General features: G+C 40.1%; 1 protein-coding gene across 1 annotated transcript; it reads right to left on the minus strand.

The window, feature by feature from the left end:
- Positions 1 to 45,386: 45,386 nt before the first annotated feature.
- Positions 45,387 to 50,873, minus strand: LOC134284395 (uncharacterized). Its single transcript, XM_062843186.1, has 2 exons — positions 49,976 to 50,873; positions 45,387 to 49,924 (listed from the first exon to the last, which is right to left on the minus strand). The coding sequence occupies exons 1-2, from the start codon at positions 50,871 to 50,873 to the stop codon at positions 45,387 to 45,389; spliced, it is 5,436 nt and encodes a 1,811-aa protein (XP_062699170.1).
- Positions 50,874 to 72,089: the final 21,216 nt, after the last annotated feature.

The following is a 72,089-nucleotide window of genomic DNA, read 5'->3' on the forward strand; positions in this document are numbered from 1 at the left end:
TTGCACATCATATCGAATTTGGTGTTTTCCTAAGCCTGAGCTATGCTTAGGAAGCGCGAAATCACCCGAAAATACATTCCAGTTACAATTGCGCATCATATGGAATCTAGATTCAATATGATGCGTAATGTATTCTGAATGCATTTTCGGATGATTTTGCGCTTCCTAAGTTTGGCTCAGGCTAAGAATTGCTCTAGATTCCATATGATGCGCAATGTAACTTGAATGCATTTTCGGGTGATTTTGCGCTTCCTGAGCTTAGCTGAGTCTTAGAATTGCTCTAGATTCCATATGATGAGCTAAGCTTAGGAAGCGCAAAATCACCCGAAAATGCATTCGCATCATATGGAATCTGAGCTAAGCTCAGGAAGCGCAAAATCACCCGAAATGCATTCAGGTAACATTGCGCATCATATGGAATCTGGTGTTTTACTTAGCCTGAGCTATGCATAGGAAGCGCAAATTCACCCGAAAATACATTCAGGTTATATTGCGCATCATATGGAATATGGTGTTTTCCTAAGCCTGAGCTAAGCTTAGGAAGCGCGAAATCACCCGAAAATACATTCAGGTTACATTGCACATTATATCGAATTTGGTGTTTTCCTAAGCCTGAGCTATGCTTAGGAAGCGCGAAATCACCCGAAAATGCATTCCAGTTACAATTGCGCATCATATGTGGAATCTAGATTCAATATGATGCGCAATGTATTCTGAATGCGTTTTCGGATGATTTTGCGCTTCCTAAGTTTAGCTCAGGCTAAGAATTGCTCTAGATTCCATATGATGCGCAATGTAACCTGAATGCATTTTCGGGTGATTTTGCGCTTGCTAAGCTTAGCTCAGGCTCAGGAAAATACCAGATTCCATATGATGCGCAATGTAACCTGAATGCATTTTCGGGTGATTTTGCGCTTCCTGAGCTTAGCTGAGGCTAAGAATTGCTCTAGATTCCATATGATGCGCAATGTAACCTGAATGCATTTTCGGGTGATTTTGCGCTTCCTGAGCTTAGCTCAGATTCCATATGATGCGATTGCATTTTCGGGTGATTTTGCGCTTCCTAAGCTTAGCTCAGGCTAAGAATTTCTCTAGATTCCATATGATGCGCAAAATCACCCGAAAATACATTCAGGTTATATTGCGCATCATATGGAATCTAGAGCAATCCTAAGCCAGAGCTATGCTTAGGAAGCGCAAAATCACCCGAAAATACATTCAGGTTATATTGCGCATCATATGGAATCTAGAGCAATCCTAAGCCTGAGCTAAGCTGAGGAAGCGCAAAATCACCTGAAAATACATTCAGGTTAGAATGGACATCATATCGAATTTGGTGTTTTCCTAAGCCTGAGCTAAGCTTAGGAAGCGCAAAATCACCCGAAAATGCATTCAGGTTACATTGCGCATCATATGGAATCTAGAGCAATTCTTAGCCTGAGCTAAGCTCAGGAAGCGCAAAATCACCCGAAAATGCATTCAGGTTGTATTGCGCATCATATGGAATCTAGAGCAATTCTAAGACTCAGCTAAGCTCAGGAAGCGCAAAATCACCCGAAAATGCATTCAGGTTACATTGCGCATCATATGGAATCTAGAGCAATTCTTAGCCTGAGCCAAACTTAGGAAGCGCAAAATGTGTGTGTGTGTGTGTGTACAATCCATCTCCCACTGACCGGCAGTGCTTTTATGGAAGAAATTTGTTTACACATTTGTGTTTTTTTCATATTTTTACTATCAAACATATGTAAACAACTTTAATCCGGGAGATGGAAGGTGATAGCTCTATTGCAAATCCAACAACCCATTTCGAGAATGCCTGTTCCTACACGTGCATTCTGAGGTCATTTTCATGTACAATAAGCCCCGCATGATATCATCCACATATCAAATGGATATCTGAGATGAGATCATACTTCCTGAATCAAAAAACCATTTCTGATTCTGGCGCGTATTTAGTTAGTTTTAAAGGCGGTGTATATGAAACGATCTTACCAGTTCTCATTGATTCTTCTTTGCCAGTTGGGTTGATTCATTACTTCTGTGGAGAGAAAGTATCATTTTTAAACATTTGTGGGGTATTTTAGTATAATTATACTCTTATTCTTATCTGCTTTTTCTCAGTTAGGTGAATTTGTGTAGATTATTGCACTCTAATTCCCCACACCATTATCTTCTCTCGTTCTCAATTCTTCACACCAATTTATATGTTTCTCCTCCCGATTTATATGAATTTATTTTTGTTTTTAATTATTTTTACATTCAATTCCAGATTTTTCCAAGTTTATTCATTTACAAGTTCATTTACTTACATATTTACATTATTTATTTATTACTCTACCTCTGATTCGGATTCCTCCTCACTGCCCTCAATTCTATATATTTCTTCTGCCTTTCCTTTTAATTTTTCTTTATCCTTTGCTAATTCTATCCACTCTTCTTCTGATATTTCTTGAATCATTTGTTTATCCTCTATGACTGAGTCGTTCCACGTTTTAGCCGGTCTTCCCCTTTTCTTTTTCTCGTATTTTATTTGTTGTGCAATTTTCAGTGGGTGACCAGGAGGTCTTCTTTGAATATGACCCCAGTAGTTAATTCTCATTACCCTAATCTTCTTTACCGCAGTCTTCCCCTCTAGCAATCTTGACAGTTTTACTCTTCCTCTTGGCCTATCTCTACAGTACCTGATCATTTCTTTTAAAATTTGCATTTCGTATTTACTTATCGACTTTCTGTTTCTTTTTACAAGAGCTGCCGCTTTCAAACCGTATGTTATGGCCGGAGATATTACCGTTTTATATATTAATCTAGCCAATTTCCAAGGCGGTTTGTATCGCCTTAAAAATTCAACAATAATTTTACTGCTCCCTACAGCTAACTTACATCGCTTTCTTGTCGTTTGTGGTCTGTCTAACGATTCTGTCAGAAAGGTCCCTAAGTATTTCATATTTTTCACAACTTTATACTCTTCTCCATCAATTTTGATTTTTTCAGGGATATTCCTATCACTTTGAGGTTCTCTGATTAGTATTTCACTTTTACTAGCATTAATTTCTAGACCTACTTTCTTTAACTCCATCTTTAGTGTCTTCATAATTATTTCAATCTCATTTGTTGTTCTGGCAATAATCAGCAAATCATCTGCAAAAGCTAGAATCACTGGCAGCTTTCCGTTATTAAGTTCCAATAGGTTAATATTAGGGTGTTTCTTCTTAACCTCATTCAAAACTTTTTGGATGATCAGCGTAAAAATGTAGGGTGATAATGGGCACTAGTATGGGACTAACATCAAATTCTCGCTCCAGTCGACTTTTTCGATTCCATTTAGGTCCCATATGAACTGTACAAAATTTCAGCGCAATCGGTGAAGCTATAATTTAGCGCAAGAGGTTCAAAGTTTGCATAGGATTTACTATGGGAAAAGATACACTTTCAAACAAAAAATCCCAGAGGTTGCCCTTTGTCTCCTTAATTCAAATAGATCAATGCTTCTTGTAGAAAAATCATTTATGAAACTTTCCTTCGAAGACCGCAAAACAATTGGATGCTTGTGGAAAAAGTTATTGATTTATTACCGATAATTGATCAAACGAACGGCTTTTTGTTTTGTTTTATTAGCAGCACTGTAGCTGCTGCCTTGGTTGTTGCTGTTTCTGGGGGTGGTGATGCCTCCCGCCACCCCATGCAACAACGGCGGCAGCAGTGCTGCTGATAAAACAAAACAAAAAGCCGTTCGTTTGATCAATTATCGGTAATAAATCAATAACTTTTTCCACAAGCATCCAATTGTTTTGCGGTCTTCGAAAGAAAGTTTCATAAAAGATTTTCCTACAAGAAGCATTGATCGATATGAATTAAGGAGACAAAGGGCGACCTCTGGGATTTTTTGTTTGAAAGTGTAACTTTTCCCATAGTAAATCCTATGCAAACTTTGAACCGCTTGCGCTAAATTATAGTTTCACCGATTGCGCTGAAATTTTGTACAGTTCATATGGGAGTTAAATGGAATCGAAAAAGTCGACTGGAGCGAGGATTTATTTTTTCCATACAAGCGTGTCCCATACTAATGGGCACCCCTGTTTAATTCCTTTGCCTTTGCTCCGTTCCTCCGTCCTGACTCCTTCCCACTGTATGCTCGTTCGCTCTGCTGTCAACGCTTGTAGTACTCTATTTGTTATATGTGAAGGGACGTTCAGTTCCGTCAGTATGTTTTCCACCTAAATGTGTTTTAAAATTGTATGCAATGTTAATTATCTACATTGTGTATACCTGTCCATTCTAGGGTCATTCAAAACTTCGTCTACTGATTAGAAGAGAAGCTAAATAGAAAATTGTTCTACTGTATATTCAACTCCTTCCTTCCCCGTTATCCATGACTACCAAACCAATTGTGCTAATCCTGAACTTTTACTTAATTAATTACTCAATCTTTTTTTATTTACTTCGTTTGATTTACTTTCTATAATTGTGCGCAATTGTAACTGGAATGTATTTTCGGGTGAATTTGCGCTTCCTAAGCTTAGCTCAGGCTTAGGATTGCTCTAGATTCCATATGATGTGCAATGTAACCTGAATGTATTTTCGGGTGATTTCGCGCTTCCTAAGCTTAGCTCAGGCTTAGCAAAACACCAAATTCCATATGTTGCGCAATATAACCTGAATGTATTTTCGGGTGAATTTGCGCTTCCTATGCATAGCTCAGGCTATGTAAAACACCAGATTCCATATGATGCGCAATGTAACCTGAATGCATTTTCGGGTGATTTTGCGCTTCCTGAGCTTAGCTCAGATTCCATATGATGCGAATGCATTTTCGGGTGATTTTGCGCTTCCTAAGCTTAGCTCAGGCTAAGAATTTCTCTAGATTCCATATGATGCGCAAAATCACCCGAAAATACATTCAGGTTATATTGCGCATCATATGGAATCTAGAGCAATCCTAAGCCAGAGCTATGCTTAGGAAGCGCAAAATCACCCGAAAATACATTCAGGTTATATTGCGCATCATATGGAATCTAGAGCAATCCTAAGCCTGAGGAAGCGCAAAATCACCTGAAAATACATTCAGATTACATTGCACATCATATCGAATTTGGTGTTTTCCTGAGCCTGAGCTAAGCTTAGGAAGCGCAAAATCACCCGAAAATGCATTCAGGTTACATTGCGCATCATATCGAATTTGGTGTTTTCCTAAGCCTGAGCTATGCTTAGGAAGCGCGAAATCACCCGAAAATGCATTCCAGTTACAATTGCGCATCATATGTGGAATCTAGATTCAATATGATGCGCAATGTATTCTGAATGCATTTTCGGATGATTTTGCGCTTCCTAAGTTTGGCTCAGGCTAAGAATTGCTCTAGCTTCCATATGATGCGCAATGTAACCTGAATGCATTTTCGGGTGATTTTGCGCTTCCTGAGCTTAGCTGAGTCTTAGAATTGCTCTAGATTCCACATATGATGCGCAATACAACCTGAATGCATTTTCGGGTGATTTTGCGCTTCCTGAGCTTAGCATTCAGAATACATTGCGCATCATATTGAATCTAGATTCCACATATGATGCGCAATTGTAACTGGAATGCATTTTCGGGTGATTTCGCGCTTCCTAAGCATAGCTCAGGCTTAGGAAAACACCAAATTCGATATGATGTGCAATGTAACCTGAATGTATTTTCGGGTGATTTCGCGCTTCCTAAGCTTAGCTCAGGCTTAGGAAAACACCATATTCCATATGATGCGCAATATAACCTGAATGTATTTTCGGGTGAATTTGCGCTTCCTATGCATAGCTCAGGCTAAGTAAAACACCAGATTCCATATGATGCGCAATGTAACCTGAATGCATTTTCGGGTGATTTTGCGCTTCCTGAGCTTAGCTCAGATTCCATATGATGCGAATGCATTTTCGGGTGATTTTGCGCTTCCTAAGCTTAGCTCATCATATGGAATCTAGAGCAATTCTAAGACTCAGCTAAGCTCAGGAAGCGCAAAATCACCCGAAAATGCATTCAGGTTACATTGCGCATCATATGGAATCTAGAGCAATTCTTAGCCTGAGCCAAACTTAGGAAGCGCAAAATCATCCGAAAATGCATTCAGAATACATTACGCATCATATTGAATCTAGATTCCATATGATGCGCAATTGTAACCTGAATGTATTTTCGGGTGATTTCGCGCTTCCTAAGCTTAGCTCAGGCTTAGGAAAACACCAAATTCCATATGATGCGCAATATAACCTGAATGTATTTTCGGGTGAATTTGCGCTTCCCAAGCATAGCTCAGGCTAAGTAAAACACCAGATTCCATATGATGCGCAATATAACCTGAATGTATTTTCGGGTGATTTTACGCATCATATGGAATCTAGAGAAATTCTTAGCCTGAGCTTAGCTCAGGAGTCGCAAAATCACCCGAAAATTCATTCGCATCATATGGAATCTGAGCTAAGCTCAGGAAGCGCAAAATCACCCGAAAATGCATTCAGGTTACATTGCGCATCATATGGAATCTGGTGTTTTACTTAGCCTGAGCTATGCTTAGGAAGCGCAAATTCACCCGAAAATACATTCAGGTTATATTGCGCATCATATGGAATTTGGTGTTTTGCTAAGCCTGAGCTAAGCTTAGGAAGCGCGAAATCACCCGAAAATACATTCAGGTTACATTGCACATCATATGGAATCTAGAGCAATCCTAAGCCTGAGCTAAGCTTAGGAAGCGCAAATTCACCCGAAAATACATTCCAGTTACAATTGCGCATCATATGGAATTTGGTGTTTTCCTAAGCCTGAGCTAAGCTTAGGAAGCGCGAAATCACCTGAAAATACATTCAGGTTACATTGCACATCATATCGAATTTGGTGTTTTCCTAAGCCTGAGCTATGCTTAGGAAGCGCGAAATCACCCGAAAATACATTCCAGTTACAATTGCGCATCATATGGAATCTAGATTCAATATGATGCGTAATGTATTCTGAATGCATTTTCGGATGATTTTGCGCTTCCTAAGTTTAGCTCAGGCTAAGAATTGCTCTAGACTCCATATGATGCGCAATGTAACCTGAATGCATTTTCGGGTGATTTTGCGCTTGCTAAGCTTAGCTCATGCTTAGGAAAACACCAGATTCCATATGATGCGCAATGTAACCTGAATACATTTTCGGGTGATTTTGCGCTTTCTAAGCTTAGCTCAGGCTTAGGATTGCTCTAGATTCCATATGATGCGCAATATAACCTGAATGTATTTTCGGGTGTTTCTGCGCATCATATGGAATCTAGAGAAATTCTTAGCCTGAGCTAAGCTTAGGAAGCGCAAAATCACCCGAAAATGCATTCGCATCAGATGGAATCTGAGCTAAGCTCAGGAAGCGCAAAATCACCCGAAAATGCATTCGCATCATATGGAATCTGAGCTAAGCTCAGGAAGCGCAAAATCACCCGAAAATGCATTCAGGTTACATTGCGCATCATATGGAACCTGGTGTTTTACTTAGCCTGAGCTATGCTTAGGAACCGCAAATTCACCCGAAAATACATGCAGGTTATATTGCGCATCATATGGAATTTGGTGTATTCCTAAGCCTGAGCTAAGCTTAGGAAGCGCAAAATCACCTGAAAATACATTCAGGTTACATTGCACATCATATCGAATTTGGTGTTTTCCTAAGCCTGAGCTATGCTTAGGAAGCGCGAAATCACCCGAAAATACATTCCAGTTACAATTGCGCATCATATGGAATCTAGATTCAATATGATGCGCAATGTATTCTGAATGCATTTTCGGGTGATTTTGCGCTTTCTGAGCTTAGCTGAGTCTTAGAATTGCTCTAGATTCCATATGATGCGCAATACAACCTGAATGCATTTTCGGGTGAATTTGCGCTTCCTATGCATAGCTCAGGCTCAGGCTCAGGAAAATACCAGATTCCATATGATGCGCAATGTAACCTGAATGCATTTTCGGGTGATTTTGCGCTTCCTGAGCTTAGCTGAGGCTCAGGAAAATACCAGATTCCATATGATGCCCAATGTAACCTGAATGCATTTTCGGGTGATTTTGCGCTTCCTGAGGCTAAGAATTGCTCTAGATTCCATATGATGCGCAATATAACCTGAATGCATTTTCGGGTGAATTTGCGCTTCCTATGCATAGCTCAGGCTAAGTAAATCACCAGATTCCATATGATGCGCAATGTAACCTGAATGCATTTTCGGGTGATTTCGCGCTTCCTGAGCTTAGCTCAGATTCCATATGATGCGATTGCATTTTCGGGTGATTTTGCGCTTCCTAAGCTTAGCTCAGGCTAAGAATTTCTCTAGATTCCATATGATGCGCAAAATCACCCGAAAATACATTCAGGTTATATTGCGCATCATATGGAATCTAGAGCAATCCTAAGCCAGAGCTATGCTTAGGAAGCGCAAAATCACCCGAAAATACATTCAGGTTATATTGCGCATCATATGGAATCTAGAGCAATTCTTAGCCTGAGCCAAGCTTAGGAAGCGCAAAATCACCCGAAAATGCATTCAGGTTACATTGCGCATATGCATATGGAATCTAGAGCAATTCTTAGCCTGAGCTAAGCTCAGGAAGCGCAAAATCACCTGAAAATGCATTCAGGTTATATTGCGCATCATATGGAATCTAGCGCAATTCTTAGCCTCAGCTAAGCTCAGGAAGCGCAAAATCACCCGAAAATGCATTCAGGTTACATTGCACATCATATCGAATTTGGTGTTTTCCTAAGCCTGAGCTAAGCTTAGGAAGCGCAAAATCACCCGAAAATGCATTCAGGTTACATTGCGCATCATATGGAATCTAGAGCAATTCTTAGCCTGAGCTAAGCTCAGGAAGCACAAAATCACCCGAAAATGCATTCAGGTTATATTGCGCATCATATGGAATCTAGAGCAATTCTAAGACTCAGCTAAGCTCAGGAAGCGCAAAATCACCCGAAAATGCATTCAGGTTACATTGCGCATCATATGGAATCTAGAGCAATTCTTAGCCTGAGCCAAGCTTAGGAAGCGCAAAATCATCCGAAAATGCATTCAGAATACATTGCGCATCATATTGAATCTAGATTCCATATGATGCGCAATTGTAACTGGAATGTATTTTCGGGTGATTTCGCGCTTCCTAAGCATAGCTCAGGCTTAGGAAAACACCAAATTCGATATGATTTGCAATGTAACCTGAATGTATTTTCAGGTGATTTTGCGCTTCCTAAGCTTAGCTCAGGCTTAGGAATACACCAAATTCCATATGATGCGCAATATAACCTGAATGTATTTTCGGGTGAATTTGCGGTTCCTAAGCATAGCTCAGGCTAAGTAAAACACCAGATTCCATATGATGCGCAATGTAACCTGAATGCATTTTCGGGTGATTTTGCGCTTCCTGAGCTTAGCTCAGATTCCATATGATGCGAATGCATTTTCGGGTGAATTTGCGCTTCCTGAGCTTAGCTCAGATTCCATATGATGCGAATGCATTTTCGGGTGATTTTGCGCTTTCTAAGCTTAGCTCAGGCTAAGAATTTCTCTAGATTCCATATGATGCGCAAAAACACCCGAAAATACATTCAGGTTATATTGCGCATCATATGGAATCTAGAGCAATCCTAAGCCTGAGCTAAGCTTAGGAAGCGCAAAATCACCCGAAAATGTATTCAGGTTACATTGCGCATCATATGGAATCTGGTGTTTTCCTAAGCATGAGCTAAGCTTAGCAAGCGCAAAATCACCCGAAAATGCATTCAGGTTACATTGCGCATCATATGGAGTCTAGAGCAATTCTTAGCCTGAGCTAAACTTAGGAAGCGCAAAATCATCCGAAAATGTGTACTAAATTTGGAGTTCTCTTCAGAGTAAAGTGTACACCCGTTAGCTGTTGGGCTCGGAACCAGAATGATTTATTCAACTTGCTTTTCGTGGCAACCGACCAACGCTCGGTGGCGTATGGTTTATTCTGTTGTGCTTAGTTGCACGATTAAGCAGGCCACACAAAGTGCATAGCCTGTTTGATTGTTATGATATAAACATCCGCGTGGACGTTTATTTAACTTTGCCGAATCATCACACTACACCTTCCCCCTTTTGGAAAAGAGTGGCGTGAGGATTCAGACACTCGTATTAATTTTGGAAAAAATTGATTTGGAATTTTCATGACCTTGAGCGTTGTTCGGTTGCTTGCTTAGATTATTGGTTACAATGAATTTCGTCGTATGACTATAATTGAATTGACAAAATATGATTAATTTATAGTTTGACAATGTTCTGTTATTTTATATTTGATGTACTGGAATTATTTAAACAATTATAATATAAGTTGGCTGCCTTCCCATTTTTTTTTATTTTTTTTTTTTATTATTTTTTTTTTATTTTTTTTTTTTACATCTTTATTAATCTATTTTTATGAACTTCTATTTTTTTGTTTTTGCAAGATCTTCTATGACGCAGTTGCTATTTTTAGTTTCTATAACTTTATATGGTCCTGTATAAAACGAGTCTAATTTTTTCCTGTTTTCCTTGGTTATGTAGACTAAATCTCCTAATGAGACGTCGATTGGGTTTAGATTGATATTTAGGTCAGCAGTTCTTTAAATTTTCTCTTTGATCTTATGTTCCCTTGCTATAGTTTGACTTTTTTGTAATTTAAATTTCAATTCATTCATGTATTGCTCAATATTATAAACTGGTTCTATAGTTCTGTTGTTCATCAGATCTTGCGGTAAATTTGGTTTCCTTCCATAGACTAATTCGAACGGTGTAAGATTAGAATCTGTATGCGGGGTTGTATTGTATACAAAAGTGTAGAAACCAACCCAATCATCCCAGTCGTCATGGTGTTCATTTGAGAATGATCGCAGATACTCGTTTAGGCATCTGTGATTTCTCTCCAATGCACCGATCGTCTCTGGATGATAGGCGGCTGAAAAGGTTTGTTTGAAATTTAAAATTTTGCTGATCTGCTGAAGAACTTCGTTGCAATATTCGGTTCCTCTATCAGATCTTAGCTCCAAGAAGTTACCATATTTAAGGATAAAATCTTCTACTAATGCACGAGCAATAGTATTAGATTCTTTATTCTGTATAGGGATTATTATAACGAATTTCGATAAGTCACATTGTAAAGTGATACAGTAACGATTATACCTGCTTGTTTTGGGTAACGGTCCGACCGTATCGATAGAGATCACATCGAATGGTTTCTGAGGTGTAGATGTGATAATAGATGCTTCTTTTGTTCTTTTATTGACTTTGTTCTTTCCGCAAAATTCACAGGCCTTTATGAATTTTGCGATAGAACTTTTCATTCCTCTCCATTGGAATAGATCTCGTAGTTTTAGGTACAATCTATGCTGTCCTATGTGGCCTCCAGTTGAGCTATTATGAAAATCATGCAATATTTTTTCGACTTCCATTTTTGACTCTATTTGTCTTGGAGGTTTGAAGAGTAAAATTTCAAAACTACCCAAGTAACAATTTCAATTCCTTTTAGATTTGATTATTTTTATGGAAGCTTTATCACAGCATGACCAATTCATGGAACATTTATAGTTGTTTTTATCAAGAGAAAAGAATCTTCGCTCGTTTGGGGTTTTTAAGTTGTCTTCAAGTTAATTTTGAAATTCGCGCATAAAACAACTGAATTTACAAGAGCATTAAATCTTATAATAAGTTTTAAGGCGTATTAGAAGTTATTTTCAACACTTAACATCAACATATTTTATTAAAAGTTTATGCTTCGTTTATTCAAGTGCATTTCTTCTGGCTAATCCTCCTTTAAAAACTTCTTGAAGCCTTCTATTCTTGAGCTAGAGCCATTACTCTGGAACAAGAACTATGCGAAATGATGATAAAACAACGAACTATTTTTCAATCCAAATAATGAATGTAACAAATTGGTTGAAAAACCGCGTTCTCATGCAAATTTAAACACATAAACATGTTTGCTCACTGATAATTTAGCCATTCTTGTGCTAAAAAGTAATCATGTCAACGAAATAATGATTTTACGGCCAATCAAAAATGCGAGTAGCTGGCTGCTGTCGTCCTGCCTTCAATCAGTTTCTCACACAGGCCATAGCTATTCGAATCGAAAATTAAATGGGTACTTACTGTGACTCTGCTCAAGCTCATGCCAAACAGTGAAATTTGGTAGGTTGCACTTCATTACTAATAGCAAAAATACAGGGAAACAAAATAGAATTGGCACATCTTGACGCGAAACACCGCGAAATGTACAGAGACAACTTTCTAGCATCGAAAACGTAAACAAACAATTGTCAAAGGCTGTTACTCTTGTATAAAACGAATAAATTTCATTTAAGACGAACAAATCTGCCTTAAGATCATAACTAGTAAAAACAATCTTCAATAAAGGCTGCAGCGTTCATGCAAGGTGACTTGGTTCCATCATTGTTTTGAGGGGGTTTGGATTAAAGGTAATAATAATTGATGGCGGCTGCATGAGTTTTGTTCGCTTGGAACGGCAGCCATGCTTAGAAAGAATTGAAAAAGTGGCGTAGCCTTTTGTTTTTAAAGGAAATTTATGTCTTCGTATATCAATGATTGATATTATTTTTGAGGCGCTTTGTAATTTTCGTATGTTTTGGGTGGCATATCAACGAAAAAGTGGGTATGGCACGAAAAATTTCGGTTCCCTGTCATCAATGATCTGTCAGGCAATTTAAATGTTTTAGCCATTTCAATTTGATGAAAATTAATTCGCAGTTCAATAAATATTTCATCCATGAAACAAAACTTGTTTGCATCTGCATAATGCTTAGGTAAAAGATTTAATTTATTATGCACTGTTGACACTTTTGAGAAAGACAGCTAAAAGATCAACACGCCTCAAGATATTCTTGTTAAAGTTTCATGAAGTTCTTATAATCAATCATTAGCGCATGTACATAAATACAACTAGTTTCAAAGCAGTCTTCAAATGCAGCTTTGAAGATCTCCTGAAGAGTGGGCCAGATTAGTCTTATGGATGTTTTATACCTATTTTATCTCGGATTTGCAGAACAAAGAGCTTTATTGCTAAGTTTTATGATTCTATCTTAGAAATTACTTCAGGATTGCCACAAAAGCATAATTGTTACTTGGGTATTTATAATTTTTGTAGCAATTGATTTAAATTGTTCTACTGTGATTTGCGAGAATAATGGATCGCTCAATGATAAGGCGATTTGTTTTATCTTTAAATTTGTCATAACTTCATTCAATTTTGAAAGAGCAGACTCGAGTGTCTGACTTTCATTTTTGTAATTGAATTGTATTGCTGCATGCGTCTTTTTATAATTCTCGCTTTTTATTTGGAATTCCATTACACTCAAACCTCCATTTAGGTAGGATCCATTTAGGTAAAATCTATTTAGGTCCCTCCATTTAGGTAACGTTACCTAAATGGAATTTGATTGTGTTTACCATCATTGATGACGTCAAACCCGACATCAACCTATCATTGACCTGTTTTCATTTTGGCTGGAAAACCCAATAAGGACCCAACAGTTGTTCGATGTTAGTCCAACAGTGACCCAACATACCATAAAAATTGACCCGACTTTGACCCGACATTGAATAATTTTTCAGTCTGGCGGAATTTTGCAGGGTTTTTCGTGTTTCGTGCCCATCTAGTTATTTGAATGACAAGTCTGACCTGAGACCCTCCAAAACACTCGAAAATGCCTCTACAGCCCCTCCTTTCCTGAGACTCCCTTGAAAGTCCTCTGAAGCTCCGTGTATGTGGAAACGTCATCCTTGGCTTTAGCTGATTTCTTTTTAGTCATGGATCTGGTGTTAACCATGAGTATTGTTCTATTTTTTAGGTCGTCAGATGACATTAATCTAGATAATGCATCGGCGCCTACGTTATTTGTTCCTTTAATATGTTCTATTTCAAAGTCATAGTCTTCGAGATCCAGACGCATTTGTGTTAGTTTTTTGGTTGGCTCTTTCATACCAAAAAGGAACACCAGTGGTCTGTGATCTGTTCGTACTATAAACTTCCGTCCATACAAATATCGATAGCCCAATGGATAGCGATCATTTCCTGCATAATCGTAGGTTTTTTGGAATCTGCCGAGTTAAAAGCTTTACTTGCGTAAGCTATTGGTAGGTCTTGTCCATCAATTACTTGTGATAGTATTGCACCACAGCCTACGTTTGAGGCGTCTGTGGTTAGATAGAATTTCTTCGAAAAGTCAGGGTAACTTAATATAGGTGGTGAGAGTAGGTGATTACGGAGTTGTTCGAAAGCTGATTGACAGTTATCTGTCCATTCAAAAGTTGAATTTTTTTTAAGTAAGTCATTTAACGGTTTGGCTAATCTAGCAAAATCCGGTACGAACTTACGGTAATAGTTACAAAACGCGACGAAGCGGCGAGTTTCATCCGCGTTTGTTGGTATTGGGTAGTTTTTGATTACTTCGAATTTTGTGTCATCAGGAAGAATTCCCTGATCTGTAATTTTGTGTCCTAAATATGTTACTTCTGTTTTGAAGAATTGACATTTTTCGGGGTTCAATTTTAGATTGTAATGCCTCAATTTTTTAAAGACATTTATCAAATTTTTGATGTGATGCTCTGCTGAACATCCTATTACGACAATATCGTCTATGTACACGAACGCGCACTCAGGTGTTAAACCTGCCATAGCAATTGTCATCATCCGTTGAAAACTATTTGGACTCACATTAAGTCCAAATGGTAAACGGGTGAAGGCATAGTGCCCTGAAGGTGTAGAGAACGCTGTATACTTGCGGGACTCTGGGCTCAAAGGAATTTGATGGAAACCTGCCATCAAATCCAATGTACTAAAATATTTGGCCCTGCCTAATTGGTCTAGAATCGTGTCTATTCTGGGTAATGGAAATCTGTCAGCTAGAATCTTTTTGTTTAACTGTCTGAAATCCACTACAAGTCTCCACTTCTTATCTGATGTGTTTGACTTTTTCGGCACCAATAATATTGGTGAGTTATACGCCGACACAGAGTTTTCGATTATATTGTTTTCCAAAAGTTTTTTAACTTGTGATTCAATTTCATCGTTCTGTGCGTGTATGCTTCTGTAGTTAGGAGTATACACAGGCACGTTATCGGTTAGGTTGATGCTTTGTTCGTAGAAATTGTTAGTTGTGAGGTTGTCTGTATCTAGTGCAAATATGTCATTAAATTCCTCCAGGACCTTTTCAAATTTGGTCCTGACAAATAAAGGAATTTCAGATATTTTAATTTTATTTTTAATCTTATCAATACGTTTATTTGTGTCGTTTTCCCCTTTTTGGATGCTGGCTATTATAAACTGATTGAGGGGTTTAATTACTGGTTTAAAATTATGGATTAACACAGGTTTACTCGTTGTGTTAATAAATTTAACGTATGTAGCATTAGGTGATACTAAAGTGTTCCCACAGAAAACTCCATTTTGGATTTCCTGTGAACACACTACAGAATCCTCGGCTACCTGTACATTCGGAATTCTGCGAATTACTTCGCATCTTTCCGGAACTATTATACCTTCATTGAAATTGTCTTCAATCATTACATTTACTTCTGCATTGTTAAAATTAAAACTTAAAATCCAATATTCGTAGTTTATTGTGCATTTATACAAGGATAGAAAGTCTCTTCCCAATATTCCATCGGTGAATATTGGGAATTCGTCTCCTACTAAATGGAATTCGTGATGCAATGTGAGGGTATTTGAAAATGTCAATGCCGTAACTGTTGTTGCCAGTGTTTCAATTTTTTCACCGGAAATTCCGGAGATACTGCATTTTCTATTTACATCGATTTGGTGACTTCCAAGAATTTTGTGAGCTTTGAACACCGATACGTCAGCTCCTGAATCTATCATAAAGGTACACACCGAATTTGTCATTTCGACATGTGCCTTTATGAAATTCGATGCTGACGCGTTGATGGTTAAAAGTTGTGTAGTTGGCCTAAAAAATGTTGCTGCGGCTGTTGCGGTTGCTGTACCTGTGGTTGGTACTGTGGTTGCATTTGCTGTTGGTTAGGACATATGCGTCCTGAGTTTGTCAAGTTTTGTTGTTGAGGTGGAACCATGTGTCCAACATCTGCGTAAAATATGCGTGGTTGCATATTTCCGCGGTGGAAGCCTCTGTGAGATGCTCTTCCACGCTGAGATGGAGATCCATAGGGTCGTCTTCCACGACCACTATGGAATCCTCCTCTGCCTCCACGATAATCGTTGTGGCGTTGTCCGTAGTGATTCATATTGAAATTATTTCTGCCGCGATTGTTATGTCCGCGGCGTGAAGCGAACATTATCGCGTTAGTATTAGGTGTTGCTGTTGTAGCCTCGTTGCTCAGTGTTTTCTCTATTGCTGCGGACAATGTTGCAAATTGTCCGGCTTTTAGAATGAGCCTCGTATCGGGGTTACGAACGCCGGTACTAAGAGCCTTCACTCCTTGCTTTATTGCCATTTTGTTCGCCACATCAACCGGAATTTGCTCCGTGATGTAAGCCTTTTCTAAAAGGAAGGTCAAATTTTCGACCTCCGTGGTGAATTTGTTGACATCACCAGATTGTTTCAATGCTCCTAATTTCGAAACATATACGTCTGAAGACGTTGCCAGACCGCATCTATTTTTTAAGTGGTTTAATATTTCATCGAGATCTGCCGGGTTCTCGCCTACGGCCGATCTCGCTTTTCCAATTAGTCTGGTCATCACGAATTTTTTAACGGTAACATCTGCGGCTGTTTTTTGAGCTGCTGTTGCCGTTACAAATTCCGCTTTGACCGTGTCTACGAATAAGCCAACTGAGTCAATAAATGGACTCAGGCCTTCTTGGCTTCCATCATAAACTTGGACCACTGCGGTTCCAAGTTTACGGTCCACCTTCGGAGTTGTCATCTTGTTATTGCGGTATAATTTTTCGACAATAATGATAAGTTTTACAATTGTTTTAAAACGTATGAGATGTTTGGCCTTATCAAGTCGCACGTCGATAAAAATTTTAATTTCACTAAAAATATCTCTGGATTTTCTTAAGAGGATTTTTTGATTAGAACATTCGAATTCGTCTAAGAGGTATAAATTTGCTTCATAAAGATTACGAGATTTACGATAAATTTGCTTCATAAAGATTACTAACTTGTCTACTAGTGTTTTCCTCAAAAATTTCCTGTTTGGTGCCTTCCTCAGATTTCTCAAAGTAAGTGCAAGTTGTTCTATATTTTTGACAACATTTTTTTTCCATTTAACTCTCTTCTTTTTAAAATCGGATGAGGTCACTGTTAGGCTTCCGGATAATTAATTCTCGTACAGGATTTATGAGATTTGGTAATTTACTTTCAAACAAGATCTTTCAGTAAGTCACACATTTTTGAATATTACAATGTCAAACACCACTTGAATACACCATTTTAACTAAAATGTTTCGGTACTTATTTATTTTTAACTATTAAATTAAATCATCACTCACGCTAGTATATCATCTGCAAGTCTCAGCAGCAACGACGAAGCTACGTTGGGGTCGCTCCATGTTGCGCCCTTGTTGGGGTCGGCTCCATGTTGCCGGATGACCCGTTTGTTATGTTGTTTCTTCGTCTGCACTGCCACTAGTAGTGTTCGATTTTCCACATGAGTATGTCCACTATGTCATCTCGAAGTTCCACAATCGAACTCCTGGTGTTCGTTTGCATTCCGTTGGAGATCGCTGCTGCTGCTGCTACTTGGAATAGGGCGTTGCTTGTTGCTCTTCCTTTGAAAATCCTCGGTACGCTCTAGCTTCGAGCTTGGTTTTCACCTCGTACATTTGTGTGTAACACAATGTGAACACTAAACTGTTTATCTTGTGTTCCGTCATTGTATAGTTACTTAGTCACTTGCACTTAATGTTTCCAATAAAAATGTTATTATTTATTTCAACTACTCCACACAGTACAGTAAAGTTCGACACTTCCTTATAACTGTTAGATTGGATGGGCAGCGGCTCGTCGAGCGGCTCTTTCTGCCAGGCGTTCCGTGTGTGATTTGTGCAACTTCAGTAGTAGTTTTATTAGCACGTACGCACCCGCGATAACTGTTAAAGTGCAAAGCGCAACCGCTTGTGTTTGATGGTGTTCTTCACTGGGTCCCATTTGATTCGTAGTGACGATCTCGTCACTTGAAAACCAACCCATTTGTTCAAATGTGATTGGAATACACTTTACCGAACTGCATCACTTTCACACTTTTGCTGCGGAGAAGGCAAAACCTGTCTTAGGTAGCCATGTACTAAATTTGGAGTTTTCTTCAGAGTAAAGTGTACACCCGTTAGCTGTTGGGCTCGGAACCAGAATGATTTATTCAACTTGCTTTTCGTGGCAACCGACCAACGCTCGGTGGCGTATGGTTTATTCTGTTGTGCTTAGTTGCACGATTAAGCAGGCCACACAAAGTGCATAGCCTGTTTGATTGTTATGATATAAACATCCGCGTGGACGTTTATTTAACTTTGCCGATTCATCACACTACAAATGCATTCAGAATACATTGCGCTTCATATTGAATCTAGATTCCATATGATGCGCAATTGTAATTGGAATGTATTTTCGGGTGATTTCGCGCTTCCTAAGCATAGCTCAGGCTTAGGAAAACACCAAATTCGATATGATGTGCAATGTAACCTGAATGTATTTTCAGGTGATTTTGCGCTTCCTAAGCTTAGCTCAGGCTTAGGATTGCTCTAGATTCCATATGTTGCGCAATATAACCTGAATGTATTTTCGGGTGAATTTGCGCTTCCTATGCATAGCTCAGGCTAAGTAAAACACCAGATTCCATATGATGCGCAATGTAACCTGAATGCATTTTCGGGTGATTTTGCGCTTCCTGAGCTTAGCTCAGGCTAAGAATTTCTCTACACACCAAATTTTTTCCGCTGAAAATCAGCAAAGTTTTGCTGAATTTTGCCGAGCTGTAATTTCAGCAATCAATTCAGTAAAAAAAACTACTGAAATTTTCAGCAATCTCGGCTGTCAACGTGATTGACAGGGGTTTACTGAATGATCAGTAAATTGTGCTGAAACTTCAGTGAATCCGGCCGACGCGGGATTCGCCACCACTTTGCTGAAATGCTTCAGCAAATCAAATCAAAACATTGGGGTTTATTTTTTTGCAAGAAAAAACTATTGGATAAACCAAATTGTTTGGATTTATTAATTCTTATCAATCGTCTTAAACAAAACTAATAAAATAGTACGGATCACAAATATCAGGCTGAAGTCTTTCTAGTGCCAGCCGGTTCGCCTCGGACATCTTCGATAGCACCTTTTCACTCCTGCAGTTGGTTACACCTATCGGGCGAAGAAAACATCGTTTAAGACTAAAATTTCGTATGGAATTTTAATACTTACCATATCCTTATACACAAGAAAGATCAGCAGTATAATTTGACTGGTTTACATACTTTGAAACGTTGGAAAAAACTTTTTAAATAGATTGCTATTTCGGTAAATAAGAAAGCGGCACGCACAACTCCATTTCTTTTTTATTTTTCCTATTTTGACAAGTGGCCGACGGAGCTGACGGCGGAAAAAATTGCTGAAAATTCAGAAACCCGTAAGAGTTTACTGATTTTCAGCAAATAAATCCAAACTGCTGATTTATCAGTAAAACGTATGTTTGCTGATTGTTGTTCGGTAAACCATTTTGCTGAAATCATAAATTGGTTTTTGGTGTGTAGATTCCATATGATGCGCAAAATCACCCGAAAATACATTCAGGTTGAAACGACAAGGCGGTGTTTTTCCACGTCTGACGTTTTTTCCTCTTTTCAGGTGTGAAGATTTTCTGAAGGATTTTCCAAGGACGGCGATTATTGGACTGGTTCGAATTGGAGATTCAGTAGCGGTGCAATTTCGATTGACGTATTTGACGAGAGATAAGTGACGTGGCTGGATTTTCTCGCGTTATTTTGAAGGGACGTTTGGAGTCGGATTTTCGAAGGATTCAAGTGCGAAGCTTTTCAAATCTTCCTTGGCTAAGAAGTTTCTCAAGTTTATATTATTAATTGGTGTTTCTTGGATTTGGTGAAGTATCACTTTATTTTTATTTTTATTATTTTTTTTTTATTCCTACCTATTTTTTTTTTTAATTTTGTTTGTGAATTGACCAGTATTCCCCGTTGATTTCCTACTATGGAAACCGACGGGGATTCGCCAAATTCTAAAAAGGATGATTGTCCTGCAGTTCCTGCTGCAACATCCACATCTTCCAGAGTAAAAATTTTTCCGGCAACTTTTCTTGGTCCTTATCCTGTTTATTTTAGAAAAAAGGACAAACCAATCAATGTTCTGCTTATTTCTGCAGAAGTATATAAACGTTATAAATCCGTAAAGGAAATCAAAAAGGTTTCCTTGGATAAGTTGAGGGTTGTTTTTGGTTCTCGTGGAGATGCTAATGCTCTCCTTGAATCAAATTTATTTGGCAATTTGTATCGTGTGTACGCACCTTGCGACGCATGTGAAATTAGTGGAGTCATTTACGACGAAACTTTAACATGTGATGAAATTAGAAATTTTGGTTTAGGTATTTTCAAAAACAAATCTATCCCCCCAGTGAAAGTTTTGGATTGTTATCGACTATCCAAATTATCTTTTGATGGCAACTCATCTAATTACATTCACTCTGATTGTATTAGAATAACTTTTGCCGGATCAGTTCTTCCGGATGTGATTTCGGTTAATAATGTTAATTTTGACGTGAGACTTTACTTTCCAAAGCTCATGCATTGTACTAATTGCCTTTTGTTTGGACATACATCTAACTTTTGTTCCAACAAACCTAAATGCTCCAAATGTGGAGATAACCATTCTTCATCTGAATGTGTCAAGCATTCGGATGTTTGTATTTATTGCAAAAAACAACACAATTTGTTCAAAGATTGTTCTACTAATCAAAAAAAATTCAACCAACAAATTAAATTGAAAAATCAATTATCTTATTCAGAAATTTAAAAAAAATCTGAAAATTTCACTACTCCTAACATGTATGAAACACTATCTGAATGTGAAAATGATGAATTTGATGAGGGATCTAATCAGTTTGTTTACAAACCTCCAACTAAAAGAAAAAGAAATAATTTACTATCTAACAAAAATAATGTAAATTGTGATCCATGTCCATCTACATCTTCTAAAAAACACTTCCCTTCGTTGAAAACTCCATCTCAAACAATTCCTGGGTTTCAAAGAGTTGATATCGATGAACCACTACCCAACTATAATGATAATAATAATAACTCTTCAAACAGTATTGACAACAACGAAGGTTCTATTTTAAATATTTTGGAACAAATTATTGATGTTTTGGGATTTAGTGAATTCTGGAAAAATTTGATCAAAAAATGTTTACCCTTTTTTGCCTCACTTTTTGAAAAATTGAATTCTTTTGGACCACTCATTGCTTCCTTGTTCTCGTTTTAATGGCTAACATCAATTCAAACAAATTTAATATATTACAATGGAACTGTCGTAGTATTTTACCTAAATTTGACAGATTGAAGGTTCTTTTATTAAAACATAATGTAGATATTTTTTGCCTTAATGAAACTTGGTTGGTGAAGAGTAAACAGTTTAACATTTCTGCTTATAATATTATTCGAAAAGATAGGGACGTTCCATCTGGAGGAGTGTTAATAGGTATTCGTAATGGTATTGAGTTTAAGTATTTAAATTTACCATTGATCTCACCAATTGAATACATTGCTATTTCTGTTAAATACAATGACATTAAATTGTCTATTATTTGTTTTTATATCCCTCCAAATTCATCATTTTCATTATCAGATATTAAAAATGTTCTAGATAATGTTCCATCTCCATTTTACATACTAGGAGATTTCAATGCACATAATATTGCTTGGGGTAGTGATATAACTGATGGTAGAGGAAATTTGATTATGGATATTATTGATGAATTTAATTTAAGTATTCTTAATGATGGGTCCTTTACTAGAATTGCTGTTCCTCCTGCTCATCATACGTGCATTGATTTATCTTTTTGTTCAAATTGTTTGTCATTTATTTCTTCCTGGAAAACTATCAATGATCCTAATGGTAGTGATCATTTACCTATTTTGATTGAAATTTGTAATTCTAACTATAATCAACCATCTAATGAATCACGTGTTCCTGACCTATGTAAAAATGTAGAATGGATCAAATTTGCTGATCTCATTTCGTTATCATTAACCAATTTTGATTATTCCGTATCTTCTCTTGAAAACTATAAATTATTTTGTGAGATATTAATTCGGTGTTTAATTAAATCTCAAAAATTTAAAAACTTTACTAAATCATCCGTAAATAAACGTCCTTCATTTTGGTGGGACAGTGATTGTTCATTTGCTTTAAAAAATAAATCAGATGCTTTTAAAAAGTTTCGTCGTTTTGGCTCTAGGGAAAATTATTTTTCATATTGTAAGGCTGAAGCTCAATTTGTTAGAATGACTAAATTCAAAAAACGTAATTATTGGAAAAATTTTGTTGAAAATCTTGATAGAGAGTCATCTTTATCAACATTATGGACAGTTGCCAGAAATTTGCGAAATCATAATTCTTCTCCTCCTGAAATTCTACAATATTCTGAAGATTGGATTCATAAATTTTCATCTAAGATTTGTCCAGATTTTGTTCCTCCGATTATAAATTTCAAAAATCATCAAAAATATAATTACTTTCCTGAACTTTGTGCTCCATTTTCTATAGAAGAATTTAACTTGGCTTTATCCATAACAAATAACACTTCTCCGGGTATTGATAATATAAAATTTGTAGTGTTGCAAAATTTACCGCTTGATGGGAAATTGCATTTATTAGGATTATATAATTCATTTCTTTTTGAGAACATTTTACCTTTAGAATGGCGTGCTATTAAGGTTATAAGTATAGTTAAACCGGGTAAGGATCCTTCGTTTGTAGATAGTCGTAGACCAATTAGTTTACCATCATGCCTACGGAAACTAATGGAAAGAATGATATTAAATCGTCTTGAATTATGGGCCGAGAACAACAACATTTTATCCTCATCGCAGTTTGGATTTAGGAAAGGATCTAGCACTCGTGATTGCATTGCTCTTTTGGCTTCCCAAGTCAATCTTTCTTTTAATATGAAGCAGGATGTAGTTTCTACTTTCCTGGATGTTTCCGGGGCTTACGATTCTGTTCTCATTGATTTACTTTTTCAGAAACTGAATAATTTCAAAATTCCTTGTGTTATGAGTAATTTTATATATAATTTATTTTCTTTTAAAATTATGCATTTTTATCACAATGGTTCTTCTAAACTGATTAGATATAGTTACTTTGGACTTCCTCAGGGCTCTTGTTTGAGTCCTTTTTTATATAATTTATTCACAAGTGATTTGGCGTTAGTTATACCAAATGGATGTTATTTTTATCAATTTGCTGATGATAAAGTTTTATCTATCAGTGGTAAAAACAGAGAAATTATTCGTCATTTTATGCAATGTACGTTAGATAATATTGATGTTTGGGCTCATAACAATGGATTTACGTTTTCAGTTTCGAAAACCAAATTTATTATATTTTCACGTAAACATTCTACAGTCAGTTTTAATTTGTATCTTAATGGTCATGAAATCGAGCAAGTTGATGATTATAAATATTTGGGAATATGGTTTGATTCAAAATTATTGTGGAATAAACATATTCAATATGTACAAAAAATTTGTGCAAAAAGAATCAATTTTCTTAGATCTATAACAGGGACTTGGTGGGGAGCTCACCCTTCAGATTTAATTGCACTTTATAAAACAACCATTCGTTCTGTTATGGAATATGGATGTTTTGCTTTTGCAAGTGCTGCCAAAACTCATTTTTCCAAACTTGAAAAAATTCAATTTCGTTGCCTAAGAATTTGTTTAAAACTAATGAATTCTACTCATACTCAATCAGTAGAAGTTTTATCTGGAATTATTCCTCTTAAAATTCGTTTCATTGAATTAAATAGCAAATTTATGTTACAATGCTTCAATATTAGTCATCCAGTAGTTAACATTTTAAAATATTTATTTGAAATAAATCCTACCTGTAGAATTTTAGATTCTTTTAATTATTGTTCTTCAGTAAATATAATACCGAGTTCAATTCCATCACGTCATTTCCATAATTATGGTATTGATATTCATTCATTTCATCCTATAGTGGATTTGTCTTTTTATCACGAACTGAAACAAATTCCAAATTATGCATATCCTCGTTTTGCACCTATTTTATTTCAACGTAAATTTGTTGGCCTAGAGCCTAATCAGTTTTACTTTACTGATGGATCATTAATCCAAAATGTAGCTGGATTTGGTATTTACAATTATTCTTCAGCATATTTTTTCAAACTACAATCTCCTTGCTCGATTTTTATTGCTGAATTAATTGCATTATATTATACATGTACTTTAATCAGACATTTGTCGCCAAATATTTTTATTATATGTTCAGATAGTTTAGGCTGTTTGAATGCTATCAAGTCGATTAATTTTAATTTTAAAACGCATCATATCATTTTGAAGTTGAAAGAAGAACTATATAATTTACATCTTCAGGGTTTTGTTATTAAGTTCGTGTGGGTTCCTGCTCATTCAAATATTTATGGTAATGAGCAAGCTGATGCTTTAGCCAAACTAGGTGTTCGTAATGGTGTTGAATATTGTCGACAAATTGCTTCATCTGAATATTTTACAGAATTGAGAAATCATTCGTTAGTTAATTGGCAAAATTCATGGGATTCTAGTGATAAGGGGCGTTGGTGTCATTCCATTTGGCCTACAGTCAACCAAAATTTATGGTTTAAAAATATGTTTGTTGGACGAAACTTCATTTGTACATTATCAAGACTTATGTCTAATCATTATATATGTAACAGTCATTTATATCGTATTGACATCAAAGATTCTAATTTGTGTGATTTTTGCTCAGCCTATGAGGACATTGATCATATAGTTTTCCATTGTAGTAGATATTCTGTACCTAGAATTAATTTTATTAGCAATATTAGGATAGATAATCACAGGGTTCCAGAATCTGTTCGTGATATTTTAGGTAGTAAAAATCTTCGTTTGATGAAAATACTTTGTAGTTTTTTAAATGAAATTTCGTATATAGTATGATACTCTTTTTTTTTTAATTTCTCGTTTCAGAAATATCTCAGTGGTAGATGAAAATTGTGGTTCATTCAAGACTTTGGAGGATTTTCGGCCCATATTCAAGATTTGGCTCTGCTATGGACGAATGCCGTTTGAGCCTTTATTTTAAGTTATATTACCTTTGTAAATGTTTTTGAAAAGAAAAAGAGGTTTTGTGCCTTTTTGAGAACGATTTCATTGAGAGTAGAAGAAATCACTCAAAGGGGCTTTTCCCTCTTTCTAAATTTTGGTTAAAAATAAAAACTAACTAACTAACTACATTCAGGTTATATTGCGCATCATATGGAATCTAGAGCAATCCTAAGCCAGAGCTATGCTTAGGAAGCGCAAAATCACCCGAAAATACATTCAGGTTATATTGCGCATCATATGGAATCTAGAGCAATCCTAAGCCTGAGCTAAGCTGAGGAAGCGCAAAATCACCTGAAAATACATTCAGGTTACATTGCACATCATATCGAATTTGGTGTTTTCCTAAGCCTGAGCTAAGCATAGGAAGCGCAAAATCACCCGAAAATGCATTCAGGTTACATTGCGCATCATATCGAATTTGGTGTTTTCCTAAGCATGAGCTATGCTTAGGAAGCGCGAAATCACCCGAAAATGCATTCCAGTTACAATTGCGCATCATATGTGGAATCTAGATTCAATATGATGCGCAATGTATTCTGAATGCATTTTCGGATGATTTTGCGCTTCCTAAGTTTGGCTCAGGCTAAGAATTGCTCTAGATTTCATATGATGCGCAATGTAACCTGAATGCATTTTCGGGTGATTTTGCGCTTCCTGAGCTTAGCTGAGTCTTAGAATTGCTCTAGATTCCATATGATGCGCAATACAACCTGAATGCATTTTCGGGTGATTTTGCGCTTCCTGAGCTTAGCTCAGGCTAAGAATTGCTCTAGATTCCATATGAAGCGCAATGTAACCTGAATGCATTTTCGGGTGATTTTGCGCTTCCTAAGCTTAGCTCAGGCTTAGGAAAACACCAAATTCGATATGATGTGCAATGTAACCTGAATGTTTTTTCAGGTGATTTTGCGCTTCCTCAGCTTAGCTCAGACTTGAGATTGCTCTAGATTCCATATGATTCGCAATATAACCTGAATGTATTTTCGGGTGATTTTGCGCTTCCTAAGCATAGCTCTGGCTAAGGATTGCTCTAGATTCCATATGATGCGCAATATAACCTGAATGTATTTTCGGGTGATTTTGCGCATCATATGGAATCTAGAGAAATTCTTAGCCTGAGCTAAGCTTAGGAAGCGCAAAATCACCCGAAAATGCAATCGCATCATATGGAATCTGAGCTAAGCTCAGGAAGCGCAAAATCACCCGAAAATGCATTCAGGTTACATTGCGCATCATATGGAATCTAGAGCAATTCTTAGCCTCAGCTAAGCTCAGGAAGCGCAAAATCACCCGAAAATGCATTCAGGTTACATTGCGCATCATATGGAATCTGGTATTTTCCTGAGCCTCAGCTAAGCTCAGGAAGCGCAAAATCACCCGAAAATGCATTCAGGTTACATTGCGCATCATATGGAATCTGGTATTTTCCTGAGCCTGAGCTAAGCTTAGCAAGCGCAAAATCACCCGAAAATGCATTCAGGTTACATTGCGCATCATATGGAATCTAGAGTAATTCTTAGCCTGAGCTAAACTTAGGAAGCGCAAAATCATCCGAAAATGCATTCAGAATACATTGCGCATCATATTGAATCTAGATTCCACATATGATGCGCAATTGTAACTGGAATGCATTTTCGGGTGATTTCGCGCTTCCTAAGCATAGCTCAGGCTTAGGAAAACACCAAATTCGATATGATGTGCAATGTAACCTGAATGTATTTTCGGGTGATTTCGCGCTTCCTAAGCTTAGCTCAGGCTTAGGAAAACACCATATTCCATATGATGCGCAATATAACCTGAATGTATTTTCGGGTGAATTTGCGCTTCCTATGCATAGCTCAGGCTAAGTAAAACACCAGATTCCATATGATGCGCAACGTAACCTGAATGCATTTTCGGGTGATTTTGCGCTTCCTGAGCTTAGCTCAGATTCCATATGATGCGAATGCATTTTCGGGCGATTTTGCGCTTCCTAAGCTTAGCTCATCATATGGAATCTAGAGCAATTCTAAGACTCAGCTAAGCTCAGGAAGCGCAAAATCACCCGAAAATGCATTCAAGTTACATTGCGCATCATATGGAATCTAGAGCAATTCTTAGCCTGAGCCAAACTTAGGAAGCGCAAAATCATCCGAAAATGCATTCAGAATACATTACGCATCATATTGAATCTAAATTCCATATGATGCGCAATTTTGACTGGAATGTATTTTCGGGTGATTTCGCGCTTCCTAAGCATAGCTCAGGCTTAGGAAAACACCAAATTCGATATGATGTGCAATGTAACCTGAATGTATTTTCGGGTGATTTCGCGCTTCCTAAGCTTAGCTCAGGCTTAGGAAAACACCAAATTCCATATGATGCGCAATATAACCTGAATGTATTTTCGGGTGAATTTGCGCTTCCTAAGCATAGCTCAGGCTAAGTAAAACACCAGATTCCATATGATGCGCAATATAACCTGAATGTATTTTCGGGTGATTTTACGCATCATATGGAATCTAGAGAAATTCTTAGCCTGAGCTAAGCTCAGGAAGCGCAAAATCACCCGAAAATGCATTCGCATCATATGGAATCTGAGCTAAGCTCAGGAAGCGCAAAATCACCCGAAAATGCATTCAGGTTACATTGCGCATCATATGGAATCTGGTGTTTTACTTAGCCTGAGCTATGTCTAGGAAGCGCAAATTCACCCGAAAATACATTCAGGTTATAATGCGCATCATATGGAATTTGGTGTTTTCCTAAGCCTGAGCTAAGCTTAGGAAGCGCGAAATCACCCGAAAATACATTCAGGTTACATTGCAAATCATATGGAATCTAGAGCAATCCTAAGCCTGAGCTAAGCTTAGGAAGCGCAAAATCACCTGAAAATACATTCAGGTTACATTGCACATCATATCGAATTTGGTGTTTTCCCAAGCCTGAGCTATGCTTAGGAAGCGCGAAATCACCCGAAAATATATTCCAGTTACAATTGCGCATCATATGGAATCTAGATTCAATATGATGCGTAATGTATTCTGAATGCATTTTCGGATGATTTTGCGCTTCCTAAGTTTAGCTCAGGCTAAGAATTGCTCTAGACTCCATATGATGCGCAATGTAACCTGAATGCATTTTCGGGTGATTTTGCGCTTGCCAAGCTTAGCTCATGCTTAGGAAAACACCAGATTCCATATGATGCGCAATGTAACCTGAATACATTTTCGGGTCATTTTGCGCTTTCTAAGCTTAGCTCAGGCTAAGGATTGCTCTAGATTCCATATGATGAGCAATATAACCTGAATGTATTTTCGGGTGTTTTTGCGCATCATATAGAATCTAGAGAAATTCTTAGCCTGAGCTATGCTTAGGAAGCGCAAAATCACCCGAAAATGCATTCGCATCATATGGAATCTGAGCTAAGCTCAGGAAGCGCAAAATCACCCGAAAATGCATTCGCATCATATGGAATCTGAGCTCAGATCAGGAAGCGCAAAATCACCCGAAAATGCATTCAGGTTACATTGCGCATCATATGGAACCTGGTGTTTTACTTAGCCTGAGCTATGCTTAGGAACCGCAAATTCACCCGAAAATACATTCAGGTTATATTGCGCATCATATGGAATTTGGTGTATTCCTAAGCCTGAGCTAAGCTTACACACCAAAAACCAATTTATGATTTCAGCAAAATGGTTTACCGAACAACAATCAGCAAACATACGTTTTACTGATAAATCAGCAGTTTGGATTTATTTGCTGAAAATCAGTAAACTCTTACGGGTTTCTGAATTTTCAGCAATTTTTTCCGCCGTCAGCTCCGTCGGCCACTTGTCAAAATAGGAAAAATAAAAAAGAAATGGAGTTGTGCGTGCCGCTTTCTTATTTACCGAAATAGCAATCTATTTAAAAAGTTTTTTCCAACGTTTCAAAGTATGTAAACCAGTCAAATTATACTGCTGATCTTTCTTGTGTATAAGGATATGGTAAGTATTAAAATTCCATACGAAATTTTAGTCTTAAACGATGTTTTCTTCGCCCGATAGGTGTAACCAACTGCAGGAGTGAAAAGGTGCTATCGAAGATGTCCGAGGCGAACCGGCTGGCACTAGAAAGACTTCAGCCTGATATTTGTGATCCGTACTATTTTATTAGTTTTGTTTAAGACGATTGATAAGAATTAATAAATCCAAACAATTTGGTTTATCCAATAGTTTTTTCTTGCAAAAAAATAAACCCCAATGTTTTGATTTGATTTGCTGAAGCATTTCAGCAAAGTGGTGGCGAATCCCGCGTCGGCCGGATTCACTGAAGTTTCAGCACAATTTACTGATCATTCAGTAAACCCCTGTCAATCACGTTGACAGCCGAGATTGCTGAAAATTTCAGTAGTTTTTTTTACTGAATTGATTGCTGAAATTACAGCTCGGCAAAATTCAGCAAAACTTTGCTGATTTTCAGCGGAAAAAATTTGGTGTGTAGGAAGCGCAAAATCACCTGAAAATACATTCAGGTTACATTGCACATCATATCGAATTTGGTGTTTTCCTAAGCCTGAGCTATGCTTAGGAAGCGCGAAATCACCCGAAAATACATTCCAGTTACAATTGCGCATCATATGGAATCTAGATTCAATATGATGCGCAATGTATTCTGAATGCATTTTCGGATGATTTTGCGCTTCCTAAGTTTGGCTCAGGCTAAGAATTGCTCTAGATTCCATATGATGCGCAATGTAACCTGAATGCATTTTCGGGTGATTTTGCGCTTCCTGAGCTTAGCTGAGTCTTAGAATTGCTCTAGATTCCATATGATGCGCAATACAACCTGAATGCATTTTCGGGTGATTTTGCGCTTCCTAAGCTTAGCTCAGGCTTAGGAAAACACCAAATTCGATATGATGTGCAATGTAACCTGAATGTATTTTCAGGTGATTTTGCGCTTCCTCAGCTTAGCTCAGGCTTAGGATTGCTCTAGATTCCATATGATGCGCAATATAACCTGAATGTATTTTCGGGTGATTTTGCGCTTCCTAAGCATAGCTCTGGCTTAGGATTGCTCTAGATTCCATATGATGCGCAATATAACCTGAATGTATTTTCGGGTGATTTTGCGCATCATATGGAATCTAGAGAAATTATTAGCCTGAGCTAAGCTTAGGAAGCGCAAAATCACCCGAAAATGCATTCGCATCATATGGAATCTGAGCTAATCTCAGGAAGCGCAAAATCACCCGAAAATGCATTCAGGTTACATTGCGCATCATATGAAATCTGGTGTTTTACTTAGCCTGAGCTATGCATAGGAAGCGCAAATTCACCCGAAAATACATTCAGGTTATATTGCGCAACATATGGAATCTAGAGCAATCCTAAGCCTGAGCTAAGCTTAGGAAGCGCAAAATCACCTGAAAATACATTCAGGTTACATTGCACATCATATCGAATTTGGTGTTTTCCTAAGCCTGAGCTATGCTTAGGAAGCGCGAAATCACCCGAAAATACATTCCAGTTACAATTGCGCATCATATGGAATCTAGATTCAATATGAAGCGCAATGTATTCTGAATGCATTTTCGGATGATTTTGCGCTTCCTAAGTTTAGCTCAGGCTAAGAATTGCTCTAGACTCCATATGATGCGCAATGTAACCTGAATGCATTTTCGGGTGATTTTGCGCTTGCTAAGCTTAGCTCATGCTTAGGAAAACACCAGATTCCATATGATGCGCAATGTAACCTGAATACATTTTCGGGTGATTTTGCGCTTCCTGAGCTTAGCTCAGGCTTAGGATTGCTCTAGATTCCATATGATGCGGAATATAACCTGAATGTATTTTCGGGTGTTTTTGCGCATCATATGGAATGTAGAGAAATTCTTAGCCTGAGCTAAGCTTAGGAAGCGCAAAATCACCCGAAAATGCATTCGCATCATATGGAATCTGAGCTAAGCTCAGGAAGCGCAAAATCACCCGAAAATGCATTCAGGTTACATTGCGCATCATATGGAACCTGGTGTTTTACTTAGCCTGAGCTATGCTTAGGAACCGCAAATTCACCCGAAAATACATTCAGGTTATATTGCGCATCATATGGAATTTGGTGTATTCCTAAGCCTGAGCTAAGCTTAGGAAGCGCAAAATCACCTGAAAATACATTCAGGTTACATTGCACATCATATCGAATTTGGTGTTTTCCTAAGCCTGAGCTATGCTTAGGAAGCGCGAAATCACCCGAAAATACATTCCAGTTACAATTGCGCATCATATGGAATCTAGATTCAATATGATGCGCAATGTATTCTGAATGCATTTTCGGATGATTTTGCGCTTCCTAAGTTTGGCTCAGGCTAAGAATTGCTCTAGATTCCATATGATGCGCAATGTAACCTGTAAGCATTTTCGGGTGATTTTGCGCTTCCTGAGCTTAGCTGAGTCTTGGAATTGCTCTAGATTCCATATGATGCGCAATATAACCTGAATGCATTTTCGGGTGATTTTGTGCTTCCTGAGCATAGCTCAGGCTAAGAATTGCTCTAGATTCCATATGATGCGCAATGTAACCTGGTGTTTTACTTAGCCTGAGCTATGCTTAGGAACCGCAAATTCACCCGAAAATACATTCAGGTTATATTGCGCATCATATGGAATTTGGTGTTTTCCTAAGCCTGAGCTAAGCTTAGGAAGCGCGAAATCACCCGAAAATACATTCAGGTTACATTGCACATCATATCGAATTTGGTGTTTTCCTAAGCCTGAGCTATGCTTAGGAAGCGCGAAATCACCCGAAAATACATTCCAGTTACAACTGCGCATCATATGGAATCTAGATTCAATATGATGCGTAATGTATTCTGAATGCATTTTCGGATGATTTTGCGCTTCCTAAGTTTGGCTCAGGCTAAGAATTGCTCTAGATTCCATATGATGCGCAATGTAACCTGAATGCATTTTCGGGTGATTTTGCGCTTCCTGAGCTTAGCTGAGTCTTAGAATTGCTCTAGATTCCATATGATGAGCTAAGCTTAGGAAGCGCAAAATCACCCGAAAATGCATTCGCATCATATGGAATCTGAGCTAAGCTCAGGAAGCGCAAAATCACCCGAAAATGCATTCAGGTTACATTGCGCATCATATGGAATCTGGTGTTTTACTCAGCCTGAGCTATGCATAGGAAGCGCAAATTCACCCGAAAATACATTCAGGTTATATTGCGCATCATATGGAATATGGTGTTTTCCTAAGCCTGAGCTAAGCTTAGGAAGCGCGAAATCACCCGAAAATACATTCAGGTTACATTGCACATCATATCGAATTTGGTGTTTTCCTAAGCCTGAGCTATGCTTAGGAAGCGCGAAATCACCCGAAAATGCATTCCAGTTATAATTGCGCATCATATGTGGAATCTAGATTCAATATGATGCGCAATGTATTCTGAATGCATTTTCGGATGATTTTGCGCTTCCTAAGTTTAGCTCAGGCTAAGAATTGCTCTAGCTTCCATATGATGCGCAATGTAACGTGAATGCATTTTCGGGTGATTTTGCGCTTGCTAAGCTTAGCTCAGGCTCAGGAAAATACCAGATTCCATATGATGCGCAATGTAACCTGAATGCATTTTCGGGTGATTTTGCGCTTCCTGAGCTTAGCTGAGGCTCAGGAAAATACCAGATTCCATATGATGCGCAATGTAACCTGAATGCATTTTCGGGTGATTTTGCGCTTCCTGAGCTTAGCTGAGGCTAAGAATTGCTCTAGATTCCATATGATGCGCAATATAACCTGAATGTATTTTCGGGTGAATTTGCGCTTCCTATGCATAGCTCAGGCTAAGTAAAACACCAGATTCCATATGATGCGCAATGTAACCTGAATGCATTTTCGGGTGATTTCGCGCTTCCTGAGTTTAGCTCAGATTCCATATGATGCGATTGCATTTTCGGGTGATTTTGCGCTTCCTAAGCTTAGCTCAGGCTAAGAATTTCTCTAGATTCCATATGATGCGCAAAATCACCCGAAAATACATTCAGGTTATATTGCGCATCATATGGAATCTAGAGCAATCCTAAGCCAGAGCTATGCTTAGGAAGCGCAAAATCACCCGAAAATACATTCAGGTTATATTGCGCATCATATGGAATCTAGAGCAATTCTTAGCCTGAGCCAAACTTAGGAAGCGCAAAATCACCTGAAAATACATTCAAGTTACATTGAACATCATATCGAATTTGGTGTTTTCCTAAGCCTGAGCTAAGCTTAGGAAGCGCAAAATCACCCGAAAATGCATTCAGGTCCCGAGCAGAGGAAAATATCAAACTAATAACTACGGAATCACATAACCTGTTTTTATATCTTGTTTTGTTATTATTTACTTATCAAGATATAACTTTTCCATAACATATTTTGTTTGACAATCTTATTGTGTTATGATCAAGCTATTGGTATACATCCTTCAAATAACATTTCAATAACATATTTTGTTGTAGGCCAAGTTTAGTTATTATTGTATTATTGAGAGTGTACAAATATTTTATCGACAATAGCTCATCAATAACAAGTTTTGAAATTCACATCATTCGAATATTTCGTTATTTAGAGCATTGCGTGATGAGCGTGTGCGTATTCTCTCAAGGGTGATACACAAATTATGTCTCGCAAAAATCGACCTTGTTCAACCCCCCCCCCCCCCCCCTTCCCCCCTATGTCACACTTTTTGTATGGGACCTCAAACATTTTTATATGGGTCGTCACGTTCTGCAAAACCCCCCATCCCCCCTTAAAGCGTGACGTAATTTGTGCATGGCCCCTCATCAGTGCCTCTTTCTCTTCCTTTTCTTCCTGGCATAATATTTTAACTTGATGCAGAGCCAGCTTCTCAGCTTGGGAGTTTTATAAGTACTAGGACAATTATGACCAGATTTTTTGTCCCGCGTATTGAGTGACAAATATAGGATACTGCAAGCACGTGATCAAACCTCCCTTTACTCGACAGTTCAGCGAACTGTTTACAAGGTAGTTGTTAGAATTTGAAACGAGCAAATTCACGTCTTATACCTATATATCATTATAAATGACATCACGAGTTATGATGTCGTGTGTACCAATAAATGGATACTATCAAGCTAATCATAAATGGTATGCTGCGTTGGCTGGTCATATTACACGGATGCCGCACGAATGACAGGTAAAAATAAGTTTAATGGAAAACCAGGAAAAAACTGACAACTCCGTGGTGAACCGCTTACACTATAAATACTTGCGTTGTAAGAGGACCTAAGAGTCCAAAGGGACTGGAGGCGATTGGACAAATGGACCAGGATATGGTTTTGTAGAGAAGGATTTTGCATTCGGCGAAGATTTAATGAAGAGAACTGTAACTCATTAAGTGGTCAAGTATTATTATGAAAGATAAGGGCCCACATTATGGTAGGTAAACTATTACGTAAAGTTACGGGGTTCTATAGGATAACCCTTTTTCTGGAAGTTCAGTTGATTTTTTGTTTTGACAGTATCAATATCAATATCAATAATTTATATTATCGTCATATTTGGTTACTAAATCAATATTCTTTTTGTTTCTAAAAGATGAAATCATCTACTTCTTTGAATTTTAACCCAAAAATCTTTGAAAAACTCAAAAAACTTTCTGTAATAAGACAAAGAGACGACAATGTCCGTTAGGCCCTAATGAAAAATCAGTGTTGAATTGTTCTCTGTTCATAGAGTTTTATGGCGGATGTTATGCGCTGGATAGAGGATCCGATCCTGTACCCATCGCATTTTGTCCGACAGGTTCCAGGTATAACGTTCGGATTAGGCAGAAAATTGATTTTCGCGTATATGGAAAACTTCGGTTTGCACCCACGCTAACAATACCCATTGCAAGCATCCATAAATTACGTAGCACTTTTTGGTCGATTTCAGACGCTCTCCTCCCCATCGTAGTATATTGAATATAATTAATAAGTAGGGTCTTGTTCCATTTGGGTAGGTGTACCTATTTTGGGCACTTGTCGCTATTTCAATTCAATCCGATTTCAAACCGATTGATTTGAATTTTTGTACAGAGTTAGATACTGTACGTGCCTAACTCTGTAAATAAATTTAAATCAATCGGTTTGAAATTGACTTAGTTATAGCGGCAAGTGCCCAAAATAAGTACACCTGCCCAAATGGTACAAAACCCTATTACCACAGACAAACAGACGTAACACTTCGAACATTTTTCGATTCAAATCATAGTCACGGAAACATATTCGCCCAATGCTAAAAGGATTAAGTTTGGCCGACCATCAACTAGGTGGCGGTAGTGAGCAAACGTCAAACTCGAACAAAAACGATGCGAGCGCCACGGGTGGGCAGTTGGCCAACTATCGTATTTTGAAAAAGACCGATAAATCGGTGTACGATGGGAATTATCAGAGTGTTACGTCTGTTTGTCTGTGCTATTACCACAGACAAACAGACGTAACACTCTGATAGGTCCCATCGTACATTGATTTAACGGTCTTTTTCAAAATTGAATAGGTGGCCAACTGCCCACCCGTGGCGCTCGCATCGTTTTTGTTCGAGTTTGACGTTTGCTCACTACCGCCACCTAGTTGATGGTCGGCCAAACTTAGTCCTTTTAGCATTGGGCGAATATGTTTCCGTGGCTATAATTTGAATCGTAAATTGTTCGAAGTGTTACGTCTGTTTGTCTGTGCTATTACGTTGCACTTTTTGGTCGATAAATAATGTTGTTCAACCATATTATGGTCTGAGATTATGGTTCCTAGCTGTTCCAAGCAATAAACAACAAACTCCACTCTCTAAAAATTCTACGTCATTTATGGACACTCTTTTGGTACATCCGTAACGGATACAACGACGACGACAACTTGTCGCAGAAAATCCATGACAACCTGCGCCCCACCCCCAACTTACTCAGCTGCTGTGGATTATTCCTGGGGAACTAGAACGGCCGCTCCTTCATCTGCTAATCCCGCATCCGCTCCAGATTCTGGACGACGATCTCGCCGTTCAACAGGGGCACCAGCGTCCACTGGCCGGAGGATTTTCACTCTTTCGCTCTGATTTCTGCTGCAACACACAACCGATACAAAACAACATTGTTTTTGTTTTCATCGCTTGCCACGCACGCAAGATGTACACTTCTGGCGTATCATTCCAACAGGTCCTATCCCCAGAACGTAAAAAATGGGGAAATTCAATCTATATATATAAAAATGAGTTTGTAGCTTCTTTGAGGCAACAAAACTCACGAACGGCCGAACCGATCAGCATGACCCTTGCACGTTTCAATTCGTATTCATGGTGGCTGTGTTTATATGTATAAAAAGTTACGAAAATCATTATTTGTAAAAGTATGAAAATTGTGAAAATACTGATTTTTTATGAACCGGGAGCAAATTCAGCGTGATCAAAATTAAATCAATCTAGAGTGCGTTGCTGCGATGACCTCAACAGTTGTCAAACCAACACAGCTTGGCAAGACAAAGTTTGCCGGGACAGCTAGTGTAAATATATATTTTCCATCACATTTAATTCAACTGCACAAACTCGACGTTTAAATATTGCTCAATAACTTAAGCAACTTAAATAATTGCTCAAGTCAACAACTTGAAAAAAAAATGCAGTGAGTGGACTACGTGGGTCAATGGGTCTGAGATAAAATAAGAGCGGATTGATGCTTGACATCTAAGAGTGTTGTTAAAAAGGAAAGATAATATTTATAATTCTAGATTGAGATTAAATAAGGGCGAAAGTAACACGAGAGGGTTCTCATCACCGACTCTCTCTTCTGCAAATTAAAGTGACAAGATGCAAATTCAATCGATTTTTTTTACACTTAGACGCTATAGATTGCATTGCAACCTAGCGATTTATGACCAAAAAGGGCAACCATACTTGCATCTTGTCACTTTAATTTGAAGAAAAGAGAGTCGATGAAGAGATCTCGCTCGTGTTACTTTCGCCCTTATTTAAACTCTATCTAGAATTATTAATGTGAAATAGAAATGTGCGGAAAATATTTATATCGAATTTTCTCATTTTCTACGTTCTGGGAATAGGCCGTTTTGAAATGTGACGCGAGAAGTGAGCAAGCGGTGTAAACAAAAACAAGGTTGTGTCGGTTGTGTGTTGAAGCAGCAACAAAAAACAGAAAGTAAAACGTGAAATCCTCCGGTCGGAAGATGACGGTGTCCGTGTGAAACAGCAAGATCCTGTAGATTGTGGAGCTGATGCTGGATGAGCAGGAGAAGAAGCTGTCACTGACGTGCCGCTCCAGTTCCTGCACTTCCAGATCACATCGGTACCGATTGCGATTACGTGAATACGGTCGGTAAAGCTTAAGGTGAGGCGCAGGGTTGTTCTGGTATTTTCTCCAACTTTAGTTGTGCTGCCGTATGCAGCATAGTTGTCCCGTTCATAGGGAATCCCATAGAACATGGGACAACTATGCTGCACCCGGCAGTGTGGGTTGTACCGGTTTTACGGATCTATTTCAAGGGAGCAGAGCCGCCAAATTATCTTGGATTCCGTACACGAAAAAAAGTTGACACCCCTTCGTTTAATTTATTTCCTAGATAGTATTTATTTCACAAGGGGGCTGTCCATGAACCACGTGGTCTTTGGGGGGGGGGGGGGGGTTGAAAAGTCCCAAAAAAATGACCACGTGGTTTATGGACAGCCCCAAGGGCTCTAAACTTAAAAGATATTTTCAAAATTATATACTAAGTTTTGCGTTAACAAACTTGTTTCATTGCCTTGTGGATTAAATCAATTGCCATTTTTTTTCCTATACAACCCTGTAATGTGGCAACTCTGCAAGGGAATGTTCTAACATGACGTTGATTTAAGGAGGCTGGAATCATAGACTAATTCTGGAGCAACATTTGAAAAGGGCCCAAGAGGTCTTGTGTCTTTTTTCTAGAACGCTCCGTAGGGCATAACAGCAGCCCGCCCACGCAAACGAACACCGTTATCCGAAAGATCGATGTTTGCTCTATCTGATAACGGTCTTAGTTCTTGAGAAAAAGTTGAGGGGGGCTCAGAAGCGTCGTGTGAAGTCATTGTTTACCAATGCTTGTATGCCCTTTTCAAATGTTGCTCCAGAATTGGTGGAATTGGTTGTTTTATTTTTTTACTACAAACTATGCTTGGATTCATATGGGTATGGAACTAGTGAAGGTACGAAGGGGAGGAAGGTGTCCAAAATCGACCAAAAAAGGCTACACCGTTTATGGATGCTTCCAAGGGGTATAGCTGACGTGGTTGAAAACCGAAGTTTTTGGTATGCGAAAATCCATTTTCTTCTTATCCATACATCGGAACCTGTCGGACATAGTGAACTGGGTAGAGGTTCAGATCCACTATCCAGCGTACTTCGTCCGGCGTTACGTGTAGGTATACTCATTGACTTGGAAAACAATCGACTTTTACAAAAAAAAAATTAGCGCCGATAATATTTGGAAATTTTTCAAGATATAGCAGAAATCCTGAAATAGCATATTTTTTTTTTAATTTTCAATGAAGAGGGTAGATCATTTTGCATACAGTTTCAAACTGTATGGTTTATAATCTATAGACATTAAAGTTACTCATTTAATAATAATTAACTACAAATCGTTTGTTAGTTCAAAAAATCAATTTATTCTTACAGCATAAAGGGAAAACAAAAAATATATCAATATATCAATAATAATAACAAATATTTGACCAAAAACAAAGCAACGCTCTCAAATAAATATCTGGGTGATTCGATCGAATTACACTAGTTTACAGCATTTTTGAACTCGGTAAGCTGATGCTTATTCCAGGTGTAGAATCTTGCCCTGCGGTCGAAAACGCGAAGGAAAAAAATACAGTAGAGCGGAATTTTTTCGACTTTTCATACAAGGTTGATGATTTGAAATCGATTTTTGTTCTATTTTTAAGCAAAGTTGCTCACTTCACACATCTCTTTCTTCGTAATCAATGCTCCGATTGAGCTCAATTTTTTACTGTAACTCCCCTACATATGATATGTCAAATAAACGTTGAGAAAGAATTTTTAAATAGTTTTTTCCTTATTGAAAAAAATACACTTCTTCATATAAGTTTTGAAATTTGCCTAAAATATAAGGAGATCGTCTCAAAAACTTGGCAATATCTTGAATTTCATGAATCTGACGCAAAACTTGCATTCAGATGATCGAATGGTATTATATTCAGATTTAAATTTACGGAAAAAGATTTAAAATTGGTTGAACAAAACGCAAGACATTTGAATTTTAGTAAATTCCATATTCTAAGAAGTTGTAAAACTCGATATTGAGCTAAAACTCAAAAACTGTTCTACTTAAAATTTTTTGAAGCACGGCTTCGAGATCAGTGCTAAGGGGCTGTCCATAAACCACGTGGTCATAAGGGGGGAGGGGGGGGGGGGTTCGGCCAATGACCATTTTGTATGGACAAATAAAAATTTTTGTATGGACTAATGACCACGCGGGGGGAGGGGGGTTGAAAAGTCCCAAAAAAATGACCATGTGGTTTATGGACAGCCCCTAATTGTGCTTCAAAAATTATGGTCGTTAACAGAAGTTCACGACTTTCGTTTTATTTTGTAAACTAGTGTTATTAGCGTTAAATGTTTACTCCTTAGCTCATTCCTCGTCAAAAATTTGACCGCGTGTACTCGGGGCCTTGGGTGAAGACAACTTGGACAATAGGTCTAGATTGAGTTTAAACAAGGGCGAAACTAACATGAGCGAGTTCTCTTCATCGACTCTCTCTTCTTCAAATTAAAGTGACAAGATGCAAGCATGGTAGCACTTTTTGGTCATAAATCGCTAGGTTGCGATGCAATCTAGTGTCTAAGTGTGAAAAAGTTCGATTTAATTTGCATCTTGTCACTTTAATTTGCAGAAGAGAGAGTCGATGAAGAGAACTCTCTCATGTTACTTTCGCCCTTATTTAAACTCAATCTAGAGGTACTTTGTTCGCATGCAGACTGGAATCTGCTCATCATCAACTACATCAAGTAATGAATCCTTTTATGAGCCATTTTACGAGACGTTTCGGATCAGCTGATCGCTCATTTCATGAATGAAAATTTGACAGGAGGTTGCGCCCAAGCCCGTGAGTGTTAATATCAATATCAACACTGTTGTCGTTTCGTAAAATAGACTATACAAATCTCGCGCTTAGTATCATACAGGCGTATCTACAATAATCGATTTCTCTTCATCGATATTCTCTTTAGTTATTTACTCGGCCGGCAAATCATTTTCGATTGTTTAGTTGTTTTAGAAGCTAGAACTAGTCGTCCTTTACAGAAACAAACCCAGAGATCATCTGAATATTGGTCGTATTTCACGGAATAATCCGAAGAGAAAATCGATGAAGAGACATCGATTATTTTAGATACGCCCGAATGATACTAAGCGCGAGAAATGTGTGAAATGAACGTGTTCAACGTTTTTGGAATTATTTCCATAAATACACATACAAATGGAAGCTCCTGATACTGTTTTTTTCGCAGCATGTAAATCGGAGTGACCTCGACGCAATGGCCCAAAATGCAGATGAGACGAAGGTTACTACCATGTTGACTGTAGGAATACTATGGAATAGCATCTTAACACATAGACGTGCGGAGAATTGTTCGCCATCTACAAACTAGCCGGACAGATGCCAGTGTAAGCTGGAGTGCTCATTAGCTACCTCTCGTGGACGGTAAAGGCTAACGATGCAAAATCCCGTAGCCAGCTGAACAAGGCGCTGCCGTCCACACGAGAGAGGGGCCTTTCATCAGCGAAAGCTGGTTAGGGTTTGAGCACATTGCGGCTAGATGGCGAACCAGCAGCAAACGGGTAAGGGGGAATTTTATTTGGGCCTTGGATTTTTCTTTTATTTTTAGGTGAAATTGAGAAAACGACAGTTTACCGCCATTCAGAGATTTGGCGCTTGATTTGGTCTTGCGATGACTATAATAATCGATCATTTGAGCTGCCATATTGAAAATGATTGTCTGATTGATGTTTCTACAACGGATGTTAAGGAAGGAAAGGAAAAGAGCGTGGAATGGTCTGGTATCTGGTGAGTAAACATTCTAAACAGTCAGTTTCAAGCTCTTTTTGATAGTTGGTTTAAACCTCATGTAACGTGAAACTTTCAACTCATCAAATAAAAACGAATACATTGTTATGTGAATACTTGCACGATAAACCTGTCTTTGCGATTCATGCAACACGGTGCCATCCACTTTATGTATACCGTAATTTATCGGTTATTTTCTATGTTTATGCTTTTTACGGAAACTTAATCGTAAAATAAGTAGCACATGAGATTCATGATTGTAATTTGCTCTAAAACAGTTGAAAAGAGAGCACGTGCAGGAGCATTTTTTATTCCTATTTTGAAAAACACGGATCTTGCCTTCCACAGGGAGTGCGAAGCTGAAAATGCTACTCCATGTTTACTAGGTACAAGTAAGCAAACAATGAGTAGCATTTTCATCTTTTGTGTTGTTTGGGTGACAAGAGCCATTATTTTAGTTCCTAAAAGGCAGCACTCAGGCCAAAATGAGTAAGGGCCGATTTTTTCACCCTGGCTTAAGTTTTCATACTAATTTGGTAAAAAGTATATATTGCGCACTCAGTCTTCAATCTTCAGAAGTGCGATAACGTAAATAAATATACGCGATTGAGTCAAATCGGTCAAATCAAGATGGTGTATTGCGAGAAAGTCCGCAATATGAGTATATATACCTTTGAAATAACTTTTTTTCGAATTTTATTCTTCAGAATAATAAACTTACCGGAATTTCAATTCTCTCGGAGCTTTAAATATTGCATTGCAATACTAGTGAAAGAAATATTCCTTCTTTTTTGGAAAGGAGTGCTGTTCCGGAATAATTTTTTATTTGACAAATGTCGAATGAGTGGGGTTCGAAATAAAATGTGTCATTTTAAAAAGTGTCGAATAAGCGAAAAAAAAAAACAGGATGTAATCTAAATCTGAATCTTTATTTGGCCATTTTCACTTAACATTATTTAAATATACATGTAGTGATGCTAGCTTTATCTAACTACATAGATACTTACTGCCATGAATCGCATATCTGTCCCATTTGCATAGGAAATCCAGCAAAGATGGGACTGATATGCGATTCACGGCAGCTTAGGTATACAGACACTATCCAGCAATTTACGAGCGCTAATGGCCGCCACAGTCAAGCTCGCTTTCTGGTAGGGATAAGCCGATCTGATGTTTGGCTTGTGTCGTTTGGCAGCTGATCGATACGATCGATCTTAAAACTTATCGATCAGCTGTCAAACGACACAAGCCAAACGTCAGATCAGCTTATTCCTACCAGAAAGCGAGCGTGACTGTGGCGGCCATTAGCGCTCGTAAATTGCTGGATAGATACCATAAACTTGTGGACACTTGCTTGAGCAATTTGGCTTACGTGTGTTTACCGTGCATTTAAAGTGTACCGTCATTGGCATTGTCACTATTGAAATCGTGATGTCTTGTTCGTTTGACTACACGAACTGGCAGTTCGTTTTACTAAAGTAGAATCGTGCAACCTTTCTAATATGAATGACAATAAATGAAAATATATTGACATCATCAGCCAAATATTTGAAGTGCATCCTTAGATATTGATGACCATTGAATAACAAATTTGTTCATTATTGAAATGGTACCGAGTAGCAAGATTTATTATGATTTTTGATTGTGACAACAAGTAAATAGAAGCGATTAAATAAAAAGCCGTTAGGCAGCATTTCCAATGCCAACCAGGTTGATTATTCCACAACATATTATGTTATAGACCTATTCTGCCCCTATTCGCACAACAGTCCCATGTTTGCTGGGTTTCCTATTCACATGGCACGGTAGTGCGAATGTGGGCAGTATTATTCACACCCGTTTTGTTATTAATATAGTATTATAACTTACTTTGTTATGAATTCGATATTATAACTAAATTTGCATTTGGATTATTATCAATACCATTTAAAGTTCAAAATTTGTTATTGAAATATTATCCAAATCAACAGTTATTAACCTGTTATTGAAACAAACAAAACATGTTATTGAATTGGTCTTCCAGGAACATTTTTTTGTTATGCAATTTGTTATTTTGCCGCTTATGACACGCAAGTTTATAACATAATATGTTATGTTAATAACATAAAAATAACTGATATCGCTACTCAGTTATTTTGTCAAAATAACACATTTTCTTATGCTTTTGTTATTCCCTTCTGCTCGGGGTTACATTGCGCATATGCATATGGAATCTAGAGCAATTCTTAGCCTGAGCTAAGCTCAGGAAGCGCAAAATCACCTGAAGATGCATTCAGGTTATATTGCGCATCATATGGAATCTAGCGCAATTCTTAGCCTCAGCTAAGCTCAGGAAGCGCAAAATCACCCGAAAATGCATTCAGGTTACATTGCACATCATATCGAATTTGGTGTTTTCCTAAGCCTGAGCTAAGCTTAGAAAGCGCAAAATCACCCGAAAATGCATTCAGGTTACATTGCGCATCATATGGAATCTAGAGCATTTCTTAGCCTGAGCTAAGCTCAGGAAGCGCAAGAACACCCGAAAATGCATTCAGGTTACATTGCGCATCATATGGAATCTAGAGCAATTCTTAGCCTGAGCCAAACTTAGGAAGCGCAAAATCATCCGAAAATGCATTCAGAATACATTGCGCATCATATTGAATCTAGATTCCATATGATGCGCAATTGTAACTGGAATGTATTTTCGGGTGATTTCGCGCTTCCTAAGCATAGCTCAGGCTTAGGAAAACACCAAATCCGATATGATTTGCAATGTAACCTGAATGTATTTTCAGGTGATTTTGCGCTTCCTAAACTTAGCTCAGGCTTAGGAAAACACCAAATTCGATATGATGTGCAATGTAACCTGAATGCATTTTCGGGTGATTTTGCGCTTCCTGAGCTTAGCTGAGGCTAAGAATTGCGCTAGATTCCATATGATGCGCAATATAACCTGAATGCATTTTCAGGTGATTTTGCGCTTCCTGAGCTTAGCTCATGCTTAGGAAAACACCAGATTCCATATGATGCGCAATGTAACCTGAATACATTTTCGGGTGATTTTGCGCTTCCTAAGCTTAGCTCAGGCTTAGGATTGCTCTAGATTCCATATGATGCGCAATATAACCTGAATGTATTTTCGGGTGTTTTTGCGCATCATATGGAATCTAGAGAAATTCTTAGCCTGAGCTAAGCTTAGGAAGTGCAAAATCACCCGAAAATGCATTCGCATCATATGGAATCTGAGCTAAGCTCAGGAAGCGCAAAATCACCCGAAAATGCATTCGCATCATATGGAATCTGAGCTAAGCTGAGGAAGCGCAAAATCACCTGAAAATACATTCAGGTTATATTACGCATCATATGGAATCTAGAGCAATTCTTAGCCTGAGCTAAGCTCAGGAAGCGCAAAATCACCCGAAATTGCATTCAGGTTATATTGCGCATCATATGGAATCTAGAGCAATTCTAAGACTCAGCTAAGCTCAGGAAGCGCAAAATCACCCGAAAATGCATTCAGGTTACATTGCGCATCATATGGAATCTAGAGCAATTCTTAGCCTGAGCCAAACTTAGTGTTAGAGCCTCCTCCAGGCTCTGACTGGGTATGACGGTAGCTTCAGGCGCTAGTGGATGAAACACACTCTTGACTAGTCCTTCAGCTATAACTCGGTGAACCACTTCGGTTGGGTTCCTTCCACTCCACTGGTTGGACTGTGGGAATTCGGATCGGTATGGAAAACTCACTTTTACACTTCACTTAACACTACGATGTTTATTTCGCGGATTCAAATTAACAACTAACTGGGTACGCGCAGCTACGCTGCTTATATATGGTAGAAAACTTAATTCTAGAACGTTCGCGCACTCGCGCGAACACGCTAGACCGTCACGTGCTTTGCCGCCTGCGGCGCGATGGTTACTCTCACTGCAACGCGAGCAGCCGCGTTGGTTGTCGCTCCCGCTCTCTCTCTCGCTTGTAATGGTCGTCATCGCTCTCTCTCTGCTGCGTTAATGACGGTCGTCGTCGCTCTCCCTGCTAGGTGATGATGATGATGACACTCTCTCGGGTGGGTTCGCATCTCGTGCGCGTCCAGCGCGTCCGCGTCGTTGCTTCCCGATGTTTCTGGGTGTTTCGGCGGGTTTCTGTGTCTCGTCGTTTCCATAACATATGGAGCTGTCACATGGCGCTCCGTTCTCGCTTGGGCGTGAACATACTCCCCCGGGCTGAGACTTGCTCTCTGAAGAAGCTTCTGACGCGATGATGTTGTACTCAATCGGTAATACGGCGATTTTCGTTATCGGTCGCTTGTAGATGGATTCTTCGACCTGCACATCGACGGTACGAACCAACTCGTCGGTTCCAGGGTAGGTTCGCACAATCTTGCCTAGTTTCCATCGTTGTGGCGGTGTGTCCTTCTCTTCGAGCAGCACAATCATACCGGGCTGAATGTTTGACTGCTTATTTCTGTTTTTGTTTCGACATTGTAGGGACTGAAGGTATTCGCGCTTCCACTTATGCCAGAAACCTTCTCGCAGTTTCTGGAGGTATTGCCAACGACTTAGACGATTGACCGGGCTACCCTCATAGCTGGGTTCCGGTATGGCAGTTAAGGGCCGGCCAATCAAGAAGTGTCCCGGTGTGATTACTTCAGGGTCACCCGGGTCAGACGATACGCAATAGAGCGGTCTTGAATTTAGAATTGCCTCAACCTGAACCAAGACTGTCACATACTCCTCAAATGTTAACCGAGCGTCTTTGAGAGTTCTTTTCAAATGGAATTTTGCGCTTTTCACAGCAGCCTCCCAAATTCCCCCAAAGTTTGGCGCTTCAGGAGGAATGAAGTGCCATGAAATTTCCCTTGGCTGACAAAAATCCTCAATCTCATTCTCCAACGCTTCTGATCGGAATAACTCAAAAAGCTCGTGCAACTCGTTTCTCGCTCCTCGGAAGTTGGATCCATTGTCAGAATGGATCTCTCTCGGTACTCCTCTTCTTGCGGTGAATCGGTGCAATGCCGCAACAAAGGCTTCGGTGGTCATGTCGGAAATTAACTCCAGGTGTACAGCCCTTGTGACCATGCACACGAAGACTCCCAGATACGCTTTCTCCAATCTCGGTCGATGGCGCCCTTGTTTCACGTACACAGGTCCTGCATAATCTACGCCCGTGACCTCAAATGGATGAGCTGGCGTGACCCGACAAGAAGGTAGATTGCCCATTTGCTGCGTGGAACATTTTGGGTTTGCACGGAAACAGGTGACGCAACCTCTGGTGACTTTTCTCACGGCCGATCGTCCGTCTAGAATCCAGAAACGAGTGCGTAGGTTCGCAAGCAAACTAGACGGTCCCTCGTGCAGGTTCTCCAAATGGTATGCTCGAATCAACAGGTCAACAATCGGGTGCCTCGGAAGTATGTACGGGTGTTTTGCTTCTGACATCATGGGCGAGTGTTTCAATCTCCCTCCGACTCTCAAAACTCCATCCTGGTATATTGGGTGCAAATGTGCAATCTTCTTACAAGGTTCGTTTTGATGAATCCGTCTGATTTCATCGCCAAGAACCTCGTGCTGAACGATCTTTATAATTAGCTCCATTGCTCTACGGAGCTCTGGAACACTGGTGTGTCTCTGTTTGACACGGAGCTTGTCATCCTTCTCACGACAGTTTGAGATGAAACGCTGGACGTAAGCTATCACTCGCTGAAGCTTACGGAAGGAACTGTATTTAGAAAATACGGGAAGTTGGTCTCTATTGAAGGCGGTTGACGCTAAAACTACGATCTGTTTCATCTCCGGCAGCTCCGCATCTGGGATATCTGTTGGCGACTCAACTTGGTAAACAGATTCCCATAGGAACTGTGGGCCGTTCCTCCACAACTCGCTTGACTTCAAAGCATTAGGGAGCATGCCTCTTGATATTATGTCCGCGGGGTTCTCCTTGGTGGGAATATACTTCCATGTGTAGCCACTAGTCTCCTTGTTGATTTCCGATACTCTATTTCGGACGAAGATCTGCAGTGAAGCCAAGGGTTTTCTGAGCCATGCGAGTACAATTTGGCTATCGGACCACAGCGTCACATTGGAAATATCCAGCTCAAGAGAATCAATAACCTTTACCACAAGTCGAGACAGCAAACGAGCAGCCAGCAATTCTTTGCGTGGAATGCTCACCTCAGCGATAGGCGACACCTTCGACTTACTGCACAACAGGGCTAGCTGTGCAGTGCCATCTGGTAGAATGCTTCTCACATACAACACGGCTCCGTACGCTCGAATCGACGCATCTGAAAATCCGTGTATTTCCAGGGCAACGGCTTGTTGGGAAATCACACGGCGGGGTATGCTCAAATCGCAAACTCGTGGTAAAGCGTCACGGAAAGTCAGCCACCACTGAAGTAGTTCTCCATCAAGCTCGGCATCCCATGGTAGACCAGACTTCCAAATCTCTTGCATTAGCATCTTAGCAATAACGACAACGGGTGATGCCAAGCCCAGCGGATCGAACAGTCTACCAATCTCAGAAAATACCATCCGCTTTGTGTACTTACTTGGAACCTTGGCACAACTACTGGTAACGAACACAAACTCATCGGCTTTGGGGCTCCAAGTCAGTCCCAGGGTCTTGACTACTTCTCGGGTCGACTCTTGATCCAAGCGTATCAGTTTCTCTCGGTCTGTCTCGGGAACATTGGTAAGCATCGCTGGACAATTCGAACTCCATTTATGTATCGGGAATCCACCACATCGCAACAGCTGTTGTAACTGCTGCTGGGCATCAACTGCTTCTTCTACGCTCTTGGCTCCTGAAAGGACGTCATCGACGTAACAGTCCTTTCGCACTATTTTCGCTGCCATTGGGAACCTGCCTCCTTCGTCCTCGCACAACTGGCTCAAACACCTAGTGGCTAGAAAAGGTGCAGCGGCAGTCCCGTACGTTACGGTCTGTAACTCCAGTACTCTCAGTGGTTTACCTGGGCTGTCTCTCCAGAAAATCCTTTGGTAACAAGTCTGCGATGGATCAACCAGCACTTGCCGATACATCTTCGTGATGTCGGCAGTGAAGGCTACGGCATGTCTGCGGAATCGAAGGAGGATACTGAACAAGTCATTTTGTACGTTGCCACCGACTTGCAGAACGTCATTCAGCGACCTTGCGCCTTGGTATGGTCGCGCCGAGGCGTCAAAAACCACTCGTAGCTTGGTTGTGGAGCTAGATGGTCTCATCACGGCGTGGTGGGGTAAATAGTAGCGTCCATGCGATGGATGATCGCGGGCTTCATCCACTTCTCTGCAATGGCCCAACTCCTCATACTCTTGGATGAATCGAACGTACTGTTCCTTCAGGGTAGGATCCTTCACGAGTTGCCTTTTCAACGCAAGGAAACGACGAAGAGCCATCTCTCGGTTGTCACAAAGCTTGTCGACATCTTCTCGGAAGGGTAATTGCACAACATATCGTCCAGATGGTGTCCGATGGTGGGTCCTTCGGAAGGTGTCCTCACACTCGTCCTGCTCGGTTCCTAGGCTCGAGGTATCAGCAATCTCTTCCAGTTCCCAGAACTTCTTCACGGTATCATTCAAAGAATCCACAGTGGCGGAATGCACTTGTTGCACCGTATTGACAACACGATCGTCTATCTCACCCGCAACAACCCATCCGAAATGGGTCTCATGGAGTTCTGGCAAACCATCTGCTAGTCGGAGGTGACCTGACTTAAGCAAATCAAAAAACTTCGAAGCACCAATGAGCATATCAATCCGCTCTGGCACGAAAAACTCGGGATCGGCTAATTGTATCCCTGCTGGAATCGACCAGGAGGAGATATCAATCTTCGACGATGGAATAATTCCAGTAACCTTCGGTACAATCAGACACTCGACGATAGTAGAAAAGTTCGAATACCTGGAAGAAACTGACACGTTCAGCTTCTCACGAGCATAGAACTTGGCTTCACCAATTCCTGTAACCGGGATGCTTACAAACTCACGGGGAATGGACAATCGGTTGGCCATCACTTCTGACAGGAAGCACACTTGGGATCCACTATCTAAAAGGGTGCGGCACGGAACCACATTACCACGACAATCTTCGAGGTTAACAACGGCCGTCAACAGCATCACGGTTTTCACGGTTTGGGGATTACTGCATGAGCACGAGGTATTTGGGGCTGCTGACGTTGGGGATTTGGGTGTATTGCTCACTTCCGTGTTTACCTTTGGAGAATCATTCTTCTGAGGAAGGGGTTCAGACTGGGGCTTAGAAGAAGATTCTTCGTGTAGAAGCGTATGGTGTCGCTTCTTACACTTCGCGCAAACTCTCTTGGTGGAACAATCGATAACTCGATGTCCAGGCCGAAGGCAATTGAAGCAGATCTTCAACTCCTTCACCTTGGTGATACGCTCAGAAACAGACATTTGGTTAAACTTCGGGCATTCATAGTGACGGTGGTCGTCATTGCAAAACTGACATTGGCTTGATTGGTTTGAGGATGTGACAGAATGGACCTTTTGGTTAAAAGACTTGGGTTGTGGCTTAGATGGAGTATCTTTCGAAGGGTGGCGAGAATGTTGGAATCGTTCAAGTATTTGACACTCACCTTTCAAGAACCGCATCGTATCGCTGAAGTCGGGTAACTTACCGTGCTTCTGGTTGCGCTCCCACAGTTGAAGGGTGTGTTCGTCCAACCGCGACGTCAGCAGCTTGGTGATGAGGATGCCGGAGAGGGTATCCACCTTCAGTCCCTGGTACTCCAGCCCAGCTACGTGACGCTCGCAGGTCTTGATCAGCTCCAGAAGATCCTTGTAGCTTCCCTTCGCTATCGGCTTCAGACGAATCAATCCCTCGACGTGGGTGTCCACAATCACTCTCGGGTTCTCGAACTGTTCGGTCAGCTGCCTCCAAACTTCCTTGAAGTTGTTGTCGGTAATCATCTTGGCGTTGATGAGTCCGGCGGCATCACCGACAAGGGCCTTGTCCAAGTGATGCAATTTGACGGCATCCGAGTCGCTGCTGTTGCACACCACGTCCGAAAACATTGCCTTGAACTTTGGCCAGTTCTCGGTCTTCCCATCAAAGCTGGGTATCGGAGCTTTGAGGGATTGCTGCACCACAACGGGAGGTGCTGTCCCAGCGTTGACATTCGCGGTGGCAGGTTGCTTGGTGAGACTCTCCATCAGCTGCTCCAGCCTGACCAAGGCGTCGGTGTGCAATTCATCAAACTCTGCCAGCTTCTCATCCTGCTCTTCAACCTTGGATGGCGGCGTCACTGACAACACTTCGCGATGGATAGCCTCATACTCACTGTAGTGCATCTCCAATTTCTTCTGGAACACTTTCAGCAGGGGCACACTCACTAACTCCGGATGGTCTTCAGCATTCTCGAGCGTATTGTGGATTTTCGTCACTTTCCCTTTCACCACTCCGCGTTGGTGGATGAGCATCTTCACCTGCTCGGGATCCACCGTCGTTTTTATCGGCGTTCGACCGACCGACATTCTGTTCACTTCTCTCGCACTGGTACAGTTCACAGTTCTTTCTCGGTTTTGGTTCACAACACACTTTCACTCCGGTCTTGCAGTTCAAGCTCACTACGGTCGGTTCAATGTTCACTTTTCAGTTCAACTTCGATAGCACTCGGTATGGTTTCACACTTTTGGTTTCGGTAACACACTTATCGGTTAGGGTTTTCACACTGTAATCCACGGTGGTAGCCGTCCTGGCTCGCAGATCCGGCTCGAAGGACCATTGTTAGAGCCTCCTCCAGGCTCTGACTGGGTATGACGGTAGCTTCAGGCGCTAGTGGATGAAACACACTCTTGACTAGTCCTTCAGCTATAACTCGGTGAACCACTTCGGTTGGGTTCCTTCCACTCCACTGGTTGGACTGTGGGAATTCGGATCGGTATGGAAAACTCACTTTTACACTTCACTTAACACTACGATGTTTATTTCGCGGATTCAAATTAACAACTAACTGGGTACGCGCAGCTACGCTGCTTATATATGGTAGAAAACTTAATTCTAGAACGTTCGCGCACTCGCGCGAACACGCTAGACCGTCACGTGCTTTGCCGCCTGCGGCGCGATGGTTACTCTCACTGCAACGCGAGCAGCCGCGTTGGTTGTCGCTCCCGCTCTCTCTCTCGCTTGTAATGGTCGTCATCGCTCTCTCTCTGCTGCGTTAATGACGGTCGTCGTCGCTCTCCCTGCTAGGTGATGATGATGATGACACTCTCTCGGGTGGGTTCGCATCTCGTGCGCGTCCAGCGCGTCCGCGTCGTTGCTTCCCGATGTTTCTGGGTGTTTCGGCGGGTTTCTGTGTCTCGTCGTTTCCATAACATATGGAGCTGTCACATGGCGCTCCGTTCTCGCTTGGGCGTGAACACTTAGGAAGCGCAAAATCATCCGAAAATGCATTCAGAATACATTGCGCATCATATTGAATCTAGATTCCATATGATGCGCAATTGTAACTGGAATGTATTTTCGGGTGATTTCGCGCTTCCTAAGCATAGCTCAGGCTTAGGAAAACACCAAATTCGATATGATGTGCAATGTAACCTGAATGTATTTTCGGGTGATTTCGCGCTTCCCAAGCTTAGCTCAGGCTTAGGAATACACCAAATTCCATATGATGCGCAATATAACCTGAATGTATTTACGGGTGAATTTGCGCTTCCTAAGCATAGCTCATGCTAAGTAAAACACCAGATTCCATATGATGCGCAATGTAACCTGAATGCATTTTCGGGTGATTTTGCGCTTCCTGAGCTTAGCTCAGATTCCATATGATGCGAATGCATTTTCGGGTGATTTTGCGCTTCCTGAGCTTAGCTCAGGCTAAGAATTTCTCTAGATTCCAAATGATGCGTAAAATTACCCGAAAATACATTCAGGTTATATTGCGCATCATATGGAATCTAGAGCAATCCTAAGCATGAGCTAAGCTTAGGAAGCGCAAAATCACCTGAAAATACATTCAGGTTACATTGAACATCATATCGAATTTGGTGTTTTCCTAAGCCTGAGCTAAGCTTAGGAAGCGCAAAATCACCCGAATATACATTCAGGTTATATTGCGCATCATATGGAATCTAGAGCAATCCTAAGCCTGAGCTAAGCTTAGGAAGCGCAAAATCACCTGAAAATACATTCAGGTTACATTGAACATCATATCGAATTTGGTGTTTTCCTAAGCCTGAGCTAAGCTTAGGAAGCGCAAAATCACCCGAAAATGCATTCAGGTTACATTGCGCATATGCATATGGAATCTAGAGCAATTCTTAGCCTGAGCTAAGCTCAGGAAGCGCAAAATCACCTGAAAATGCATTCAGGTTATATTGCGCATCATATGGAATCTAGCGCAATTCTTAGCCTCAGCTAAGCTCAGGAAGCGCAAAATCACCCGAAAATGCATTCAGGTTACATTGCACATCATATCGAATTTGGTGTTTTCCTAAGCCTGAGCTAAGCTTAGGAAGCGCAAAATCACCCGAAAATGCATTCAGGTTACATTGCGCATCATATGGAATCTAGAGCAATTCTTAGCCTGAGCTAAGCTCAGGAAGCACAAAATCACCCGAAAATGCATTCAGGTTATATTGCGCATCATATGGAATCTAGAGCAATTCTAAGACTCAGCTAAGCTCAGGAAGCGCAAAATCACCCGAAAATGCATTCAGGTTACATTGCGCATCATATGGAATCTAGAGCAATTCTTAGCCTGAGCCAAACTTAGGAAGCGCAAAATCATCCGAAAATGCATTCAGAATACATTGCGCATCATATTGAATCTAGATTCCATATGATGCGCAATTGTAACTGGAATGTATTTTCGGGTGATTTCGCGCTTCCTAAGCATAGCTCAGGCTTAGGAAAACACCAAATTCGATATGATTTGCAATGTAACCTGAATGTACTTTCAGGTGATTTTGCGCTTCCTAAGCTTAGCTCAGGCTTAGGAATACACCAAATTCCATATGATGCGCAATATAACCTGAATGTATTTTCGGGTGAATTTGCGGTTCCTAAGCATAGCTCAGGCTAAGTAAAACACCAGGTTCCAATTGATGCGCAATGTAACATGAATGCATTTTCGGGTGATTTTGCGCTTCCTGAGCTTAGCTCAGATTCCATATGATGCGAATGCATTTTCGGGTGATTTTGCGCTTCCTGAGCTTAGCTCAGATTCCATATGATGCGAATGCATTTTCGGGTGATTTTGCGCTTCCTAAGCTTAGCTCAGGCTAAGAATTTCTCTAGATTCCATATGATGCGCAAAAACACCCGAAAATACATTCAGGTTATATTGCGCATCATATGGAATCTAGAGCAATCCTAAGCATGAGCTAAGCTTAGCAAGCGCAAAATCACCCGAAAATGCATTCAGGTTACATTGCGCATCATATGGAGTCTAGAGCAATTCTTAGCCTGAGCTAAACATAGGAAGCGCAAAATCATCCGAAAATGCATTCAGAATACATTGCGCTTCATATTGAATCTAGATTCCATATGATGCGCAATTGTAACTGGAATGTATTTTCGGGTGATTTCGCGCTTCCTAAGCATAGCTCAGGCTTAGGAAAACACCAAATTCGATATGATGTGCAATGTAACCTGAATGTATTTTCAGGTGATTTTGCGCTTCCTAAGCTTAGCTCAGGCTTAGGATTGCTCTAGATTCCATATGTTGCGCAATATAACCTGAATGTATTTTCGGGTAAATTTGCGCTTCCTATGCATAGCTCAGGCTAAGTAAAACACCAGATTCCATATGATGCGCAATGTAACCTGAATGCATTTTCGGGTGATTTTGCGCTTCCTAAGCTTAGCTCAGGCTAAGAATTTCTCTAGATTCCATATGATGCGCAAAATCACCCGAAAATTCATTCAGGTTATATTGCGCATCATATGGAATCTAGAGCAATCCTAAGCCAGAGCTATCCTTAGGAAGCGCAAAATCACCCGAAAATACATTCAGGTTATATTGCGCATCATATGGAATCTAGAGCAATCCTAAGCCTGAGCTAAGCTGAGGAAGCGCAAAATCACCTGAAAATACATTCAGGTTACATTGCACATCATATCGAATTTGGTGTTTTCCTAAGCCTGAGCTAAGCTATGGTGATGTATGATGCGCAATGTATTCTGAATGCATTTTCGGATGATTTTGCGCTTCCTAAGTTTGGCTCAGGCTAAGAATTGCTCTAGATTCCATATGATGCGCAATGTAACCTGAATGCATTTTCAGGTGATTTTGCGCCTCCTGAGCTTAGCTGAGTCTTAGAATTGCTCTAGATTCCATATGATGCGCAATACAACCTGAATGCATTTTCGGGTGATTTTGCGCTTCCTGAGCTTAGCTCAGGCTAAGAATTGCTCTTGATTCCATATGATGCGCAATGTAACCTGAATGCATTTTCGGGTGATTTTGCGCTTCCTAAGCTTAGCTCAGGCTTAGGAAAACACCAAATTCGATATGATGTGCAATGTAACCTGAATGTATTTTCAGGTGATTTTGCGCTTCCTCAGCTTAGCTCAGGCTTAGGATTGCTCTAGATTCCATATGATGCGCAATATAACCTGAATGTATTTTCGGGTGATTTTGCGCTTCCTAAGCATAGCTCTGGCTTAGGATTGCTCTAGATTCCATATGATGCGCAATATAACCTGAATGTATTTTCGGGTGATTTTGCGCATCATATGGAATCTAGAGAAATTCTTAGCCTGAGCTAAGCTTAGGAAGCGCAAAATCACTCGAAAATGCAATCGCATCATATGGAATCTGAGCTAAGCTCAGGAAGCGCAAAATCACCCGAAAATGCATTCAGGTTACATTGCGCATCATATGGAATCTAGAGCAATTCTTAGCCTCAGCTAAGCTCAGGAAGCGCAAAATCACCCGAAAATGCATTCAGGTTACATTGCGCATCATATGGAATCTGTTATTTTCCTGAGCCTCAGCTAAGCTCAGGAAGCGCAAAATCACCCGAAAATGCATTCAGGTTACATTGCGCATCATATGGAATCTGTTATTTTCCTGAGCCTCAGCTAAGCTCAGGAAGCGCAAAATCACCCGAAAATACATTCAGGTTACATTGCACATCATATGGAATCTAGAGCAATCCTAAGCCTGAGCTAAGCTTAGGAAGCGCAAAATCACCTGAAAATACATTCAGGTTACATTGCACATCATATCGAATTTGGTGTTTTTCTAAGCCTGAGCTATGCTTAGGAAGCGCGAAATCACCCGAAAATACATTCCAGTTACAATTGCGCATCATATGGAATCTAGATTCAATATGATGCGTAATGTATTCTGAATGCATTTTCGGATGATTTTGCGCTTCCTAAGTTTAGCTCAGGCTAAGAATTGCTCTAGACTCCATTTGATGCGCAATGTAACCTGAATGCATTTTCGGGTGATTTTGCGCTTGCCAAGCTTAGCTCATGCTTAGGAAAACACCAGATTCCATATGATGCGCAATGTAACCTGAATACATTTTCGGGTCATTTTGCGCTTTCTAAGCTTAGCTCAGGCTTAGGATTGCTCTAGATTCCATATGATGCGCAATATAACCTGAATGTATTTTCGGGTGTTTTTGCGCATCATATAGAATCTAGATAAATTCTTAGCCTGAGCTATGCTTAGGAAGCGCAAAATCACCCGAAAATGCATTCGCATCATATGGAATCTGAGCTAAGCTCAGGAAGCGCAAAATCACCCGAAAATGCATTCGCATCATATGGAATCTGAGCTCAGATCAGGAAGCGCAAAATCACCCGAAAATGCATTCAGGTTGCATTGCGCATCATATGGAACCTGGTGTTTTACTTAGCCTGAGCTATGCTTAGGAACCGCAAATTCACCCGAAAATACATTCAGGTTATATTGCGCATCATATGGAATTTGGTGTATTCCTAAGCCTGAGCTAAGCTTAGGAAGCGCGAAATCACCCGAAAATACATTCCAGTTACAATTGCGCATCATATGGAATCTAGATTCAATATGATGCGCAATGTATTCTGAATGCATTTTCGGATGATTTTGCGCTTCCTAAGTTTGGCTCAGGCTAAGAATTGCTCTAGATTCCATATGATGCGCAATGTAACCTGAATGCATTTTCGGGTGATTTTGCGCTTCCTGAGCTTAGCTGAGTCTTAGAATTGCTCTAGATTCCATATGATGCGCAATACAACCTGAATGCATTTTCGGGTGATTTTGCGCTTCCTGAGCTTAGCTCAGGCTAAGAATTGCTCTAGATTCCATATGATGCGCAATGTAACCTGAATGCATTTTCGGGTGATTTTGCGCTTCCTAAGCTTAGCTCAGGCTTAGGAAAACACAAAATTCGATATGATGTGCAATGTAACCTGAATGTATTTTCAGGTGATTTTGCGCTTCCTCAGCTTAGCTCAGGCTAAGGATTGCTCTAGATTCCATATGATGCGCAATATAACCTGAATGTATTTTCGGGTGATTTTGCGCTTCCTAAGCATAGCTCTGGCTTAGGATTGCTCTAGATTCCATATGATGCGCAATATAACCTGAATGTATTTTCGGGTGATTTTGCGCATCATATGGAATCTAGAGAAATTATTAGCCTGAGCTAAGCTTAGGAAGCGCAAAATCACCCGAAAATGCATTCGCATCATATGGAATCTGAGCTAAGCTCAGGAAGCGCAAAATCACCCGAAAATGCATTCAGGTTACATTGCGCATCATATGAAATCTGGTGTTTTACTTAGCCTGAGCTATGCATAGGAAGCGCAAATTCACCCGAAAATACATTCAGGTTATATTGCGCAACATATGGAATCTGGAGCAATCCTAAGCCTGAGCTTAGCTTAGGAAGCGCAAAATCACCTGAAAATACATTCAGGTTACATTGCACATCATATCGAATTTGGTGTTTTCCTAAGCCTGAGCTATGCTTAGGAAGCGCGAAATCACCCGAAAATACATTCCAGTTACAATTGCGCATCATATGGAATCTAGATTCAATATGAAGCGCAATGTATTCTGAATGCATTTTCGGATGATTTTGCGCTTCCTAAGTTTAGCTCAGGCTAAGAATTGCTCTAGACTCCATATGATGCGCAATGTAACCTGAATGCATTTTCGGGTGATTTTGCGCTTGCTAAGCTTAGCTCATGCTTAGGAAAACACCAGATTCCATATGATGCGCAATGTAACCTGAATACATTTTCGGGTGATTTTGCGCTTCCTAAGCTTAGCTCAGGCTTAGGATTGCTCTAGATTCCATATGATGCGCAATATAGCCTGAATGTATTTTCGGGTGTTTTTGCGCATCATATGGAATGTAGAGAAATTCCTAGCCTGAGCTAAGCTTAGGAAGCGCAAAATCACCCGAAAATGCATTCGCATCATATGGAACCTGAGCTAAGCTCAGGAAGCGCAAAATCACCCGAAAATGCATTCAGGTTACATTGCGCATCATATGGAATCTAGAGCAATTCTTAGCCTGAGCCAAACTTAGGAAGCGCAAAATCATCCGAAAATGCATTCAGAATACATTACGCATAATATTGAATCTAGATTCCATATGATGCGCAATTGTAACTGGAATGTATTTTCGGGTGATTTCGCGCTTCCTAAGCATAGCTCAGGCTTAGGAAAACACCAAATTCGATATGATGTGCAATGTAGCCTGAATGTATTTTCGGGTGATTTCGCGTTTCCTAAGCTAAGCTCAGGCTTAGGAAAACACCAAATTCCATATGATGCGCAATATAACCTGAATGTATTTTCGGGTGAATTTGCGCTTCCTAAGCATAGCTCAGGCTAAGTAAAACACCAGATTCCATATGATGCGCAATGTAACCTGAATGCATTTTCGGGTGATTTTGCGCTTCCTGAGCTTAGCTCAGATTCCATATGATGCGAATGCATTTTCGGGTGATTTTGCGCTTCCTGAGCTTAGCTCAGGCTAAGAATTTCTCTAGATTCCATATGATGCGTAAAATCACCCGAAAATACATTCAGGTTATATTGCGCATCATATGGAATCTAGAGCAATCCTAGGCCTGAGCTAAGCTTAGGAAGCGCAAGATCACCTGAAAATACATTCAGGTTACATTGAACATCATATCGAGTTTGGTGTTTTCCTAAGCCTGAGCCAAGCTTAGGAAGCGCAAAATCACCCGAAAATGCATTCAGGTTACATTGCGCATATGCATATGGAATCTAGAGCAATTCTTAGCCTGAGCTAAGCTCAGGAAGCGCAAAATCACCTGAAAATGCATTCAGGTTATATTGCGCATCATATGGAATCTAGCGCAATTCTTAGCCTCAGCTAAGCTCAGGAAGCGCAAAATCACCCGAAAATGCATTCAGGTTACATTGCACATCATATCGAATTTGGTGTTTTCCTAAGCCTGAGCTAAGCTTAGGAAGCGCAAAATCACCCGAAAATGTATTCAGGTTACATTGCGCATCATATGGAATCTAGAGCAATTCTTAGCCTGAGCTAAGCTCAGGAAGCACAAAATCACCCGAAAATGCATTCAGGTTATGTTGCGCATCATATGGAATCTAGAGCAATTCTAAGACTCAGCTAAGCTCAGGAAGCGCAAAATCACCCGAAAATGCATTCAGGTTACATTGCGCATCATATGGAATCTAGAGCAATTCTTAGCCTGAGCCAAACTTAGGAAGCGCAAAATCAACCGAAAATGCATTCAGAATACATTGCGCATCATATTGAATCTAGATTCCATATGATGCGCAATTGTAACTGGAATGTATTTTCGGGTGATTTCGCGCTTCCTAAGCATAGCTCAGGCTTAGGAAAACACCAAATTCGATATGATGTGCAATGTAACCTGAATGTATTTTCAGGTGATTTTGCGCTTCCTAAGCTTAGCTCAGGCTTAGGAATACACCAAATTCCATATGATGCGCAATATAACCTGAATGTATTTTCGGTTGAATTTGCGGTTCCTAAGCATAGCTCAGGCTAAGTAAAACACCAGGTTCCATATGATGCGCAATGTAACCTGAATGCATTTTCGGGTGATTTTGCGCTTCCTGAGCTTAGCTCAGATTCCATATGATGCGAATGCTTAGCTCAGGCTAAGAATTGCTCTAGATTCCATATGATGCGCAATGTAACCTGAATGCATTTTCGGGTGATTTTGCGCTTCCTAAGCTTAGCTCAGGCTTAGGAAAACACCAAATGCGATATGATGTTCAATGTAACCTGAATGTATTTTCAGGTGATTTTGCGCTTCCTAAGCTTAGCTCAGGCTTAGGATTGCTCTAGATTCCATATGATGCGCAATATAACCTGAATGTATTTTCGGGTGATTTTACGCATCATATGGAATCTAGAGAAATTCTTAGCCTGAGCTTAGCTCAGGAAGCGCAAAATCACCCGAAAATGCATTCGCATCGCATCCTGAGCTTAGCTCCGATTCCATATGATGCGAATGCATTTTCGGGTGATTTTGCGCTTCCTAAGCTTAGCTCATCATATGGAATCTAGAGCAATTCTAAGACTCAGCTAAGCTCAGGAAGCGCAAAATCACCCGAAAATGCATTCAGGTTACATTGCGCATCATATGGAATCTAGAGCAATTCTTAGCCTGAGCCAAACTTAGGAAGCGCAAAATCATCCGAAAATGCATTCAGAATACATTGCGCTTCATATTGAATCTAGATTCCATATGATGCGCAATTGTAACTGGAATGTATTTTCGGGTGATTTCGCGCTTCCTAAGCATAGCTCAGGCTTAGGAAAACACCAAATTCGATATGATGTGCAATGTAACCTGAATGTATTTTCGGGTGATTTCGCGCTTCCTAAGCTTAGCTCAGGCTTAGGAAAACACCAAATTCGATATGATGTTCAATGTAACCTGAATGTATTTTCAGGTGATTTTATGCTTCCTAAGCTTAACTCAGGCTTAGGATTGCTCTAGATTCCATATGTTGCGCAATATAACCTGAATGTATCTTCGGGTGAATTTGCGCTTCCTATGCATAGCTCAGGCTAAGTAAAACACCAGATTCCATATGATGCGCAATGTAACCTGAATGCATTTTCGGGTGATTTTGCGCTTCCTGAGCTTAGCTCAGATTCCATATGATGCGAATGCATTTTCGGGTGATTTTGCGCTTCCTGAGCTTAGCTCAGATTCCGTATGATGCGAATGCATTTTCGGGTGATTTTGCGCTTCCTAAGCTTAGCTTAGGCTAAGAATTTCTCTAGATTCCATATGATGCGCAAAAACACCCGAAAATACATTCAGGTTATATTGCGCATCATATGGAATCTAGAGCAATCCTAAGCCTGAGCTAAGCTTAGGAAGCGCAAAATCACCTGAAAATACATTCAGGTTACATTGCACATCATATCGAATTTGGTGTTTTCCTAAGCCTGAGCTATGCTTAGGAAGCGCAAAATCACCCGAAAATGCATTCAGGTTACATTGCGCATCATATGGAATCTAGAGCAATTCTTAGCCTGAGCTAAGCTCAGGAAGCGCAAAATCACCCGAAAATGCATTCAGGTTATATTGCGCATCATATGGAATCTGGTATTTTCCTGAGCCTGAGCTAAGCTTAGCAAGCGCAAAATCACCCGAAAATGCATTCAGGTTACATTGCGCATCATATGGAATCTAGAGCAATTCTTAGCCTGAGCTAAACTTAGGAAGCGCAAAATCATCCGAAAATGCATTCAGAATACATTGCGCATCATATTGAATCTAGATTCCACATATGATGCGCAATTGTAACTGGAATGCATTTTCGGGTGATTTCGCGCTTCCTAAGCATAGCTTAGGCTTAGGAAAACACCAAATTCGATATGATGTGCAATGTAACCTGAATGTATTTTCGGGTGATTTCGCGCTTCCTAAGCTTAGCTCAGGCTTAGGAAAACACCATATTCCATATGATGCGTAATATAACCTGAATGTATTATCGGGTGAATTTGCGCTTCCTATGCATAGCTCAGGCTAAGTAAAACACCAGATTCCATATGATGCGCAATGTAACCTGAATGCATTTTCGGGTGATTTTGCGCTTCCTGAGCTTAGCTCAGATTCCATATGATGCGAATGCATTTTCGGGTGATTTTGCGCTTCCTAAGCTTAGCTCATCATATGGAATCTAGAGCAATTCTAAGACTCAGCTAAGCTCAGGAAGCGCAAAATCACCCGAAAATGCATTCAGGTTACATTGCGCATCATATGGAATCTAGAGCAATTCTTAGCCTGAGCCAAACTTAGGAAGCGCAAAATCATCCGAAAATGCATTCAGAATACATTACGCATAATATTGAATCTAGATTCCATATGATGCGCAATTGTAACTGGAATGTATTTTCGGGTGATTTCGCGCTTCCTAAGCATAGCTCAGGCTTAGGAAAACACCAAATTCGATATGATGTGCAATGTAGCCTGAATGTATTTTCGGGTGATTTCGCGTTTCCTAAGCTAAGCTCAGGCTTAGGAAAACACCAGATTCCATATGATGCGCAATATAACCTGAATGTATTTTCGGGTGAATTTGTGCTTCCTAAGCATAGCTCAGGCTAAGTAAAACACCAGATTCCATATGATGCGCAATGTAACCTGAATGCATTTTCGGGTGATTTTGCGCTTCCTGAGCTTAGCTCAGATTCCATATGATGCGAATGCATTTTCGGGTGATTTTGCGCTTCCTGAGCTTAGCTCAGGCTAAGAATTTCTCTAGATTCCATATGATGCGTAAAATCACCCGAAAATACATTCAGATTATATTGCGCATCATATGGAATCTAGAGCAATCCTAAGCTTGAGCTATGCTCAGGAAGCGCAAAATCACCCGAAAATACATTCAGGTTATATTGCGCATCATATGGAATCTAGAGCAATCCTAAGCCTGAGCTAAGCTTAGGAAGCGCAAAATCACCTGAAAATACATTCAGGTTACATTGAACATCATATCGAATTTGGTGTTTTCCTAAGCCTGAGCTAAGCTTAGGAAGCGCAAAATCACCCGAAAATGCATTCAGGTTACATTGCGCATATGCATATGGAATCTAGAGCAATTCTTAGCCTGAGCTAAGCTCAGGAAGCGCAAAATCACCTGAAAATGCATTCAGGTTATATTGCGCATCATATGGAATCTAGCGCAATTCTTAGCCTCAGCTAAGCTCAGGAAGCGCAAAATCACCCGAAAATGCATTCAGGTTACATTGCACATCATATCGAATTTGGTGTTTTCCTTAGCCTGAGCTAAGCTTAGGAAGCGCAAAATCACCCGAAAATGTATTCAGGTTACATTGCGCATCATATGGAATCTAGAGCAATTCTTAGCCTGAGCTAAGCTCAGGAAGCACAAAATCACCCGAAAATGCATTCAGGTTATATTGCGCATCATATGGAATCTAGAGCAATTCTAAGACTCAGCTAAGCTCAGGAAGCGCAAAATCACCCGAAAATGCATTCAGGTTACATTGCGCATCATATGGAATCTAGAGCAATTCTTAGCCTGAGCCAAACTTTAGGAAGCGCAAAATCAACCGAAAATGCATTCAGAATACATTGCGCATCATATTGAATCTAGATTCCATATGATGCGCAATTGTAACTGGAATGTATTTTCGGGTGATTTCGCGCTTCCTAAGCATAGCTCAGGCTTAGGAAAACACCAAATTCGATATGATGTGCAATGTAACCTGAATGTATTTTCAGGTGATTTCTAGATTCCATATGATGCGCAATGTAACCTGAATGCATTTTCGGGTGATTTTGCGCTTCCTGAGCTTAGCTGAGTCTTAGAATTGCTCTTGATTCCATATGATGCGCAATATAACCTGAATGCATTTTCGGGTGATTTTGTGCTTCCTGAGCTTAGCTCAGGCTAAGAATTGCTCTAGATTCCATATGATGCGCAATGTAACCTGAATACATTTTCGGGTGATTTTGCGCTTCCTAAGCTTAGCTCAGGCTAAGGAAAACACCAAATTCGATATGATGTGTCATGTAACCTGAATGCATTTTCGGGTGATTTTGCGCTTCCTGAGCTTAGCTGAGGCTAAGAATTGCGCTAGATTCCATATGATGCGCAATATAACCTGAATGCATTTTCAGGTGATTTTGCGCTTCCTGAGCTTAGCTCAGGCTAAGAATTGCTCTAGATTCCATATGCATATGCGCAATGTAACCTGAATGCATTTTCGGGTGATTTTGCGCTTGCTAAGCATAGCTCATGCTTAGGAAAACACCAGATTCCATATGATGCGCAATGTAACCTGAATACATTTTCGGGCGATTTTACGCTTCCTAAGCTTAGCTCAGGCTTAGGATTGCTCTAGATTCCATATGATGCGCAATATAACCTGAATGTATTTTCGGGTGTTTTTGCGCATCATATGGAATCTAGAGCAATTCTTAGCCTGAGCCAAACTTAGGAAGCGCAAAATCATCCGAAAATGCATTCATAATACATTACGCATCATATTGAATCTAGATTCCATATGATGCGCAATTGTAACTGGAATGTATTTTCGGGTGATTTCGCGCTTCCTAAGCATAGCTCAGGCTTAGGAAAACACCAAATTCGATATGATGTGCAATGTAACCTGAATGTATTTTCGGGTGATTTCGCGCTTCCTAAGCTTAGCTCAGGCTTAGGAAAACACCAAATTCCATATGATGCGTAATATAACCTGAATGTATTTTCGGGTGAATTTGCGCTTCCTAAGCATAGCTCAGGCTAAGTAAAACACCAGATTCCATATGATGCGCAATGTAACCTGAATGCATTTTCGGGTGATTTTGCGCTTCCTGAGCTTAGCTCAGATTCCATATGATGCGAATGCATTTTCGGGTGATTTTGCGCTTCCTGAGCTTAGCTCAGGCTAAGAATTTCTCTATATTCCATATGATGCGTAAAATCACCCGAAAATACATTCAGGTTACATTGCGCATCATATGGAATCTAGATTCAATATGATGCGCAATGTATTCTGAATGCATTTTCGGATGATTTTGCGCTTCCTAAGTTTGGCTCAGGCTAAGAATTGCTCTAGATTCCATATGATGCGCAATGTAACCTGAATACATTTTCGGGTGATTTTGCGCTTGCTAAGCTTAGCTCATGCTTAGGAAAACACCAGATTCCATATGATGCGCAATGTAACCTGAATACATTTTCGGGCGATTTTGCGCTTCCTGAGCTTAGATCAGGCTCAGGAAAACACCAGATTCCATATGATGCGCAATGTAACCTGAATGCATTTTCGGGTGATTTTGCGCTTCCTGAGCTTAGCTGAGGCTAAGAATTGCTCTAGATTCCATATGATGCGCAATATAACCTGAATGCATTTTCGGGTGATTTTGCGCTTCCTGAGCTTAGCTCAGGCTAAGAACTGCTCTAGATTCCATATGATGCGCAATGTAACCTGAATGCATTTTCGGGTGATTTTGCGCTTCCTAAGCTTAGGTCAGGCTTAGGAATGCTCTAGATTCCATATGATGCGCAATGTAACCTGAATGTATTTTCGGGTGATTTTGCGCTTCCTAAGCATAGCTCAGGCTTAGGAAAACACCAAATTCGATATGATGTGCAATGTAACCTGAATGTATTTTCAGGTGATTTTGCGCTTCCTAAGCTTAGGTCAGGCTTAGGATTGCTCTAGATTCCATATGATGCGCAATGTAACCTGAATGCATTTTCGGGTGATTTTGCGCTTCCTGAGCTTAGCTGTGGCTAAGAATTGCGCTAGATTCCATATGATGCGCAATATAACCTGAATGCATTTTCGGGTGATTTTGTGCTTCCTGAGCTTAGCTCAGGCTAAGAATTGCTCTAGATTCCATATGCATATGCGCAATGTAACCTGAATGCATTTTCGGGTGATTTTGCGCTTCCTAAGCTTAGCTCAGGCTTAGGAAAACACCAAATTCGATATGATGTTCAATGTAACCTGAATGTATTTTCAGGTGATTTTGCGCTTCCTAAGCTTTGCTCAGGCTTAGGATTGCTCTAGATTCCATATGATGCGCAATATAACCTGAATGTATTTTCGGGTGATTTTGCGCTTCCTGAGCATAGCTCAGGCTTAGGATTGCTCTAGATTCCATATGATGCGCAATGTAACCTGAATGTATTTTCGGGTGATTTTACGCATCATATGGAATATAGAGAAATTCTTAGCCTGAGCTAAGCTCAGGAAGCGCAAAATCACCCGAAAATGCATTCGCATCATATGGAATCTGAGCTAAGCTCAGGAAGCGCAAAATCACCCGAAAATGCATTCAGGTTACATTGCGCATCATATGGAATCTGGTGTTTTACTTAGCCTGAGCTATGCTTAGGAAGCGCAAATTCACCCGAAAATACATTCAGGTTATATTGCGCATCATATGGAATTTGGTGTTTTCCTAAGCCTGAGCTAAGCTTAGGAAGCGCGAAATCACCCGAAAATACATTCAGGTTACATTGCACATCATATCGAATTTGGTGTTTTCCTAAGCCTGAGCTATGCTTATATGATGCGCAATTGTAACTGGAATGCATTTTCGGGTGATTTCGCGCTTCCTAAGCATAGCTCAGGCTTAGGAAAACACCAAATTCGATATGATGTGCAATGTAACCTGAATGTATTTTCAGGTGATTTTGCGCTTCCTAAGCTTAGCTCAGGCTTAGGATTGCTCTAGATTCCATATGTTGCGCAATATAACCTGAATGTATTTTCGGGTGAATTTGCGCTTCCTATGCATAGCTCAGGCTAAGTAAAACACGAGATTCCATATGATGCGCAATGTAACCTGAATGCATTTTCGGGTGATTTTGCGCTTCCTGAGCTTAGCTCAGATTCCATATGATGCGAATGCATTTTCGGGTGATTTTGCGCTTCCTAAGCTTAGCTCATCATATGGAATCTAGAGCAATTCTAAGACTCAGCTAAGCTCAGGAAGCGCAAAATCACCCGAAAATGCATTCAGGTTACTTTGCGCATCATATGGAATCTAGAGCAATTCTTAGCCTGAGCCAAACTTAGGAAGCGCAAAATCATCCGAAAATGCATTCATAATACATTACGCATCATATTGAATCTAGATTCCATATGATGCGCAATTGTAACTGGAATGTATTTTCGGGTGATTTCGCGCTTCCTAAGCATAGCTCAGGCTTAGGAAAACACCAAATTCGATATGATGTGCAATGTAACCTGAATGTATTTTCGGGTGATTTCGCGCTTCCTAAGCTTAGCTCAGGCTTAGGAAAACACCAAATTCCATATGATGCGCAATATAACCTGAATGTATTTTCGGGTGAATTTGCGCTTCCTAAGCATAGCTCAGGCTAAGTAAAACACCAGATTCCATATGATGCGCAATGTAACCTGAATGCATTTTCGGGTGATTTTGCGCTTCCTGAGCTTAGCTCAGATTCCATATGATGCGAATGCATTTTCGGGTGATTTTGCGCTTCCTGAGCTTAGCTCAGGCTAAGAATTTCTCTATATTCCATATGATGCGTAAAATCACCCGAAAATACATTCAGGTTACATTGCGCATCATATGGAATCTAGATTCAATATGATGCGCAATGTATTCTGAATGCATTTTCGGATGATTTTGCGCTTCCTAAGTTTGGCTCAGGCTAAGAATTGCTCTAGATTCCATATGATGCGCAATGTAACCTGAATACATTTTCGGGTGATTTTGCGCTTGCTAAGCTTAGCTCATGCTTAGGAAAACACCAGATTCCATATGATGCGCAATGTAACCTGAATACATTTTCGGGCGATTTTGCGCTTCCTGAGCTTAGCTCAGGCTCAGGAAAACACCAGATTCCATATGATGCGCAATGTAACCTGAATGCATTTTCGGGTGATTTTGCGCTTCCTGAGCTTAGCTGAGGCTAAGAATTGCTCTAGATTCCATATGATGCGCAATATAACCTGAATGCATTTTCGGGTGATTTTGCGCTTCCTGAGCTTAGCTCAGGCTAAGAACTGCTCTAGATTCCATATGATGCGCAATGTAACCTGAATGCATTTTCGGGTGATTTTGCGCTTCCTAAGCTTAGGTCAGGCTTAGGAATGCTCTAGATTCCATATGATGCGCAATGTAACCTGAATGTATTTTCGGGTGATTTTGCGCTTCCTAAGCATAGCTCAGGCTTAGGAAAACACCAAATTCGATATGATGTGCAATGTAACCTGAATGTATTTTCAGGTGATTTTGCGCTTCCTAAGCTTAGGTCAGGCTTAGGATTGCTCTAGATTCCATATGATGCGCAATGTAACCTGAATGCATTTTCGGGTGATCTTGCGCTTCCTGAGCTTAGCTGTGGCTAAGAATTGCGCTAGATTCCATATGATGCGCAATATAACCTGAATGCATTTTCGGGTGATTTTGTGCTTCCTGAGCTTAGCTCAGGCTAAGAATTGCTCTAGATTCCATATGCATATGCGCAATGTAACCTGAATGCATTTTCGGGTGATTTTGCGCTTCCTAAGCTTAGCTCAGGCTTAGGAAAACACCAAATTCGATATGATGTTCAATGTAACCTGAATGTATTTTCAGGTGATTTTGCGCTTCCAAAGCTTTGCTCAGGCTTAGGATTGCTCTAGATTCCATATGATGCGCAATATAACCTGAATGTATTTTCGGGTGATTTTGCACTTCCTGAGCATAGCTCAGGCTTAGGAATGCTCTAGATTCCATATGATGCGCAATGTAACCTGAATGTATTTTCGGGTGATTTTGCGCTTCCTAAGCATAGCTCAGGCTTAGGAAAACACCAAATTCGATATGATGTGCAATGTAACCTGAATGTATTTTCAGGTGATTTTGCGCTTCCTAAGCTTAGGTCAGGCTTAGGATTGCTCTAGATTCCATATGATGCGCAATGTAACCTGAATGCATTTTCGGGTGATTTTGCGCTTCCTGAGCTTAGCTGTGGCTAAGAATTGCGCTAGATTCCATATGATGCGCAATATAACCTGAATGCATTTTCGGGTGATTTTGTGCTTCCTGAGCTTAGCTCAGGCTAAGAATTGCTCTAGATTCCATATGCATATGCGCAATGTAACCTGAATGCATTTTCGGGTGATTTTGCGCTTCCTAAGCTTAGCTCAGGCTTAGGAAAACACCAAATTCGATATGATGTTCAATGTAACCTGAATGTATTTTCAGGTGATTTTGCGCTTCCTAAGCTTTGCTCAGGCTTAGGATTGCTCTAGATTCCATATGATGCGCAATATAACCTGAATGTATTTTCGGGTGATTTTGCGCTTCCTGAGCATAGCTCAGGCTTAGGATTGCTCTAGATTCCATATGATGCGCAATGTAACCTGAATGTATTTTCGGGTGATTTTACGCATCATATGGAATATAGAGAAATTCTTAGCCTGAGCTAAGCTCAGGAAGCGCAAAATCACCCGAAAATGCATTCGCATCATATGGAATCTGAGCTAAGCTCAGGAAGCGCAAAATCACCCGAAAATGCATTCAGGTTACATTGCGCATCATATGGAATCTGGTGTTTTACTTAGCCTGAGCTATGCTTAGGAAGCGCAAATTCACCCGAAAATACATTCAGGTTATATTGCGCATCATATGGAATTTGGTGTTTTCCTAAGCCTGAGCTAAGCTTAGGAAGCGCGAAATCACCCGAAAATACATTCAGGTTACATTGCACATCATATCGAATTTGGTGTTTTCCTAAGCCTGAGCTATGCTTAGGAAGCGCGAAATCACCCGAAAATACATTCCAGTTACAATTGCGCATCATATGGAATCTAGATTCAATATGATGCGTAATGTATTATGAATGCATTTTCGGATGATTTTGCGCTTCCTAAGTTTGGCTCAGGCTAAGAATTGCTCTAGATTCCATATGATGCGCAATGTAACCTGAATGCATTTTCGGGTGATTTTGCGCTTCCTGAGCTTAGCTGAGTCTTAGAATTGCTCTAGATTCCATATGATGAGCTAAGCTTAGGAAGCGCAAAATCACCCGAAAATGCATTCGCATCATATGGAATCTGAGCTAAGCTCAGGAAGCGCAAAATCACCCGAAAATGCATTCAGGTTACATTGCGCATCATATGGAATCTCGTGTTTTACTTAGCCTGAGCTATGCATAGGAAGCGCAAATTCACCCGAAAATACATTCAGGTTATATTGCGCAACATATGGAATCTAGAGCAATCCTTAGCCTGAGCTAAGCTTAGGAAGCGCAAAATCACCTGAAAATACATTCAGGTTACATTGCACATCATATCGAATTTGGTGTTTTCCTAAGCCTGAGCTATGCTTAGGAAGCGCGAAATCACCCGAAAATGCATTCTTGTTACAATTGCGCATCATATGTGGAATCTAGATTCAATATGATGCGCAATGTATTCTGAATGCATTTTCGGATGATTTTGTGCTTCCTAAGTTTAGCTCAGGCTAAGAATTGCTCTAGATTCCATATGATGCGCAACAACACCCGAAAATACATTCAGGTTATATTGCGCATCATATGGAATCTAGAGCAATCCTAAGCCTGAGCTAAGCTTAGGAAGCGTAAAATCGCCCGAAAATGTATTCAGGTTACATTGCGCATCATATGGAATCTGGTGTTTTCCTAAGCATGAGCTAAGCTTAGCAAGCGCAAAATCACCCGAAAATGCATTCAGGTTACATTGCGCATCATATGGAATCTAGAGCAATTCTTAGCCTGAGCTAAACTTAGGAAGCACAAAATCATCCGAAAATGCATTCAGAATACATTGCGCATCATATTGAATCTAGATTCCACATATGATGCGCAATTGTAACTGGAATGCATTTTCGGGTGATTTCGCGCTTCCTAAGCATAGCTCAGGCTTAGGAAAACACCAAATTCGATATGATGTGCAATGTAACCTGAATGTATTTTCAGGTGATTTTGCGCTTCCTAAGCTTAGCTCAGGCTTAGGATTGCTCTAGATTCCATATGTTGCGCAATATAACCTGAATGTATTTTCGGGTGATTTTGCGCTTCCTATGCATAGCTCAGGCTAAGTAAAACACGAGATTCCATATGATGCGCAATGTAACCTGAATGCATTTTCGGGTGATTTTGCGCATCCTGAGCTTAGCTCAGATTCCATATGATGCGAATGCATTTTCGGGTGATTTTGCGCTTCCTAAGCTTAGCTCATCATATGGAATCTAGAGCAATTCTAAGACTCAGCTAAGCTCAGGAAGCGCAAAATCACCCGAAAATGCATTCAGGTTACTTTGCGCATCATATGGAATCTAGAGCAATTCTTAGCCTGAGCCAAACTTAGGAAGCGCAAAATCATCCGAAAATGCATTCATAATACATTACGCATCATATTGAATCTAGATTCCATATGATGCGCAATTGTAACTGGAATGTATTTTCGGGTGATTTCGCGCTTCCTAAGCATAGCTCAGGCTTAGGAAAACACCAAATTCGATATGATGTGCAATGTAACCTGAATGTATTTTCGGGTGATTTCGCGCTTCCTAAGCTTAGCTCAGGCTTAGGAAAACACCAAATTCCATATGATGCGCAATATAACCTGAATGTATTTTCGGGTGAATTTGCGCTTCCTAAGCATAGCTCAGGCTAAGTAAAACACCAGATTCCATATGATGCGCAATGTAACCTGAATGCATTTTCGGGTGATTTTGCGCTTCCTGAGCTTAGCTCAGATTCCATATGATGCGAATGCATTTTCGGGTGATTTTGCGCTTCCTGAGCTTAGCTCAGGCTAAGAATTTCTCTATATTCCATATGATGCGTAAAATCACCCGAAAATACATTCAGGTTACATTGCGCATCATATGGAATCTAGATTCAATATGATGCGCAATGTATTCTGAATGCATTTTCGGATGATTTTGCGCTTCCTAAGTTTGGCTCAGGCTAAGAATTGCTCTAGATTCCATATGATGCGCAATGTAACCTGAATACATTTTCGGGTGATTTTGCGCTTGCTAAGCTTAGCTCATGCTTAGGAAAACACCAGATTCCATATGATGCGCAATGTAACCTGAATACATTTTCGGGCGATTTTGCGCTTCCTGAGCTTAGCTCAGGCTCAGGAAAACACCAGATTCCATATGATGCGCAATGTAACCTGAATGCATTTTCGGGTGATTTTGCGCTTCCTGAGCTTAGCTGAGGCTAAGAATTGCTCTAGATTCCATATGATGCGCAATATAACCTGAATGCATTTTCGGGTGATTTTGCGCTTCCTGAGCTTAGCTCAGGCTAAGAACTGCTCTAGATTCCATATGATGCGCAATGTAACCTGAATGCATTTTCGGGTGATTTTGCGCTTCCTAAGCTTAGGTCAGGCTTAGGAATGCTCTAGATTCCATATGATGCGCAATGTAACCTGAATGTATTTTCGGGTGATTTTGCGCTTCCTAAGCATAGCTCAGGCTTAGGAAAACACCAAATTCGATATGATGTGCAATGTAACCTGAATGTATTTTCAGGTGATTTTGCGCTTCCTAAGCTTAGGTCAGGCTTAGGATTGCTCTAGATTCCATATGATGCGCAATGTAACCTGAATGCATTTTCGGGTGATTTTGCGCTTCCTGAGCTTAGCTGTGGCTAAGAATTGCGCTAGATTCCATATGATGCGCAATATAACCTGAATGCATTTTCGGGTGATTTTGTGCTTCCTGAGCTTAGCTCAGGCTAAGAATTGCTCTAGATTCCATATGCATAT

Source organism: Aedes albopictus, unplaced genomic scaffold, assembly GCF_035046485.1.
Source record: "Aedes albopictus strain Foshan unplaced genomic scaffold, AalbF5 HiC_scaffold_10, whole genome shotgun sequence".
In the NCBI taxonomy this organism is placed as follows: domain Eukaryota; kingdom Metazoa; phylum Arthropoda; class Insecta; order Diptera; family Culicidae; genus Aedes; species Aedes albopictus.

Coding starts and splice junctions, on each gene's coding strand:
- LOC134284395 (XM_062843186.1), bottom strand. CDS start 50,873: ATGTCGGTCGGTCGAACGCCGATAAAAACGACGGTGGATCCCGAGCAG. Junction 49,925..49,975: donor TACGATGCGGTTCTTGAAAG/GTGAGTGTCAAA, acceptor ACCCTTCGAAAG/ATACTCCATCTAAGCCACAA.